Source organism: Megascapheus bottae, chromosome X (assembly GCF_031878675.1).
Source record: "Megascapheus bottae isolate mThoBot1 chromosome X, mThoBot2.hap1, whole genome shotgun sequence".
In the NCBI taxonomy this organism is placed as follows: domain Eukaryota; kingdom Metazoa; phylum Chordata; class Mammalia; order Rodentia; family Geomyidae; genus Megascapheus; species Megascapheus bottae.
In genome coordinates, this window is record NC_143547.1 from 92,525,284 (window position 1) to 92,596,718 (window position 71,435).

At 42.6% G+C, this 71,435-nt stretch overlaps 3 protein-coding genes and 1 long non-coding RNA gene across 5 annotated transcripts in view; 3 read left to right on the top strand and 1 right to left on the bottom strand.

Moving 5' to 3' along the window:
• The window catches only part of LOC150041571 (uncharacterized), a 4,183-nt gene extending 2,393 nt beyond the window's left edge, over positions 1-1,790 (top strand). Inside the window, exon 3 of the long non-coding RNA XR_016533833.1 lies at positions 1,775-1,790. This is a non-coding gene — a long non-coding RNA (uncharacterized LOC150041571). The remainder of the gene's footprint in view (positions 1-1,774) is intronic.
• A 21,072-nt stretch (positions 1,791-22,862) lies between these two features.
• Positions 22,863-34,047, top strand: Znf449 (zinc finger protein 449). Of its 2 annotated transcripts, none has more exons than XM_090326322.1 (5): positions 22,863-22,992; positions 25,036-25,502; positions 27,036-27,240; positions 30,771-30,884; positions 31,033-34,047. In XM_090326322.1, the coding sequence occupies exons 2-5, from the start codon at positions 25,149-25,151 to the stop codon at positions 31,914-31,916; spliced, it is 1,557 nt and encodes a 518-aa protein (XP_090182448.1). In that variant the 5' UTR covers positions 22,863-22,992; positions 25,036-25,148; the 3' UTR covers positions 31,917-34,047. The 2 variants fall into 2 exon arrangements, with proteins under 2 accessions (XP_090182448.1, XP_090182447.1); XM_090326321.1 differs by lacking the exon at positions 22,863-22,992 and adding an exon at positions 23,432-23,461.
• Positions 34,048-40,213: 6,166 nt separating this feature from the next.
• Positions 40,214-40,693, top strand: LOC150041573 (small integral membrane protein 10-like protein 2A). The gene has a single exon (XM_090326350.1). The coding sequence runs from the start codon at positions 40,370-40,372 to the stop codon at positions 40,604-40,606; it is 237 nt and encodes a 78-aa protein (XP_090182476.1). The 5' UTR covers positions 40,214-40,369; the 3' UTR covers positions 40,607-40,693.
• A 9,503-nt stretch (positions 40,694-50,196) lies between these two features.
• Positions 50,197-57,345, bottom strand: LOC150041574 (cancer/testis antigen 55-like). The gene is made up of 5 exons (XM_090326280.1): positions 57,238-57,345; positions 54,027-54,208; positions 52,939-53,083; positions 52,243-52,355; positions 50,197-50,883 (listed from the first exon to the last, which is right to left on the bottom strand). Exons 1-5 carry the CDS (start codon positions 57,317-57,319, stop codon positions 50,689-50,691), a joined length of 717 nt encoding a protein of 238 aa, XP_090182406.1. The 5' UTR covers positions 57,320-57,345; the 3' UTR covers positions 50,197-50,688.
• Positions 57,346-71,435: the final 14,090 nt, after the last annotated feature.

Here is a 71,435-nt window from a genome sequence, read left to right on the forward strand (position 1 = left end):
GATCTCAGCCTCCTGAGTAGCTAGGATTACCAGCGTGAGCCACTGTGCCCGGCTAGAAATACTATATTTTTATTTCCCTTTTGATACTAATCTCCATTGTTTTCTTGGTAGGAAAATATTTAATCAATTCTTTTCCCAAATCAATATACAAATTCAGTCCAATCTCATAGTGGTAGACTGCTTGCCTTGAGAAAGCTCAAGGGCAGTGCTCGGGTTCTAAGTTCAAGTCCCAAGACTGGCAAAAAAATGCATTTAGAGGCCTGGTGCTGCAGTGACTCATGCCTATAATCTTAGCATTTTTGTCAAGATTGAAAAAAATGAAAGAAATTATAATATTAGTAGAGGATACTACTTTTTTTGCCAGTCCTAGGGCTTGAACTCAGGGCCTGGGCACTGTCCTTGAACACTTTTTGCTCAAGGCTGGTGCTCTGCTGCCTGAGCCACAGCGCCACTACCAGCTTTTTCTGTGTATGTGGTACTGAAGAATCGAATCCAGAGCTTCGTGCATACTAGGCGAGCACTCTAACACTAGGCTACACTCCCAGCCCGAGGGTAATATTTTCTTTTAAAAAATTTATTGTAAAGGTGATGTACAGAGGGGTTCAGTTTCAAAAGTCAGGTATTGAGTTCTTTTCTTTTCTTTCCTTTTCTTTTTCTTTTCTTTTTGCTGGTCCTGGGGCGTGAACTCAAGCCTGGGCACTGTTACTGAGCCTCTTTGTGCTCAAGACTAGCACTCTACCACTTGAGACACAGTGCCACGTGTGGCTTTTTCTGAGTTGTTTAATGGATATAAAAGTCTCATGGGGACTTTTCTGGCTTCAAACCACGACCCTAAGATCTCAGCCTCCTGATTGGACAGGATTACAAATGTGAGCCATCAATGCCTGGCTTGAGTGCATTCCTTTTTGAACAGTGTCACCTCTTCCCTTATTTTCTCCCATTTTTTTGCCTCCTGACCTCATTCCTCCACAAGTTATATAGATTGTTTTCAACATAGTGTCTAGTCAGTGTCATTGCTGAATTATTTCACCCTCTGTCCCACGACTTTGGTGCTTCCCCTTATCTTCCCCAAATCAGATAAACTTATATTCAAGACCAAAGGTAGAGAAATAGAAAACAGTGCCACAAGGAGAACAACAGGAAACGAACTCACAAAAAGTAAAATTTAAAAAACCCTCTTGTTTCTATTTCTTGGAGTTCATTTCAATCAGCATCATTTTACATGATGATGTACAGAGATAATGAGTTCTTGTGATCTGATCTAGGGGATATTTTCTAAGGTCTATCTATTTTATGCTTTTTCCAAAATATCATGCAGCATGGCTACCAAATGTCAGCATGAATCTATTTTTTCTGTGTGTTATGCCTTGCCTCTTCCTTTAAGTAAAATCAGGCCTGAACACAAGCTCTCGACTATGAGGCAATTCTTTATGTCCTGTGCATGTGGATATGCTGGACAAATCATTTGTGTTGTTCACAGGCAGGATGAAATGACATGGAGTAAAATTTCAACATGCTACTTCAGAACAGTACACCATTTAAAACTTAGCAACTATTCATTTCTCAAATATTCCTTTAATATTTATTTTTTTCACACCACAGTTGACCTCTGGTAACTGAATCCATGGAAAATGAAACTATGGTTACATATTTGGTGGGGGGGAATACTGTAGTGCTGATAGCAAATGCTGGGTGGGGGGAGGGGCAGGAACATAACTATGGGGCAGAGGTTCCCGGGTCCACTTAGTTCTTCAGATTTCCTCATCTTTTTCAGGCTTGCTCAGTTGTGTCGCTTCTCTGAGTCATGGATAAAGAACAATCTGCAGTCAATCCCAGAAGACCGACGCTGAGTACCAGAAGGAAGGCAGATGAATACTTAAAACCCAGTCTAGGTTCCACAAATGTGCTCGGCTTCCTAGTAGGAAGACAGCTAGGGAGACATAAAGGAGATGTGGATCTGACGAAGTGGCTGTGGATGCTGACGCGAACAGCCCCAGGGTGGAGTTGGCCTTTACCAAAACACCATGTGTCTTACACATTGATGCCAATCCAGAATCATGGAAACTCTCCCAAAAAAGATATGGAATAAAATTTATCCTTTGTGTTAGCCATTGAAATAGAAGCTGTATTTTCATTTTCCTTCAGCTTGCGTCGTGTGTGCGCGCGTGTGTGTGTGTATGTGTGGTTTTGTTTTTTGACATAGACTTTTGCGGTTCCACTGGATGGGGGTTGACTCAGAACTCAACTGAACACTGCCTCTATCCCATCATTAATATGAAAGATAAGTGTACCTGCACAGCTCTGCAGGATTTGGTCACTCAATACCAAAGACCCTTCTCCCTCATCATTCTGGACAAATATCCATAGTTCTTATCCTGAACCTAACTTCCCGCCCAGGTGAAGAGATGGTGTTGAAGTGCCAACCCAAGCTGGGTGTGAGTTCTAGGAGACCTGATAATATTGCACAGAACCTCCCAGAAATATGACCAGAAAGTTTCAGTACTAGCTCCATGTTAAGCAAATGCATTCAGGCCACAGTATATTGAAAAGAATTCCCAGGCTGGGAGTTTGGCCTAGTTGTAGAGTGCTTGGTTCGATTCCTCGGTACCACACACATAGAAAAAAGCCGGAAGTGGTGCTGTGGCTCAAGTGGTAGAGCTCTAGCCTTGTGAAAGTCCAAGGACAGTGCTCAGGCCCTGAGCTCAAACTCCAGGACTGGCAAAAAAAGTTCTATTCCCTAGGCAGATGTCAGTGAGTCATACCTGTAATCCTAGCTACTCAGGAGACTGAGATCTGAGGATTGTGGTTCAAAGCCAGCCCAGGCAGGAAAATCCTTGAGACTCTTATTTCTAATTACAGAAAAAGCCAAAAGTGGTGCTGTGGCTCAAGTGGTGGAGTGCTGGCAAAAGGAGCCCAGGAACAGTGTGCAGGCCCAGACTTTGAGCTACAGGACCAGTAAATAAAATGAACTGAGCAAGTAACACCTTCATGCTCAGGAATGTGAAATATCACCGTGCTCAAAACTGGGCAAGAAGACAAGAGTGGTAATACAAATGAGAGGAAAAAGTGAGCTGCTGGGTACCTGTAATCATAGCTAGTAAAGAAGCTAAGATCTGAGAATGTAGGTTCAAGGCCAGCCCAGGCAGGAAAGCCCATGAGACTTATACCCAATGAACTACCAAAAAGCTGTACGTGGAGCTATAATTCAAGTGGTAGAGCACTATGCTTGAGCACAAATGCTCAGAGACAGCACTTAGGCTCTGAGTTTAAGCCCAGGGACTGGCACACCAAAAAGAGAGCTAAGAGGTGAAACATCAGGGGTTAATGGCAAAAAAGTGATGGGAAAGATGGGAAGTTCATGAAGTCCCACTGTGAAAGCAATCACAAACTCCAAGCATTACACTTGTCCTTCCAAGACACATGCAAAATGAGTCCTGCAGCCTTCTTCTCCTCCCCAGCATTCTGCATCCTTACCATCTCTACAGTTTCTACACCCGCTTCCTGAGCCTTCTTCCATTCCTCCATCTTCAGAGCTGATATGTTCCCCCTGTTAGCCTGAACAATTTGTCCTTTCTCCTCTCTATTCCAACCTCCACTGTCATCCATATTCTAATTTCAGTGTAAGTATAACGCATGCCTCTGTCCTCAGAGGTACAAGTCAGGGTGAGGGGACAGAGGGAACAGGGCCATCTTATACTTCTGGGCCCTTGACCACTGACCAGCCATGTGCCATCAATTCATGTCTCTAAGGAGAAAAGCCAAACGAGTAAGAGCCAAAGCTGAAGAAGTAACAGGAACATCCCTAGAGTATTAGCTTACTTCATGCCATGACATCCTAGTGCAGAGAGGATTGAGCATGGAGAGAACCACAGAGCTACCAGAAGAAATCTTACAACTAAAATTTCACACTGAGAAGGAATAGCAAACCACTCAGAGGTGGGTGCTGAGTGGTTCAGCACCATCGGGTATAGGGATTCACCTAGCACAGCAGGTCGCTTGGGTGGACATACCTAGCCTCAGCTTAGCTAAGCCATCAGAACAGTTGGGAGCAACAATTCTGTACTCCCTTCGTATCCTTCCATGAAGAACACATTAAGAAGGGAATTACAGCTAGGTGCCTGTAACCCTTGCTATTCAGGGGGCTGAGATTGGAGAATCATGGTTCCAAGGCAGCCTAGGCAAGAAAGGCCATGAGACTCATCTCCAATGAACCAACTGACAACTGGAAGTGGAGCTGTGAAAGTGGTAGAGCATTAATTAGCCTTTAACAAATAGAGCTGAGGGACAGTGCTCAGGTTCTGAGCTCAAGCCCCATGACTGATCAAAAAAGCTAAAGGAAAGGTGGAAGGGGGAATCACAGACAAGTGTGGGGCACTCTACTCCCCCACAGGAGATTGTGTACTCACATTGAGTGCTGATGAGTTGGAGGCCAGAGCACTCTTCCTCATAAAGGGTGGATGGATGGTAAACTGGATTGACAGGAGGAAAATCCCACATACTCCTAGTCCCTTGGAGGAAAGGGGCTTCTATGTGTCCATTTAGAAAACTACTGTATTTATTGAAGCCAGAATCACAAGCACCTTAAAAGGGGAGAAAGGAGGGAGAGAGGGGGTGGAATTTTCTCTACAGATGCCTTTAAGGCAATATGAATCTCCACAGAGAAATGCTTGATGCAGGTGACCACTGTAGCTGATTAAACCCGTGCTTTACCTCATGCCACACAAATGTGCTTTCCTTAATTTCCACTGGCAGCCTCTCATTGGCCAAATCCATATTAACAGTCGAAAAGCCAAGAAGGTTGGGGTGTGAAGCCTTTATGTTTCAGTTTCCCAAGTTGCAGAGCAGTGAAGGGACAAGGAGAAGAACACAAACTTTCTGCCATTTCCATTCAAAGCCAGTATCCACTGTTCCTTTGATTAGGTGAAGGAATCCTTGTGGGTGGTTCATTTTCAAAACAAGGCATCTGAGCCTTTGTGGAAAGGCACTAGGCGATTGCTTACAGGATGATTTAACAACTTATTGATAGGACACTCCTAAAGTCCATGCCTCTGAAAAATCCATAGACAAACAGAGTAGGCAAACAAGACATCAGCAAGGGGACAACTAGGAGGGGGAAGGGTGGACCACAGTGAAAGTAAGTAAAAAGTGTGTACTTTCCCAGAAAGCACATATCCAGGCATGCATTCCTGCCATCATAGAACAAGGTGGGGGTGGGGTAGACATAGATAACCAAGGCCTTCTAAAATTCAACCAATGGTAGGAAATGCAAATATAAAAAGTTCCCAGCAGAAAATAATAAGTTTTAGAAGACCTCCAAGAAAATTGTATATCCTATAGCACTGAGTGAATGAGGGAACCAGAGGAGGTATTTGCACATTAGGGAATGCACTGCTTGTTGTAACCATTTTGTATGCCTGCCTAGCAGACATCCAATCTTGCAAGACAGGCATTGAAGTCTTGCTTCTGCTGCACTTCTTGTCTCTGAGTCCATTCTTTCAGCACGGTGAAATGAGTTTCTTTTCCCAATATGGAGTAACATTGAGTTCCAGTTAGCATCTACATCATCAGGAGATGAGGTCACATTTTTGTGTGTGCACTGGTCCTAGGGCTTGAATTCAGGGCCTAGGAGCTGTCCCTTGAATATCTGTTGCTCAAGGCTACTGCTCTACCACTTGAGACATGGTTCCACTTTGGCTTTTGGTGGTTACTTGCACATGAATCTTATGGTCTTTCCTGCCTGGGCTGGCTTCAAACTGCAATCCTCAGAGCTCAGTATCCTGAATAGCTAAGATTACAGATGTGAACCACTGGCACCTGGCAATGAGGTCACTTTTACCATAATTTCACCTGGGGCCTAAATTATAAATTGGAACGTGAAAGCTAAGACATTCTTGTACACATTATTATGGAATGGATGAGGAACAGATCACTCAACCTGCTGGAAAAAAAGAGGGGCCTGGAGTGTGGCTTAGTGGTAGAGTGCGTACCTAGCATGTACAAAGATCCAGGTTTGATTTCTCAATGCCACATACATAGAAAAAAGCCAGAAGTGTTGCGGAGGTTCAAGTGGTAGAGCTCTAACCTTGAGAAAGTCCAAGGACAGTGCTCAGGCCCCAAAGCTTTCATTCTTAAAGAATATCTGGGGGCTGGGAATTTGGCCTAGTGGTAGAGTGCTTGCCTAGCATGCATGAAGACCCAGGTTTGATTCCTCGGTACCACATACATAGAAAAAAGCCGGAAGTGGTGCTGAGGCTCAAGTGGTAGAGCGTTAACCTTGAGAAAGTCCAAGGACAGTGCTCAGGCCCTGAGCTCAAGCCCAGGACTGGCAAAAAAAGAATACCTGAAATACTTAGAGGTAATGTAATTACGGAATTTCCTCAGTTTTCTGTTGAACGTTAGATATGGACCCCAAGAAAATATCCTAGCAAGTCCCATCAGTTCCAGAAAAAAAAATAGTTGTCTTAACAAACTCATGTGGCAACAAAGCAATGTTTGTTGTTGATAGTCCAGGTCATGTAGTCAGCTCCCCTACGCAGCCATGGGCTTAATAATCTAAACAGCTGCCACTGGACAGTGAACAATGGGTCAATATCGGTTTTTAATTTAGTGCAATCATGAATAGATTCCATAGAGAAGGCATCTTGCATTGAGTCCTTTAACTCCCAAATGAACCAATATGAATCAGAGGGAGAATGAAGATAGACTCTATACATTATGGAAGTAATAAGAGTCGAATAGATCACTCTAGCCCAAGCAACTTAAGATGCCATTCCCTCAGGCCAGGTTGGTAGGGCAGTATGGCAATCATTGAAAGGAGGGAGAGGGAAAGAGCCATCTCTTTCCTTATTTTTATTTCCACTGCCTTAGGAGCTCACCTGCCTTAGGATGTTTCCTATCCTTTGGTTTCCTTTGTCTAGAAGCTTCGCACCCTTCTCTGACAAATGCACTTTCCTGTGGGGCTTGACTACCCCCTCTGTCTAATACATGGAGCGAAATCATGCAAAATATCCAAATTATCCCAAAGGCCTCTGAAGAAAGGGGCACAGGGCCAGAAGTTTAGCTTAGTGGTTGAGTGCCAAAAGTGGAACTGTGTGTGGCTAGCTAGTATAGAGCCAAAGAAACTCTGGGACATTGCTAAGGTCATGAGTTCAAGCCTCAGGACTAGCAAAAAAAGGGGGGGGATAATACCCACTCTTCCATGTCCTTCGTGAAGTTGAGAGGACAAAAGGACAAGGAGAAACAAAATAAAATCTCCCTTCTTCTTTTAGTGGCTACCCTACTCCCTCTGCCCTTGGTCCATTTCAAGTGAGCATCAGCTTGGAGGAAAGGGAGATGTTTTCTGACGTGTGCAGATAAGTGTACTCTGGGTATGAGGACCAAAGACCCTGCGCTGGAATAATGGAGCTGTGAATCATATGTACATACACACACACATACACACACACACACACACACCACCTATGCATTATGTGTGCCTACATGGGCGCATGGGTACTGCTTCGCCTCCTTCCATTGTTTGAAATATCCCCTCTGTAATCATACACTTATTCTGAGGAAAAGTTAAGACGTAGAACATGAGCCAGGAAAGAACGAGACCGGAGAACAGAAATATTTTAACTTTTTAACTTTTTAATTTTATTGTCAAGGTGACAGACATAGGGGTCAGCAATCTTTATCATCCCTGAACTCTGCTACTCTTGCTGTCAGATCGTTCCAACTCCTCATCTCGAGTTGGTTTTCCTTTGGATTAGTTTTCTCTCTCCTTTTCTTCACATGCTTTTCTTTAGTTTGTTTTCCCTCCCTTCTGCTTCTATCCTCTCCCCTGACTTCCCCTTCCATTCCTCCCTCATTCCTTTCCACCTTTCCTTCTTACCTACCTACAAACCTACCTAACTACCTACTAAATTCAGGGCTTGCACTGGCTTGGACAAGCATGCATTTTTACCATCTCAGTCATACCCCAGGCCTTTTTGCTTTAGGTATTTTTTTTAAAGATAAGATCTACCCTTTTGCCCAGGGATGGCCTCAAACTGTGATCTTCCTACCTACACCCCCCACATAGCTGGATTAAAGGCCTATGCCAACATGCTCATCTAGCTTCTTTTTGATCTCACAGCAAGTCAACAAACCCTTTCATCCTAATCTCTGTAGATATTCTTGGCTTGGTAAATTTTCCCAGCCTGAGGTAAACTTTCCCATGCCTGTGAAAAAGAGTGTATGGTACTGAAGGAATAAGAATGCAGAATGGCTGTGGCAGTGATGGGCTGAATCTATGAACACAGAGAAGTTACAGGTTGGGAGAAGTAGGCTGGTCTAGGTTTTTCTACAACCTCATTATGCCTGGGAACAGTGACGGAAAGAATTAAATGTCCTCTTCCCTTTGTCCAGTGCAGCACAGGAACAGCTCCTACGTGCATCTTTTCTGGATGGCACTACTTTACTGGTTTGCCTCAGTGAAATAACAACTTACCTGATGACTTTCATGCAAAGCCACCCTCTAAATCAGCTCCTGCCTCTCTAGTGAATGTAGACTCCAGGACCCACTCCCTACTTCAGAGCTAGGATATCATAGGATTGACTCCAAGTGGTTTCAAGGAAATGAAGTGTATACTCCACTTGATAGGATAGTGTTGAGAAGAAAAACATCAAAGAACTTGAACCTTACTTGGGCCAGTCATCTTCATATCTATATATGAAATACAAAGCCCTTGCTCATTCCAATCCTATGTATTGGGGAGCTTAAGTCAAGGTTTTCTCCAAGTGTATCTAGCGAAGTCTGTGTCTGAAGAAGAATTATCTCAAAGGCCTGCCCCTCTCCTTCCTTGTGGGTGCACAAAACTACAGACTTTTTGTTCAAAGCTTCCTTGGCAGTGGGATAATTCCTCAAGCCTTTCCTGATCTATGGAACCTTTAACCCAGTACTATTCCATGCATCCGTCCTCTCTCACTCTTCTCCAATTTCTACTTTACTTGTCCTCTGCCTTCTCACCTCTTCTCCTTGCTTTTTATCCTTTTTCTTTCCTCCTCTTCTTTTCATATGTTTACCTCCTTCTCCTTTGATTCCTCTTCGGACACTCAATTTTTCTCGTCATCTCCCAAGAAATTATCTGACTACAGATACACCAAGTAAGGAAGGTGATCCTGCACCTTTGGTTCACATCTCCCTTCATCCTTGGATGTGTGGTATTTCCCAGTAAATCATTAATGAACCGAATTGATTCTTCCCAACCCTTGACACACATCAATATCTGATGCTGGCATCTGTCATAGTTATGGCTTACAATTTGAACAGTTGTATACCCCACATCTTCCTCATCCATGTTGCAGGCCTTGCCTTGTTGACCAGTACTTTCAGAACCTTGATGGAGTCTTCTGGAGTCTGTAGCTGGAACTCACCAATAATACAAATAAGCAAGAGGAAACAACACCACCATCTGACAAGCTCTTTCCCAAGTATCAGGCTGCCATTTCTCACATCCTATTGGAATGGGGCGATAAGAGCCAGTCACCCCTTCTAGATATCTAAATAGGATATGGGACAGGTATCATTCTGCTTAATAATTATTGCTATGTCAATGTTCCCTTTTTACTTTTCAAGCCTCCACGGGTACTGCACGCACTTAGGTTGTATATAATCACTAACTAAATTGAATCCTTTTTTTTTTGCCAGTCCTGGGGCTTGAACTCAGTGCTTGAGCACTGTCCTTGGTCTTTCTCAAGGCTAGAGCTCTATTACTAGAGCCACAGCACGACTTCCAGCTTTTTTCTGTGTATGTAGTACTGAGGAATCAAACCTGGGTCTCTGTGCATGCTAGGCAAGCACTCTACCTCTAGGCCAAACTCCTGGTCCTAAAGTGAATCTTTTCACGTGATACACATTGGAGTTTTGCAGCACACAGCCTGCCTGACACTACACATGAAACCCTCTTTTAGTCCCTCCATGCATAGCTCACTCCATGATAAGGGAGATAAATCAGTATTTATATCCTATCTTTATCTACGAGGTTTGGGGTTCAGGAGGGAAGAAGACTTTTTTTTTAATCCAAATTCCTATTGATATGATGGTAAAACGAAAAACTATAAAAAGTCTCTACTCCATTTCCAGTAAACAGTTTTAAAAACAAGTCTAGAATCAAGAAATTGTTCTCTTTGCCTGGGAGTTTGTCCTTGTGGTAGAGTGCTTGCCTAGCATGCATGAAGACCTGCGTTCAATTCTTTCATAATACATACATAGAAAAAAGCCAGAAGTAGTGCTGTGGTTCAAGTGGTAGAGCTCTAGCCTTAAGAAAGCCCAAGGACAGTGCTCAGGCCCTGGGTACAAGCCCCAGAACTGGCAAAAAGAAAAGAAATTTTTCTGTGAAGTATTGTCCAAATTCAGCACTTACTTAGAGTGCTGTGATTGAATTTTGGACACCACAGTGACTAAAAAGTAAAATGAAGAATAGGTGGGCATTGGTGGCTCACAATTGTAATCTTAGCTACAGAGGAGACAGATATGACGATCACCTTTCAAAACCAGCCTGGACTAAGACTCTTATCTCTCAAATTACCCATAAAAATGTCAGAAGTAGCACAAACTTTAGAACACTAATCTTGAGCAAAAAATGCTAAGAGAGAGCACGTAGGACCTTCATTCAAGCCCCAGTACTGGCACAGAAGGAAAGAAAAGAAAAGAAGAAAGAGAAAGAAAAGAAGAAAGAGGTGATATAATCTTAAAAGGAAACAAATTCAGAATTAGTGTTAATTTTTATAGTTAATCCTTACATGAATTTAGTACACAAAAACAAATACAAATATTGCTCTTTCTACATGTGCTTCCATATAACACATCTATTGTATCATACATACATGACATGCTGTTTTTCTCTTTTTGTCACGATGGTTTTCTATATACAGAGAAGTTGAAAAGAAAGGACAGTAAACACTTATATACCTTCTACTACATATTTTATGGACATCATTTTTGGGAGGCAATTTCTTTTTTTTTTGCCAGTCCTGGGGCTTGAACTCAGGACCTGGACACTGTCCTTGGACACTTTTTGCTCAAGGCTTACACTCTATCACTCAAGGTACAGCTCCACTTCTGGCTTTTTCTGAGTATGTGGTACCGAGGAATTGAACCCAAGGCTTCGTGCATGCTAGGCAAGCACTCTACCACTAGGCTATGCTCCCAGCCTGGAGACAATTTTTTAATATGTAGCAAAGGTTGACCTTAAAAACACCATTCTTCAGTTTCAGTCTCCCCACCATGCTAGGCCTCACGGACACATTATTTTTAAATTCTGTTATTTCTCCCACTGTGCTACATCTCCTAATTTCCACATCACACTTTATCAAATCAATTTGTCTTTATTAAGATAGCTCTCTGTTTTGAATACATTCCTGGGTTCAAACTTTTCGGAATTGTAAGACTGATGGCAGTCTTTTGAGTACATAGTAGCCTCTTTTTTTTTCTCAAGTCGTAGCCTGTGAGCCCTGGTAAGGTAAAATGTTGGTACTGATGTCCCTGAACTTTTGGTCTATGAGGAAGGGACAAAGGATACCAAGTGAGATTAGAAAGTATGTCAGAATTCAGAACAAGTACCTGGCATGGAATCAAAACCTTAGAGTAGGCACATTCCCTAGAGCTGCGAGTGTGGCTGAGTAGAGCCCTCTAGTTTCAATCTCCCTTAATGTCTAGCAAATGGGGCTAGAAGGTTGAAGCCATTGTGCTTCTTGGCCCTCACTCCACTAATTCTGGTTATAGGTATATATATATCAAGGGATGTCTCCTGTGACGATTTGATAGTATCAAGGCTTATAATTGGGAAGTTAGTAAGGAACAGGATTCTAGCTAGAAATGGTACTTTCTTCATCCTTTGAAAAGAAAGCCTTATCACTGAGTCCATATTTCATTCATCTACCTGTAGTCCTTCTTGGTAGGATCTCATTCCCATTTCTCTTGAATGATGGGAAAGGTCATATCCCCAAACCCAAAGATACCTAAAAGAACACACTTCTCAGTTTGAGAAGTATTGAGGGAAAAAACACAAAGGAGAATTATAAGCTATGACATTGGTTGTATGGTTTAGTTGGTAGAGCACTAGCCAAGGAGCGATAAAAGCTGCACATACCAAGTTTGAGTCCCAGTCTCGGGCATAGGGACAAAAAGAATTATGGGATCAACTGAGAAACTGTGGATGTTGAGAATATGCTGGGTGGGGATGGAGAAAAAGACAGGAATCCACCAAGTGGGTTGTGGAGAAGGCAAACGAAATCAGATATGTCTGCCAGTGGCAGAAAGAGTTCTGTAAGAGAAATGCTCAGGAAGGAGAAAGGCGCCTAAGGTAGGGATGATAATAGGAATTCTCACATCATCCAAAGGTCCTGTCATATCTCCATCTCCCATCATTCCCTCAGGAGGAAAGATAGAAAGGCAGAGAGCAGGTAGTGCTGAAGGCAACAGAGATCTCAATGAGAACAAGTCAGTTCCTGACCTCCTGTGCATTATTTCACCACACTATCCATCCCCATGAACTCTGAAACTAGCTGCATGGATAACAGAAATCTTACCACACCAAAGTGGCTGTTTCAGGGGCTCTCTCCATCACTTTTCAGCCTCAGACAGCTTTCTCAACCAGAGACATCTTGTTACTGTAAAATACAGAGCAATGAGTCAAGTTACAAACAGCAGGCTTGGGAAATGCCCCCACATCTGATAAGGAGACTTCAGCTTCTAGAAGCTCCCAACATTGCAAACATTCTTCTTACAAAAGTCATCAGAATCTTTTCTCCTACCTAAAGCCACAAGGTAGCCAGGGGAAATGTCTTTTGCCTGCTCAACAGCTAAAACGTGATAAACTAAGCATAAGAGTAGAGCACCACATAACATCTGATGGTCATTAGATGGTCATTAAAATCACATGCTACAAAACTAGAGCAGAGCTTACAAGCCAAATCTGAATTGGTTTGCTGCAATAAAAACTAAATAATGTATATCCCAAGTATCTAAGATAGAATAAAAATCCATCTCTTATATTATCAGGAAAGGCCCAACTGTCATGAGAAAAATGATCAATTGACTCAAATCAGAATTATCGAAGAGAGATTTTAAAGCAACCATCATAAAGTAATTCATAAATTGGAAATTCTCTTGAAATGAAAACAAAACAAAAAGATCTCAGAAACTTAACAAAAGTTACAAAGAATCAAATGATGTGGATGTGATGGTGGTAGGGTGTGCACAGGATTGGGAGAAAGTGAGGCAAGAGGTGACATTGCCCATGAAGAAATGTACTCATTACTTGACATAGGTATCTGTAACGACTCTGCACATTACCTTTACAATAACAACAACAAAAAAGAATCAGGTCGGGAGTTTGTCCTACTGATAGAGTGCTTGTCTAGCATGCAGAGACCAAATGAATATTAATGTAAAAAATTAAGGCCAACAAAAATCTTTAAAGTAACTACAATGAGCCAGCTATCGGTGGCTCATGCCTGTAATCTTAGCTTCACTGGAGGCTGAGATCTGAGGATTGCAGTTTGAAGTAGGAAATTCAAAGCCAGCTTGGTCAGGAAAATCTATGAGACTCTTATCTCCAATTAACCAACAAAAAACGCAGAAGTAGAGCTGTGGTTCAAGTGATAGACTGCTACTCTTGAGTAAAAGAAGCTTAAGGACAGGTCCCAGGCCCTGAGTTCAAGTCTTAGGAATGACACAAAAAGTTCTGGGAAAATGGTGGTCGATTTGATGTGGAGTGTGTCTAGTACAAGGGTCTAAAGAAGAATCTTCCCCTATGAATACAATTCCATATGCCATTTTAAAAATTGACTTCATCTTTGAGCCAATATTCTCATTCTTCTTACAGTGGGATGACAGTTTCTCTAAATGCTAACCTTGTGCTTCTTTGCCCTTCTAAATTCCACGCAAAGATAACAACAACAACAAAAGACTACTGTTGTCCTACTGGATTTTCATTTTATGGCCTTCATCAGTTGTGAATAATTTTTCCCGAGTCTGTGTGATCACTGTTCTTTTTCTTTTTTCTTCCTTCTTTTTTTAAAAAAAAAACAACAAATGCTTTATTATAAAAACTCTTTTGCATAATGAACATATTGACAATCTATACAGTCAACTGAGGTAAACTGATAAGTTGTAGTGAAGCTCTGTTTGAAATATTTTTATTGTAATGTATAAGGGGGTTACAGTTATATTCTCCAGGTAGTAGGTACATTACTTCTCTCATATTGATACCCCTTCCCATGTTTTTGGCCCCATTTTCCTCCCCCCATTCTCTCCCCATTCATCCTGTTTTCTTCCTTCTTATTTTTTTTTGTTTTTGCTGTTACTGGAGAGCTTACCACTTTCCAGCCAGGTGTTCAACCACTTCACCCACACCACCAGCCCTTCATTTTCATTTTCTTTTTTTTTTGTGGGTCATGGGGTTTGAACTCAGCCTGAGCGCTGTCCTTGAGCTCTGCAGCTCAAGACTGCCACCCTACCCTTGAGCCAAACCCCATTTCCAGTTTTCTAGAGATTAATTGGAGGTAAGAGTCTCAGGTGCTTTTGTTCCCCGGGCTGGCTTTGAACCTTGATCCTCAGATCTCAGTCTCCTGAGTAGCTAGGATTACAGGCGTCAGCCACCACGTCTGGCTAGCCCTTCATTTTCTTAATGCTGTCATTTAATGAAGAGTCTTTTTTTTGTGTGTGCCATCCTGGGGCTGTCCCTGAGTTTTTCTGATCAAGGGTAGTGTTCTATCACTAGAGCCACAGCTTCGCTTCATTTTAAGGTGGTTAATTAGAGATGAGTCTTACAGACTTTCTTGCCCAAGCTGACTTTGAACCATGATGCTCCAATCCCAGCCTTCTGAGTAGATTACAATGGTGAACCACTGGCTCCTGTTTAGAACGGATTTTGTCTAGAAACTTTTGCTTTTATTTTCAGTATTGAGGGGCCTTGTGCCAAGGCAGTAGATGCTCTGTCACCTGAGTCACACCTCTAGCCCTTTATGGTTTAATTATTTTTGCACAATCCTCAGATATCAGCCTCCTGAGTAGCTAAGATTACAGGCATAAGTCATCACCACCTGGTTCTGTGTATTATAATTTTCAATAATTATTACCGAGAGTAAAAACAAAAGGTCTATATTCCCATAATGTTGGCATCTGACACCGAGAAACATTTGCTTAGTATCTGTCTATTTTCCATTCTTCCTTGTGTGAATGTGCCAGTCCTGGGGCTTGAACTCAGAACCTGAGCACTCGCCCACATACACATACAAGTAAAATATTTATACACGCATGAATGTATGTATATGTATACACAAACATATCCATGTGTGCATATCATATTTACACATATGTACATGTTTATGCATATGTCCTACAGCCTCTCTGGAGAACTCTGATTGGTTTAGGTGTTTGTCATCAAAAGTAGTTCTATGTAGCTTCCTCTTTACTAGTAGATATTAAGAAAATTTTCAGAAAATAATTCTGCAATCATTGACAAGTAATGAGAGATCCATTCTAAAGATAGTACAAACTTTCAGGAACACATTTGTATGACAAAAATTATATGAAAGATAATCCTGAAGTTTTCCCACCTTTCAACAGAACCAAAACGTCAATTGTTGAGATTAATTCCAAAAATGTAATTATGGGAAACAAGAATGTGAGATTTTACCCTAGAAGGTCTTCAAGAAATGTGTGTTTCTAAAGTAGACTCATTAAAATATTTTACAGCTTTCATTGTATGTATTTTCATTGTATGTATTATATGTTATAGGTTAAAATATTTCCTTAAGGCTGAGGAATATAAGTCAATGGTAGAATGTCCTAGATTCTATTCTCAATAACAGAAAATATCAATTAAAATTACCTTGAAACTTTGGGTGCCAGTAGCTCATGCCTGTAATCCTAGCTATTTGGGAGGCTAGGAATAGAAACACTGAACTTTGATACAAGCTCGTGACAGAAAAAAATTTACAAGGTTACTTCGCAGCTTATAGCTGGCATGTCATTATAAGATATATGTGAATTTGAGATTGAGAGAATCAAGGTTCCAGGTCACCTCAGGCAGAAAAGCCTAAAAGACTCCTTTTCAATGGAGGGAAACTGGGCGTTTTAGCCCATGATTGTCATTCCAGCAAGCCTAAAATAGGTGGATCACTGTCTAGGCATTTGTTTGGGCAGGAAGTGAGACTCCATCTTCATAACAACCAACGAAAAACAAGGTTGGAGGCATGTCTCACTGGTATAGCACCTGCCTATCAAGCAAATGACCCTGAGTTCAAACAATCATTGTACTAAAAATTTACCTTGAAATTACATAATTTTTAAAAGTAGTGGTTTTACAGGAACAGAACCTTAAGGATTGGTCTTCTGAATTCTTTCTTTTTAAATCGTTATGCTTGAAGGACCTGCTTATATTTATTTCTTTTTTCTTAGCAGTTCTGATACTGGACTCAAACTTGGTACCTGGCACTTTTACTCATTGGTTAGTGTTCTACCAACTGGTCTATGCCTTTAATCCCTTTGAATATACTTAAATTTGAAGTAAACAGGACATAAATAGTCTATAATATGATTGAAAATCTAGGCAAGCAATAATCAGCATTACATATTTATAATCAAATACCTATAAAAGTTAAGGTTTGAAGTAACCATGTATTGGATGACTTAGCCCATTACAGTAAAACTGACGATTATAAAGAGGTTGACTAATTAATCCCCACTAGGCTAGAAAAAATGGAAGAACAAAATTATGAACTTGGGATTCACGTTGCCCAATCAGGCTCCACAAAAATGAGCAGGAAACCTCCAGACTTGCCCTGAAGGAAATTCTTATCTTCTGTAGCTAAAAGGATAGGGTTGCTGAAAAACAATCCCGGTCATCATACTTATTGGGACATCTTTTTTGAACTAAAAGCCATTGATAGGGAAGAATCAGGATTATGAAACACTGGCATGGGGACATATGGGAAGATTCCAATAAAGATGGGGATAGTAAGCCCTTGTTTTGTGCTGAGATTTCCACATATGTTTGAAGTTAACTCTGAAGAAACTTTAATGATCTTTTGTGGGGATAGCTGTGTTGCAAGATACTTTGTATTTTTCTCTGAACCTAACTCCCAAACACCCGTTTTTGTGTTTGAAGGAAAACTAGTTCGAATTCCCAGCAGGCACCAAAAATTAAAGTGCAATGAAGAGATTTGCATTCTTTTTAGCAATGGGTACTGAGAAAGTTAGAGAGTAAGTGGGGGAATAGGGTTTAAAGGTGTGGAATGCTGGGAAAGAACATGAAGTTCTATCAGATTGGATGTACTGATAGTGGATTCTGTATTTATGTATATCACTCAAGAGGTAGAAAGAGCTCTAACTGTTCGGATGGTTGATTGGAGCACTAAATGGAGATGAGATGCCTAAACTTCCTTGGTATATTGTATACAAGGCTGATGGAGAATAGAATGGAGAGCTTCCAAAGAACACACTGCCAATGACTATGAGATATATTGGGCCCAGGACTGTGGCCTAGTGGTTGTTTGCCTAACATACACAAAGCCCTGAGTTTGATTCCCTAGTACCACATATGCACAAAGCCAGAAGTAGTGCTGTGGTTCAAGCAGTAGACTGTTAGCCTTGAGAAAACTCAAAGACAATGCCCAGGCACTGTGTTCAAGCCCCAGGAGTGGCAAAATTAATAATGAAAAATAAATTTGTTAGAAGAGCCCCTCCCCACTGAGAATCCTGTGGTGGTTGTTCTCTACATATCAGAAATTTCTGTGGAAACTATTAATGTGAACATGTTTACATATATTAATGGGGGTAACTAGATCCCAGATGAACACAGGAAAGAGAAGGCATTTAATAGACACATATAAGGTGAAGCAGCAATAATATCTTTCTTGCAGGGACTTACTGCACTGCTTCAGTTGATTATGATGTCCTTTGAAGAGAAAAACATGGGCAGTCTACTAAATTATTCCTTAATCAGTGTAAATGGACAAGCTCTACATAAGAAAAAACTAATTGGAATCACAAAAATGAAGCACAGCTTCTCAATCACTTCCCCCAGATTTTAGTCCATTTACATGCCTAATGGAATCTTGACAAAGATGGGTTTCTATTTCCATATATTGCTCATTACACAACACAGGACAAACCTCAGCAGAACCACAGTCTATCCCTATGGTCTAAATAACAGAAAGGGATAGTTCAAGCTTCCAGGTTCTTCCATGCCACATTTGCAAATGAAAACGTGCATATGTGATTGTGTGGGAATGGTGTAGTACCATATGCACTTTCCCCCTCCTTCCATCTTCTTCTGATGGACTCACACCCCTTTTCCAATCACTCTTCTGCTCTTTCCAGAGCTCTTTTTCCTCACTCCAAGATAAGGGAATGGGGAGAGGGCAGGAACTTCAAAGTCTCAGTAAAAATTTGTTTTCCTTCGTTCATGATTAACTCAGAGCCAGCTAGGCAGCAGAGTCTAGACTACTGACCCTGACAACAGCGGCTGACAGTTTACCTATGTGCCAGCAAGTGTGATCAGCATACACACAGACACACAATGCTGTCCTTGAGCTCTCAGAACAAACCCAAAACAGCTTTCACCGCTGCCACTCTACTGGGAGAATAGTGACTTGTCTCCCTATATACCAGGCAGCAGGATTGGAAATTTACCATTCCTCTAAGGCGGTAGTGCTGCTATTGCGAAGATACTGCCTCCCTGTGGAAACAAGAAGCAATACATCATTTACTCGGCATCCAGAGTAGGGAGCCATCTGGAAGGTGAATGCCACAAACTTAACTACTAAAAGTCATCATCCAGTGTTAGATGTAAACTTCAATCGAAACAATCAATTTTGCTTCTTTTGAGATAGGTTCTCACTAGGTAGCCCAGGTTGGCTTGAACTCTCTTTTTGCCTCTGCCTTGCAAGTGCTTGGATGACAGTCCTGTGCCACCACACATGAGAAGAAATTATGAATGGGTAATAGATAAAGAAAATGTAGAAGACTAAAACTGGATTCTTAACTCATCGCAAATAAATACCAACTGAAAAATGGATCAGAGGGGGCCAGATGTTTAGCCTAGTGGTAGAGTTCTTGCCTAGCATGGACGAATACCCGGGTTCCAGTCCTCGGTACCACATACATACATAGAAAAAAAAGCTGGAAGTGGTGCTGAGGCTCGTGGCAGTGCTCTGGCCTTGAGAAAGTCCAAGGACAGTGCTCAGGCCCTGAGCTCAAGCCCAGGACTGGAAAAAAAGTGGATCAGAGGAGCTGGAACGGTAGCCTAGCAGCATGCATTGAGCCCTGGGTTCAATTCCTCAGTACCACATACACGGTAAAAGCCAGAAATGGTGCTGTAGCTCAAGTGGCAGGACACTAGCATTAAGCAAAAATATGCTCACAAACAGTGCCTAGGCCCTGAGTTCAACACTCTAGGACTGGCAAAAAAATGAATCAAAGACATTAATCTAAGACCTGAAACTCTGAAATTACAAGAGGAAAACATAGGGAAATATTTCAAGACTGAGGCATAGGAAATGACGTTTTCAACAGAACTCCAATAGCCAAAAAAAAAAAAAGAACTCCAATACCCATACCCATGAAATGAGAACAAGAATTGACAAATGGCTTTCTATCAAATCTGAACAGCTTCTGCCCAGCAGTGGAAAGAACAGATTGAACTTAAGGGAAAATCTTCATATGACTTAAGAAAAAATATTTGCTAGCTATTCATCTAAAATATATGAATTACCAGAGTATATAGAACTCAAAAACTAGTCCCTGAAAGAACAAATAAGCTGGATTCCTGGCTCATGCATGTAATCCTAGTTACTCAGGATGCTGAGATCTGAGGATCACAATTTGAAGCTAGCCTGGGAAGGAAAATCCATGACACTCTTATTTCCAATTAACTGCAAAAAAGCCCCAGGACCAGAACAAAATAAACAAACCACAAATTCTGGTAAAGATTTGGGTGAAAGAAAAAATAACCTTATACAATGTTGGTGAAAATATAAATTAGTGTAACCTCTATGAAAATCAGTAAGAAAGCTCCTTAAAAACAAAATGTAGAGCTATTCAATCATCCAGCTACATCACACTCAGGCCTATATAGTCAAAGGAATGGGCAAGTCAACATACAAGAGTAAAACCTACACACACATTGAAGTAGGTTATGCTCTTAAACCTGAATCCTGACAGAAGTAATGCCATTTTGTCCCCAAAGGAAAAAGGCTCCTAGACCCCAGAGCTCTTGTTTGCTTATAGGTTCTGCCAAATCCATAAGCTGCTTAATCGGTGTTTTCTATGAAAACTCCCCCAGATGTTCCATTTCTGTATTTTGGGGAGTAAGTGTAAATTTACTGATATTGCTTTTTTGCTTCTGCATATGCTTGGCAAAATAAATAACCTATACATTGTTACCAAGAAGGATGTGGTTTTTTTTCCTTTAAAAGACTATCTCTGAGCTCTCTAGGAACTTGATGATTCAGGAAGCTTATACCCTATGCAGTCACCACCAGCCTTTACAATAAAAACTCCTATAATTTGGAGTTTTAATTTTATTGTCAGGGTAATGTACAGGGATTACAGATACATATATAAGGTAGTAAGTGCATTTTTGTCAAACACTGTTACCCCTTCCACGTTTTTCTCCCACTTTCTGTGCCCTCCCCCACATAGTAATGCTCATTTCCAACATATCGTCTTATAAGTATTGCTTTGGCATTGATTCACCTTTTGTCCTTTGTTTCAGCATTTTGTTGTTCCTCTTCTCTTCCTTAATTCAAGTAAACGTATATACAAAATAACAAATACTTAAAGTCAAATACAGTGACAAGAGAGAATAAACCAAAGGGGGGAAAATGAAAGACAAAAAAATAACTTCACATAGTACACTAAAAACAACCACCAAGAAAAACTTTGTTCTCATATCTTGGAGGTCATTTCCATTAGCATCATTTTTATGGTCATATACACATAGGTATTGAGCTATTGGGATCCTTTGCAAGGAAAATACTAGATATATACTATTACAAATGAGGGCAATCATGGTGTCTATGTTTCTTTGATTCTAGCTTACTTTACTTAATATGATGTTTTCCAAGTCTTCCCATTTCCTTACAAATTATAATTTGGCTTATTAATTGTGGCATCATTCATTTTCTCGCTACTGAGGTCACAATTATATTTACTGCTATTTACAATAGCTATGTAAGAGAATCAATCTAGGTGCTCATAAACAGATGAATGGATACAGAATGTCATATACACATGTACATAAGCTATAAAGAAAGAATGAAGTTATGTGTTTTCCAGGAAAATGTAGAGCTGTAGCTCAAATGGTAGAGTGGAAGTTATTAATTTAAACCAAATACACAGACTCTGGAAGGCAATACTATGTCTTCTCTCATTTGTGGAATCAAGATGCAAAAAAGAGAGAGAGGGAAACTATATGAATATAAAAATGAGGCTATGTTTAGGGAGGGGAGCTAGGTGGAAGTAGAATGGGGGAAGAACAGGAGGAATATAATTGAAATACATTGTCTGCACATATGAAAACTATTTTTAACTTTGCAAGAAATTTTAAGGTGATTTGAAGGAGATGGGATAAAAAAAGAGAAATCGAGGGGGAACTATAATTAAAATTATAATAAGTTATATTGTCTATTATAAATAATTTACATGTACAGAAATATAGCAGTGAAAATGCTCACTTTGTACAAAAATGTATGTCATTAATGGTAATGTAATTCTAAAAAGAAAATGTGGTATATATATGTATGCAATGGCGTTTAGTCAACTAGAAGAATGAAGAGATGTGATTTGAAGGAAAGTGAATGAAATAAGCCAGTTTCACAAAGTCAAATATTGCATGTTTTCTTTCACATGTGGTACACAGGGAAGAAAGGTGACAAGGAAGTAAAAGGATGGGGGACTTCAAGTAGAAGATTAAAGGAAGAGGGAGTGGGTAATAAAGGAATACATGTGGTTGAAGTACTTAATGCACAGTATGAAAATATCATAATGCAGCCCTTTACTTTAGGCAATTGATACACTTTACTTTTGCGTGTGTGTCTCAATCGTGAGGATTCAACTCAGGGCCTGGGCATTGCTCCTGAGTATTTTGCTCAAGTCTAGCACTCTACCACTAGAGCCACAGTTTAGGCTTTTCCGGTAGTTTATTGATTAGTTTCATGGACTATCTTGTCCAAACTGGCTTCAAACAGCAATCCTCTCATTTTAGCTCCTGAATAGGTAATATACTCTAATTTCAAAAAAAAGAAAAAGAAAATCTGTAATCCCCCTATATGATAAAATGATAGTAGCATGTATGGAGCTATCAGACCCAATGCAGCGTTTGCCTCCTCTGGCTGAGGGTTAAGGTTCCAGTCCGCATGAGTTCAAACCAGCAATGACTCCTATGACAATTGACCAGGACCAAAATGACGCGGAAGACACTTTGGCCTGGGAGGAGGGGTCAATTCCCAGCACTACCCCACCACCCCATCCAGTCGTGGCACTTCCACAGGAGCTCATGGACGCACAAGGACAGTGCTTTCTTCTCCGTGCTGGGCCCACACAGAACTAAACCCCGACTACCACGCACAAAGGCACAAAGTTAAAGTTTGGCTGCCACAGACCAAAAGTGACAGTATGGGCCCAACCTGAGGACTACGTTTTTCAAAGCACACCATCCTATCTAGCCGCCTTTGAATCACGTACAGCCTCATGTTGCCGTTGGCCAATGAGAAGGCAGTTTTCTTCCAGGGGCGGGAATAGCGGGGGACTTATTGGCAGCGAAGGATTGAGGCAGATCCAGAGGGCGGTCCCGAAGACCCCCAGTGACCTCTGTGGGCAGTAGGCGGTGGACAGGAATGGGCGGGGTCTTTAGACAGGATCCTGGGGGCTTCCAGAGAAGAAACTGGGAAGCAAATTCTACAACACTGTGATCTGCAGACGAGATGAGAGTCAGAACCTTCAGGAAACCTTAAGAAAATGTGAGTCCAAGTGCGCAGGGTGTTGGACAAATTTCTGGGGCCCAGAAGTCTGAATTAGTATAAATAATTCTCTCATAAGAAATTACCTCGCTCCCCCGGAGTCTGTATTCCGGTTTGAGAATCAGTGTATCGTAGCGTATTTTAAGGAGGATCCCTGTTCTCGTTACTTTAAGGCTGTTGGAAGAAGCTCTCACTTGACTCACGATACTGGGCTACTCCCTCCCAACCCCCGGAGACCAAAAAAAAAAAAAAAAAAGCTATTAAACCGGAAATGGGACCACTTCCAAAGCAGCTGAAGCTAGGTGGAGGCTCGGGTGAGTCCTAGCCCCACCCATGTCAGCAGCATTTTGGGCCCAGAGCGCGGCGGGGTGCCGCGAGGCCTGCTGGGAGATGTAGTCCATCGCACAGTTCTGCGCCTGCGCTTTGAGCAGTTGCCGGTGAGCTGGGGAGAGCCGTGGGCGCCGAGGCGGTGAGTCCCGGAGCGGCCAGAGGGCGTGGCTGTCCCTGGGGCGCAGGAGCGGGTAACAGGGCGCCCTTAGCCAGCCTGGGCCTCTAGAGCTGGCAGATTCCAGATGTGCTCTGGGCTGGGGACAGACAGCAATGAAGGGCGGCGGGCCCCTATCTGATCACAGACCCTATCGCCGCTCCCTGCGACCCGGCCAGGCCTTCCTGGGAGTCTTCCCAAGCTAGGAGTACCCCTCAGGGCAGATGGACCTTCTCCCCTAGTTGCTATTGGAGACCGCGCCCATGAAACTGCCATCAGATTTTAAAACTAGCTTTTAGACTTTTCGGGGGCATGTCAAGCTTGCATTTTCCCAAGAGCCCTCTTTTCTCTCATCGTTTTACTAGTAGGCCCTGTAGGGTGGGTTTACTCCAGGGAGGTTTAAGGGAAAACCACTAATCCCACAGTGAAATGAACTTTTAACTGGACAGGGCCCATGGAAGGAAACCTGAAGAGTCATTTCCCTGGTAGACGTGATGGAAGGTTTTGGGTCAGTTATGGGGAGGGCTAGCCAGCTGTGAAGCTGGAGCCGATTAACGGGTGGGTCTGCAGCCAAAAACCGCTGTTCCTGGATTCCCTCCAGCAATGGTTGGATGTCTAGGCTAAGGAAAGTAGAAGCTTCCTAGGAAGGAGTCATTACCACCAATAAACTTTAATTGAGTCCTTTCCTTGTGCCAGTCAAGCTGCTATTCACTTTCTATGTAATTGGCTCTGCACAGGATATTTTATGCACATCTTGTTGACAGGTGGACTGGGCATCAAGATGATACAACAAGTAGTTTATCGTGCCTAGATCCATCTGTCACTAAAGTTCAGTTTACTATCTTGATAAAAGGGTTACAAGGATACAATTTCAATTTTTTTGATGACAGGTATTTTTTTTCTAGTAATCCCCTTAAGAATCTTTCTTGGAGAGGAAAGATACCTCAATGCAGGTGCGGGTCATATGACCTGAGGAGCTATGCATGAGCCACCTCTGTGACCTCGAAATTGTGTAATTCCTTCTTTATTTCTTTGAAGGCCTTCATATATTCAGAAACACAAGACACATGGAGTAGACTGAGAATGTGTTTAAGGCAAGCAAATCTAAAAATATCTGGAGGCTTATTAATCGCAGAGTTATTACACTTGGGACCATGGAAGACGAAAAGAGAGATGCCCAGTAGAACTTTTTGTGGTAGTGTTTACTGAGCAGTTTAAATTTGGGTAGTATGTTTGAGAAACTGAATTTTTTGAGAAATTGAATTTTACATTTAAGTGTCATATGAGACCACTATCATATGGAAAAGCACAGTTTTAGAAGGTATGTTGATGAACTCAGGAATCTTGCAAACATCTGAAACATGTGAGGAATTGGCTGTGTGTGTGTGTATGTGTGTGTGTGTGTATTTTTCTGGAAAGTGAATCTACAGCTTTTATCTGATTCTTAAACCACATTAAGCATTTCAACTGTTCATTTAGGCTTTTGAGGAAAAAATATTTGAATATGCCCTCTTCTGACCACTGCTGTTACTCTTTTTTTCCTGTCTTCTTGTCTTCAGCTATAGGTGGCTCTCCTGGATTATTACAGTAAAAGGAAAAAAAAACTATAAAACAACAAAAAAAAACCAGAGACCTCAGTCCCCCGATCAATTGTAAACTTCCAGAAGGGGCAATGGCTGTGGCCCTGGGTTGTGCCATCCAGGCTTCCTTGAATCAGGGCTCTGTGCTGCAGGAATATGACACAGACTGTGAAGTGTTCCGCCAACGTTTCAGGCAGTTTCAGTACACAGAAGCAGCTGGACCTCATGAAGCTTTCAACAAACTCTGGGAGCTTTGCTGTCAATGGCTGAAGCCGAAGATGCGTTCTAAGGAACAAATCCTGGAGCTTCTAGTGTTGGAGCAATTCTTAACTATACTGCCCACGGAGATAGAGACCTGGGTGAGGGAACACTGCCCAGAAAACAGAGAAAGAGTTGTGTCCCTGATAGAAGATTTACAGAGAGAACTTGAGATACCAGAGCAGCAGGTGAGAAAAGAGTTGGGGGGGGGGGTCTTCATTCTTAGGCTAAAAGAACCACTGAGGTAGCTGGGCTAGCTAGACAAGCCTTTTTATGTCTATGCCATTATCCATCCTCAAGACTTCTCCACAGCCCATTCATTTTTCTCTTTGGCTTGAATCATTATGTGCTTCAATGGCTGCCAAGCATATCTGACTCCATTCATTCTCTATAAAACATATATTGTAATGTCCTCTGTCTTGTAATTAAAGGAAATTCATAGATAGCAAAACTCATTTAAATAGTCCAAGGAAAAAGATCATTTATAAATCTATGGCCTGCAGGCCAGTTCCAGCCACAGCTTGTATGTATGCACTCTGCATGTTTATAATGATTTTACTTTGCTAAATAGTTATTTTAAGAAGTAGATGAGGTGATAAGGTAAATGTGACCCACACATTAGCAAACATTTACTCCTGTGCTTTTCTTTTTTTCAGAGGTAAGTGTTCCTACCCTTAGTTGTGTAGAATCTAGAAAGAAGAAATGAAGTATGTAGTTCTGCATGTACATGCTTTGGCTTCATCCCACCCAATAGTGCTAGGAAATAGTCATAAGCACAGCATTTGTGCTGTGATAGGATTAGTCAGGAATTCTTACCACAGGTCCAGTGCTATGAGAGATGCTGCTTCTTGTCACACCATTTCTCAAAGTGGCAGACAAGTCTTGGCTAAAAGGAACAGTAGGGAATGTAATCCTTCTTTGATTTGTATAGACGTTCACTCCTAGCCAATCCAAGTCATGCTAAAATGTTCAAAAAGATTTGGGTTGTAATTAATCTTGTTTCTTGGTTAGTTTCCTTTTACCTACATGAATGTTTAAAAGGAAATTCTACATTTGGTAGGGAACCACTCTGACTTATACATGATGTTCTGTCTGTGCCTTCTTACAGAGAAGCTTCATAATGTCTCTCTTCACATATGAATAAAAGGCAGTGTCCTCAGAGGAGACAGCAGCTGTTTCAGTGGGTGCTGAGTCCCAGAGGAATACAGCAAAACTGTTGTAGTAATATAAGGTGATAGTCTGGACAGGTGGCTCCATAGGATAGTATGAATAGTCGCCTCCCTTTCTCTGTCCTGTTGATTTTGTTGATGATAGAAGATTTTATCTTTGACTGACAGATACATCCTGTACAGTACAGAAATACTAGCCAGTGCTGGCTTTTGAGCACTTGAAGTATGTCCAGTGTACCTTGAAATCTGTGAGTTTAGCATACATACCCCCCTGTAGAAGACTTTGAAAGGGCAAGCAGGTGGAATGCTTCACTAGTAGGCCTTTATATGGATCACATGTTAAAATTGTTTGTTTGGATATGTGGGAATAAGTATGACATGTTATTTCAATGGACCTTTCCAATTTCTTCTTACATATTGCTTCCTCTGACCTCTGGAAAATTGACATGTGTGGCTCTTCCTGGGTCACCAGCTTATTTAGAGTGAGATAAAATGAGCTTTGCTTCCAGGGAGTCTAGTCTGTGGAATGACGAGTTCTGTCCTTTCCTCCAGGTTAACATGCATGACATGCTCTTGGAAGAACTGGCACCAGTGGGGACAGTCCCCATGCCACCAAATATGCACCTGGAGTCACCTGCACTCCAAGTAATGGGAACTGTCCAGGATCCCCCGGTAGCAGAGGCCTGGATCCCCCAGCCAGGGCCACAGGAGCTGGACTATGGTGCTGCTGGCGAATGCCAGCCCTTTCTGGATTCTGGTAAGATACAGATTTATTTTCTTTTGTGTCTATTGGAGAGTTCAAGAGTTCTAGGGGTTTGTATTGGGAAGAAAAAATATCAATTCTCCAACCAAAATGTACTTCTTAAAGAGTGGATAAGGGGGAAAAGGAAGAGGAAATCTCCCTGGAAACACTAGAAAGGAATGATGTTCTCTGGATATATTGGTACTTGAGGATTTTTGTTTGTTTGCCTGCTTTGGTAAGTGTGGGGCTTGAACTCTGGTTCTGGGCACTGTCCATGAGCTCTTCAGCTCAAGGCTAGTGCTCTACAACTTGAGCCCCAGTGCCACTTGCGGTTTCCTGTTTGTTAACGGAGATAAGAGTCTCATGGACTTTCATGCCTGGGCTGACTCTGAACCACAATCCTCAGATCCCAGCTTCCAGAGTAGCTGAGGTTACAAGCATGAGCTACCAGCACATGATTCAAGGAGCTTTTTTTTAAAATGAGAATACTATTTGAGAAAACCTTTGGTGAGAGATGGGACCCTCTCTCTGGGTCAGGAATAATTTATCCATCTTTTGAACTACAGGATCTGAAATGTAGTTTGCAGAGACCAAACTTACCTTAGGCCTAAGTATCTCATTCAGATTGAATATCTGAGTAATATTTTCTCTTCAGATCCTTGAAGGGGGTTTAGTCATTTATAGAGTATAAAGCAAATAAATGCAGCCTAGAAGAATTCTCTAACTGTGGTAAGCAGGTCCTCATCAATATAACCCAGGGTACAGAAGTAACACGCTTATTAGGTAAGTCCCTCACAAGTACAAGTTTCAGAATTAACCACCTGCTGGTGGCTCATGTCTGTAATTCTAGCTACTCAGGAAGCTGAGGATTGTGATTCAATGCCAGCCTGGGCAGGAAAGTCCATGAGACTCTTATCTCCAATTAATCACCAAAAATGTAGAAGTAGAGCTGTGGCTCAAGTGGGGGAGTGCCAGGCATGATTAACTAAGTGATAGCACCCAGGCTCTAAGTTCAAGATCTAGAACATACACACACCCACCCACCCACACCCCCCCCACACACACTTTGAGGGTTACTGCTTTTGTGATATGACAATGTGAGTTGTAGAAGGTACTAATCCCATGGAGAAAGACAATTAGAATTCATAGCCAATATACTCCTGTATTTCCCTTCTCTTTGGGGTTCACCTTCATTGTTGTCCATGCTCCCTGCACTCTGTCCTTGATCCAAGTTGGCTACAGTCATCTTTCTTATTCCTGCAAGCACAAATTAGATATTGTGGCACACTGACCAACTGTTTAGTACTGACACAGCCAAGGAAACCAAGAAAATGGAAGAAAGCCAAGTATAGCCAAAGTTACAAAGGAGCAATGCTTGACATGTCCATACTACCACAGACTTTAGCAACTATATGCTTTTTCTTATCTCCACAATTATTATGTCTGCTTCATCATGAGCCCCTGGGGAGGAGCAGGCTCTGTGCTACATCTTGGGATTCATTAGGACTCTAGTCAGAAAAGGATCGGAACTGTCGGTCTAGTGGGCGGTTCCGCTATGTGCTGTGTGTGAAGTGGTAGGTGCAGCGGAGGACCTGGCATGCTAGGGGAGTGCATTGCAGGGCCAGCGGAGCAGCTTTAGGTGCAGAGGGATGACCTCTGGAGAAAGGGGGTGTGGATAGCCCCCCACAGGATGGACTGCAGGGGTAACTGTTGGAGGGGTACAAGTGAAGATGGGAGGAGGGGACTCTGGTAGGAGGGCCACCATGTGCAAAATGCAGGGGCCAGAAAGAAGAACTGGTGATGCTCTGGGAGAGGAGCTGGACAGGAACAAGAGGATTGGTGCTGATGAAAATTGAGCTCAAAGGGATGATCCCTAATTTAATTAACAAGTGTGAACTATAGACTTGGTGTCTGACTGAGTGTTAGGTGATGGATAAGAACAGGTGAATGTGACATCTAGCTCTCTGTCCAGTGACCTGGGCATGTGGCAATATTATTCACTGACACAGAGAATATAGAATATTGTTAGAGGGTAAGATCTGATGCCTCTAGTTAACTTTAGATTTCAACATATAGTTTTTGGGTTCTCCTGGATTACCAGCATATTTTAAAGTAATAGTGAGAAAAGGAAAAAGCTCCAAAGTACATATTTAAATTGATTGGGCAAAATAGAACTATATAATATTGTAATGTTCTAACTTTGCATCAATTTCATTTTATAGGCTATTCCATACTGCAAAAATAAATGTGTTTACATGTGAATTCTTGTAACTAATGGTAGAAATTTAATCCTATTTCAGCACACAATCGATTTATTGACTTTCCATTCATTACAGTGGAATAGCCTTGAAGATAGCACAAAAGAATTATCATTCCTTTAAAAAATACTTTTGCTGCTAGTACTGGGGCTTGAACTCAGGGCTGAAGTTTTTTTGTTTGTTTTTTGCTCAAGGCCACCTTTTTACTCTACCACTTGAGCCATAGCTCCATTTCTGATTTTTTTGTAGTTAATTAGATACAAATCACACAGAGTTTCTTGCCTAGACTGGCTTTGAACCATGATCCTCAGATTTCAGCATTCTGAGTAGCTAGGATTACAGGTCTTAGCTACTGGTACCTGGTTTCTTTCCATTTTTTTTCTGTTCCTAATCTGTTGTTGTTGTTGTAGTTGTAAGTGGTGCTTGACCTCTGGGTCTGGCTAGCTCTCTACCACTTGAGCCACAGCACCATTTCCAGCCTTTTCTGTGTATGTAGTATCAAGGAATTGAGCCCAGGGCTTCAAGTATGTTAGGCAAGCACTCTACCACTACGCCAAGCTACCAGCCCCCTTAATATGTTTTTTTTTTTGCCAGTCTTGATGCTTGGACTCAGGGCTGAGCACTGTCCTTGGGCTTTTTCAGGGCTACAGCTCTACCACTTGAGCCACAGCACCACTTCCAGCTTTTTCTATGTATGTGGTACCAAGGAATTGAACCAGGGCTTCCTGCATGCTAAGCAAGCACTCTACCACTAGGCCAAACTCCTTGCTCCCCTTAATCTGTTTTTAAAAAGTCTTTTGTAAATGAAAGGTCATCCAGGATATAGAAATAAAAGCCATATAATGAGTGATTGTTGTCCTTAATGTACTATGTTATCTCTCATCTCTTTTGCTGTCCCTTGGTTAACTCATATTGTTACCATATTTCACCTTGTTATCTGATATATTGTATATATGCTTATTTGGTTATTTGAAATCGGACAGTGAAGGGGGGAGAAGAAGAAGAGGGGCGAGGGTGGGTGGCAGGAAATGGGGACCAAGACATGAGAAAGGGTATCGATGTTTGTGAAGTAATGCACCTTCTACCTGGTGAATGTAATGTAACCCTTCTATTAATTACAATAAAAATATATGAAAAAAAGTCTTTGGTAAATGACAGCAAGATGAAGTAACAGTAACTGAGGAGGAAGTAGATATTAAGAGGCCATATATCCTGGAAATCAGCCTAAACGCTGGAAATATCTCTGATGAACCAAATTCTCATGCTTGCCTTTTTTTCTATGACCAGGATATCCATTACCAAAGCTTGATGTGAACTTCCCATTAGATCATAGAGAAGAGCCATGGGTGAAGGAATTACAGGATCCCAAAGAAATGAAACAATTACTTGACTCCAAAATAGGTAAGAAATTGTATTAAAAGCTTAGAATACTGTTGAGAAAAGTCTATATTCCTGTTAATCATTTAATATGCCTCTTAATTTTCTTTTCCCACCCTGTTTTTTTCCCCCTCAGCATGTAATGCCATCTATGTTTTCTATTTATTCTTAGGTTTTGAGCTCGGCATCGAAAATGAAGAAGATGCTTCAAAACAGAAAAAACTGGAAAATATGTATCCATTTATTGTAACTCTAGAGGGGAATGCTGTTCAGGGCCCCATTTTGCAAAAAGACTATGTCCAGTTAGAAAACCAGTGGGAACCACCTCCAGAGGATCTACAGACAGATTTAGAGAAACTTGTAGATCCCCCAAACCCTACTGTAGGAGAGACACCCGAGACCTCTAATGTTGAAGAACCTATCAACCCTAAGCCTCAAAAGAAAAAGAATCCAGGAGAGAAACCCCATCGATGTCCTCAATGTGGAAAATGTTTTGCTCGGAAATCACAACTGACTGGGCACCAGAGAATTCATTCTGGAGAGGAACCTCACAAATGCCCTGAATGTGGCAAACGGTTCCTTCGTAGCTCAGATCTTTATAGACACCAACGACTTCATACAGGAGAGAGACCCTATGAATGTACTGTATGTAAAAAGCGATTCACTCGGCGGTCACACCTCATTGGGCACCAGAGAACCCATTCTGAAGAAGAAACCTATAAATGCCTGGAATGTGGGAAAAGTTTTTGTCATGGATCAAGTCTTAAAAGACATCTGAAAACTCATACAGGTGAAAAACCTCATAGATGTCATAATTGTGGGAAAAGTTTTAGCCGGCTGACAGCCCTTACTTTGCACCAGAGAACACATACTGAAGAGAGACCATTTAAATGTAATTATTGTGGGAAAAGCTTTAGACAGAGACCAAGCCTTGTTATTCATTTAAGAATCCACACAGGGGAAAAGCCATATAAATGTAGTCATTGTTCTAAAAGCTTCAGACAGAGAGCAGGCCTAATTATGCACCAAGTTACTCACTTTAGAGGACTTCTTTAAGAATTGCTAAGGGAAGAAGTAGGTCCTATAAAAAAATGACCACCAACCCCCCAAATTGTAGCCTATAGTAGCTTGTCTTGGAAGAACCTTATAAGAACCCTTTCTTAGGGGGTATTTTTTAAAACTTGCTTCTAAGACACACGACTTCTAGACTATTCACCAATTCTTGCAACATTCCAACAATTGATTTATCCTGTGTATGCAACTCTTTTATTGCGATGGCAAGTTTTTTGTTCCAAAGCAACCATATGATACATATAAACACAAAGCATGTAAATGATGACAGGTTTTGTAGGACTAGGGTCAATATAGTCGATAATTATGTTTATCTAATGTATCTGTTATAGCAGTACCATACACATTCTGCTATAATATTTTAAAGGTGATTATGTGACTGCAAAGCTTTTGATGTGTTCCTAGTTGGCAAGACAGGAGCCAATGAATTTTGTCAAATAATAAAAATGTATCAGGAATATGAAGATGAGTTTTTCTGGTAAGATAAGAACTGGGTCATTGCCATTAGAATTTTTATGTTTAAAGAAGTTCAGATTTTTTAACTTTGACTTTTGATTTTTGCAAAATTTGGTCACCTTAATTTGGCAGTCTGGTATGGTGCTTAGAGCAGATGAGTGATTTTGTAATGAAGCTCTAGGCTTAGCAGAAATCACAAGAGTTGAAATTGTACAGGTAGGATTGAATTTAATTTAGATTGATGCAATGACTTTATACTCTCCTTTGGTAACTCAGTCATGTGACTTTCAGTGCTTTTGAAATTGTACCCATTCTTTAATTCAGTGCCACGCAAGGTTAATGGCATAGACAATTTAGTTCTGCAACATATTCTGCAGTTAAGTTTGGGAATTGCTATCTAGCTATTTCTCCTACCTAGATTCATAATGCTTGTCAGTTTGTGAGACTGTTGGAGAGATACTAGTCTAGTAAAGGAAGATAAAGCACCTTCTTTGGCTCAGTGTTTTCAAACTTATTTGATCCTAGATCTTTGATGTATACTAAGTATTAACTTACAGAACTAGTGTTCTTCAAACACCTTCTGAAACACACGGCCTTATATAAATATCTTTATAGATATCAGTGTAGTGTTTTTTTGATACCAAGCTAGCTAGTTATCTTCAACTATTTCAAGTGTTTTCTAGAAAACTCTTTAAAGATATACATGTCTTGTGTCATACAAACATATTGTCTCAAGGAGATGAGGATCACTAATTCAGATAACTGATACATTTCCCAGTGATTCTCAAGGTCTTTGGCTTACTTTGACTTACAAGGTTTTTACTTACTATTACATACATACACACACATTCATACATATCATTTTAAAGAGGTAAAGGTCACTAATCCAGATGGTTTATAGCTTATCTAGTGATTCTCAACCTTTCTCAGTTTTAGTTATAATTACACACTTACACACTTACACACATACACACATATTGTTACTTATATAAACATTCTCATATAATCATGATAACAACTCAAATTCCCATGATAAGGGAAGAAGTATCTGAATCTTTTAAACTGTTGATATGTGAAAATATCCATTGAGCCTAATTCCTTGTTATAAGATATACAAAATGGAACATTCAAGCATTTTCCCTTTATGAAGATTTCCAGCCATCCTTTCCTTAAACTAAGAGTAGGGAAAATACATCTCTTCTCTGGCATTGAAGTTCTTGGAAGCGATGTCTAAGTATTTTGGGGTTATGTACTATGTGCCTAACTAATCCCAGGCTTAATGGAAACCAGTAATGAAGTATAATTCATTAAGGGTATAATATCTGTAGTTAAACAAGAGTTGGGAAACAAATGGAAACATAATGCAAGAGAGTTCATAATTAAGTGCCAAATCATATCAAGTGCCAGAGCCAGGATGTGTCTTTAATTTGTGGCATCCAGGTCCCTGTATTATGCTGCTATAAGCCTGAGGTTTAAATTGAGACCCCGGTAGCAATAAAACTAACATAGGAGGAGTCTGAATGTAGAGATGAAAAATACCGAATGTAATGGCTTTTCTTTCTCTCTTGTGGAATAGCATTCAAACCAGAACAGTGCCTTAGAATGGATGTACTCAACTGCTCTGTATTTATACAATATTTTAATAAAGTGGTAATGTACATATGCTCTTCCTGCTTCTCTCACATTAAGTAGTTGAACAAGCTAGAACTGCTTCTCTGAAGAATGGCAACAAGCATCACGATTGGTTTCTATTCCCATTCCAAGTTGTATTCAACTTTTCTGTCTACAATCCTGGTGCTGCATCTTAGGCATCATTATATTTTTTAGCATTTAATAGAATAAAGTTTAGCTAACAGGGTTAAATGTAATCATAATATTGAGCTATACCCACCCTTTCATCTACATTATAAACACATGACTAAATTGTTACAGGCTAGAAGACATTAATAAATGATTGTGGCATTCAATCAAGATATATATGAAATCTTTCTTGGCATTATATTACATAGAACATTTCATACTATGTGCCTAATGAGTGTACATAAGACCCACCTCATAAATACAGTGAAGATTGAAGAAAATATATTTTAAGCCCTACCTACAGAATAGAAGCATTTAATAAATTGCTAGCAATTGTTTTCTCATTCATTTTTCTGTAATAAAAGCATTTAAGGCTCTAGATTTTCTTCTAAGTAGAGCTTCGATTACATTCTATAATTTTACATATAATGTTCTTGATTTCAAAATATTGCCTCTGTACTTTTCATTATATTTCTCCTTTGATCCAAGATCTGTACAGTGTTGCCATTTTCTTTTTAATTTTTGGCTTTCTGTGTTGCAATTAGGAAATAGGTTTCATGTTATTTCTGCTTTTAACCTCATTTTTTATTCCCAAATATTAACTATACAAAGGGATTTTATGGTGGTATTTCATTCATGCATATTTTATGCTTCAGTCAGATTAATTCCCTCTTTTGCCTCCCTCTTCTATTTTTCGATGGCCTTTAGTGGATTTCTTTATAACATCTTCATATGTACACAATGTATTTAATCAATTTTATTTCTTAAAAGATTTATATTTGAGGGTCCAGGAGTTTGGCCTAGTGGTAGAATGCTTGCCTTGCATGCACGAAGACCGGGGTTCGATTCCTCAGTACCGCAATCATAGAAAAAGCCAGAAGTGGTGCTGTGGTTCAAGTGGTAGAGCTCTAGCCTTGAGAAAGCCCAAGAACAGTGCTCAAAGCTCTGAGTTCAAGCTCCAGGACTGGCAAAAAGATTTATATTTGATAAAAATTGATCACTATCTTAAATATTTTAGAAAACAGGTGTTTTGTTGTGAGTTCAAATGTAAAATGCAGTCTTTTTCCTGTCAGTTGCATTAATATTTTTAGGATTATTCCTGTGACAGAGATTGGATTGCTCCCCATTCTGCTTTCCTCCACTTTGGTACTCCCCCTTCCGTTGGCAAGGGTCTTTGTTTTTCTTTATCCTTTTCTTTTCATGTGTTCTATGAATGATGTATAACAATTGTTAACAGCTGTTAACAATTGTTAAGGCTACCAGTAAACACAGGAGGCTAGAGGGCCCAGAAGGGGCCTCATCCTCACTAATAAGCCTGGCTGAGAACACTCACCCTCAAGACATTATCCTTTTTTGCCTCCTAAAATGGGTGGGATCCCCCAGTAGTCCAATTAAGTTTTTGGCAACCTGATCCAGATTATTAATGTCAAAGTATGGGAAATGGTAGGGGAATCAGGCCTTATATGCCTTACCACTAGGTGGCAGAAGAGGGTCTTAGAACTTTTCCTCTGCTGCCTGCTGGGCATCTTGGAGGGAAACAGCCTAGAGCACCTGCGGGAAACTGAGCTTTCTTCCTCAACTTTCTCAGTCCCAGCTTCCTGGTGTTAGGTGAAAATAACCATACTTTGTGCTTAACACCCTAGCCACCCTCCTCATTCTTTACTAGTCCTTTGTAACACATGTTTAAAGAGAATCTATTGCTTAATCTCATTTTTGCAGTAAAAATTACCTTACCTACTCCATAGTTTTGGTATTTACCTATGAGATTTGGGTGTGGACTATATTCCTTTCTTTCCTGAGTAATAATAGGTAGAATTCTAAGAACTCTTTTCCAGATTACATTGTTAGGAAGTTTTCAGAAATCTAGAAAAATTAAAAAAAAACTTTTTGCAAGGATAAGATACTAGAACATGAAATTTCTCATGCATTTAAAATAGTCTCCTTTACTGAACATCTGTCCCCTAATACAAAAGTATTAATGTATGCATTTAAATGACTTTAAAAAAGCTTTAAAAATTATTTTTTGATGGCCTAGGATTGCCCTTTTAACCTAACTTTAAGGTCTATTCTATGGTAATTCTTTAGCCATATTTATCAGTTAGGTTCCTTTCCCATGAAGGTAGGAAAGTGGAGCACAAGCAGTGAAGAAATAGAGGCTACTGTCCTTGGTAGGTAATGAAAGTAAACACTTAAGCTGCCTTAACTCCAGAGACTATCCTGAGAAAGGCTAAGTCAATCCCTCTTCCTTAAAATAGAACTTCCTTGGTGCCCCTTGGTGCCACATATACCTGTACACTAAAGGAAAAGAGGAGATCTGTAATTCTCATCCCAATTCCTTCACTGTCAAAGAAATAGCATATTAAGCCCTGACAAGTTTCATGCTTATCAAGCAAATGACCTTGACTAAGTCACCAAGCCTTTGTTGTTGTTGCTGTTTGTAGGGCTTGATCTCAGGGCTTGGGTACTGACCTTTAGCTTTTTCACCCAAGGCTGTCAGTCTACCACTTGAGCCACAGTTCCTTTTCTGGCTTTTTGCTGGCTAATTGGAGATGAGTGTTATGGACTTTTATTCCCGGGCTGATTCTCAGATCTCATGCTCCTGTGTAGCTAGGACCATTGGCATGAGCCACTCACTCCTGGTTTCTTCATGATGTTTTCTTTTGTTTCTTTTGCCAGTCCTGGGGCTTGCACTCAGGTCCTGGGCACTTTCCTTGAGTTTTCTCAAGGTTAGCACTCTATCCTTCAGCCACAGCACTACTTCTGGCTTTTTCTGTGCATGTGGTACCAAGGATTCAAACCCAGGGCTTCATGCATGCTAGGCAAGCACACAACCACTAGGCCACACTCCAGGCCCTTCTTCATGAATTTTTAAATTGAGTTTGATGATCAGTGATTAAAGCAAAAAATTTAACATTGACTGATATGGGTACATTCAAATATGCACAAAACAGTTAAGCTCTTTATATTTAAAATGGAGAAGGATAAAGGAAATAAAATGGAAGTAGTATCTCTATTTCACTTGAATTTTTTTAAATAGTGATGCCAATTGGGTCTAACCAATATGCCTTGTTCTTACAGCCATCTTTGAGCCTTGCTAGGTGAAGGGGGCTTTTATAGAGCTCTGGAATAACTCTAGAGGTAATACAGGGCATTCTTTGGATGTACCCTGAGTTAAGCTCCAAGAAATTCTTACTTCCCTTAAATAATTAGCTCTTGATTTCTTCTGATCCTTTCCTTAGATGGTTTGCTTTGCCTATATTTAACACTTTTATCGGGTTTAAGTATCTTCAACTAATTTACTTTGCTTATATTTAACACCTTTATTAGGTTTAAGTATCCTTATTTGGATTTCTTTGCTTATGTGTAACCTTATGTGGTTTTGGCCTATATAAGTTTTATGCTAGCTTCATTCTTGGCTGCTGGTCTTTGAGACAAGAATCCACCAGTTGGCCAATAAAAATTACCAATTCAGCCCTTCAGTGGTGGCTTCTCTGTTTCTCAGGACTGAGTTCCCTTACAACAGTAGATACTATGAGCATGAGCCACCAGCACTTAGCTTGTGGTGAATATTTTAATTCCTGGAGGAACTAGCAAATGGCTATACAACTATATGTTCAAAAACACTGTAGATAACATAATAGAAAATATGTACAGTACAAAAATGACAAAAAAGGGAAATAGAAAAATAAAAGGTATGATGCACACCTGTAATCTAGCTATTAGACAGGTGAATACAGGAAATTCATGAATTATGGTCTAATGCTAGCCTTAGCAGTGTTAGCAAGATCCAATCTCAAAAGCAATATAGTGACCAAAAGTGTTTTGGCCAAGACTGTTATGGTAGAGCATTTGTTTCTAGATTCACTCCCCAGTACAGAAAAAAAGACAATAAAATAACAGGTTTAAACTCTAACATTGATAATGACTTCAAAAGTAAAGGCTGAAGAGTAACAATTAAGGCTAGGTGCTAGACACCAATGGCTCACACCTATAATCCAGCTATTGAGGAGGCTGATATTTGAGGATTGCAGTTTTAAGCAAGTCTAGGCTGAAGTGTTTTAGAGACTCTGTTTCCAGTTACCCAGCCAAAACAAAAACCAAAAAATTCCAGAATTGGGTTGGAGGTTTGACTTAAGTTGTAGAGTGCCAAGTGGGAGCAGAACATTCTGAGCAAAAGCTTGAACTTAAGTCCTTTTGCCAACAAATACAAACAAAAAACCCCGTAAAGCTGGGTAAGAGAACACACATGTATAATCCCAACTTCTTGGGAGGTCGAGAGGATCTCATTTTTGAGATCAGTCCAGACAAAAAGATACCAATGAAGTGAGAGAGGTGAGTCTACGTAACTTCTTACCACCATCTTGGTGCCTCCTGCTGGGTGGAAGGAGTTCCACACCCAGTGATAAAAAACTTAAAGGTGAGAGAGACCATTCACTGAATGCAGATGCCTAGCTCAAGGTGAACAAGCAAAGCTCTGCTTCAGAGAAATGCAGACATCATAGCTTTAGGAAAGGTTTGTAGAGAATGCTCTGATTCTTCCTTGATAACCTTCCTGAGCAGTTTTTGCTTAGATGGAAAATTTTTGCAGGTACCTGAGCCTGTACCTGATTATATCCATATAAGGTCTGCTTCTGTCCGGGGACTGCCTCCATCCCAAACTGATGGGTTTTTAATCTTTAAAAGCTTTGTGTAAGCTATGCTTGGGGCTGCTGGTCGTTAAGATTTGAGTCCACTATGCCACCATATGCCACCGTGCAGTGTCTGGCCTTTTAATAAAGACTACAATTGGATCTTTCAAAATGTGGCTTCTGTTTTCTCATGAGTGGATTTGTATCTGAGATATCTTAAAACATCAAGAACCAATCACTGCCAATAAGGCAAGCATGGTGGTGCACATGTATCATTGTCCATGCAGACATAATAAACAAAAATCATTTTTCAAAAAAAAGCTAAAAAAGGAGCTGGAGGCATGGTTGACCAACTGCTTTGCAAGTGTGAAGGAAATATAAAGGCAATTATACACCCAGGAAGATCTTATTAACTAACCAGAGAACATAGTGCTTAGAGGAATGTATGTACAATGGTTAGAAATAAAATAGTAATAAGGAACTTCACCATCCATTGATTATATGCAACAAATACAGCAGAAAAGAAACAAATGCACCCCCAACACACCAGAATAAGAACAATGGCATGTGGATTTGCTATCACTGTAACAACTTTTACTGTACTATGACAATTAAAGAAAAGTACAAAATTAGGCTAGTTGTTTTTCCTAGGGAGAACACAGGAAAAGTGTGCAGATGTGCCTGGGAAAAGCTTTCTGGATGTGATTTCTGCCTGAATCAGCATTGCAGTCCAGCCAGCAATTCCTGCTTCAGAAGAAAGGATTCCCCAAGAGTGATCCACGGCAGCAACTCCTTCCAAACTTCTCAGCCTGAGGCTGCGCACAAACCCTTGAGGAGGTGGGGTAGAACAAGTGGACTGCTTGAGGGAGAGGTGGAGCATCCACAAGGGGTGCGACCTATAGCTGGGAATATGTATATAGATGTGCCTCACCGGCGAGTGGGGGAAGCAGGGAGGTGGGGAAAGAAAGGGAGGAGGGAAATGATTCCAGCCATCAGAAAAGGGGCCACTCTGTAGCTACAGTCTAAACCGAAAAGTATGATTGGCGGGGGTCTAAAACGATAGACTGAGGAAGGGGGTAGTAGAGGGGATGAGGGGGTATAGAGGGGATGGGCATAGTCTCTGCCAGGAGGAGGGGTAAAGGCAGTTCTAGGGCCCCAGAGAGAATGTGGGCGGGGCTCCTGAGGACGGGTCACAAGGCGGGGTCTATGCAAATAAGTGTGGGTTGTGGGCGAGGCGAGCTACTAAGCAGAGCATGCGCAATGCTGCTCTCCACAGCAGCAATGGCCTAGGGACAGGGCTCCGATGGGGGCGGGAACTTGCTGCGGGAGCCTGGGGGAGGAGCTGCGAGGGGGGCTGTGCTGTCCTGTAGGAAGAGGAGGGGCAGAGTGAGGGCGGGGAGAGCCAGAGGGGCGGGGAGAGCCGGAGGACCAGGAGAGCCAGGGGGCGGGGCTCCAAAAGGCCAGGATCGCAGCGGAGCTTCGAGTCGGCTCGCTCGCTAGGCTCCTGCGCTCTTGTAGGTCCTGGGTCGGCGGGGTCTGTGGCGGCCCGGGCCCATGGCGGCATCGGCGGCTCTGTCGATGGCGGCGGCGGCTGCGGCCCTGTCCGGCCTGGCCTTGCGGCTGTCTCGCTCCGCCGCGTTCCGAGGCTCCTACAGCGCCTTCTGCAAGGGACTCACGCGCACGCTGCTCACCTTCTTCGACCTGGCCTGGCGGCTGCGCATGAACTTCCCTTACTTCTACATGGTGGCCTCGGTGATGTTCAATGTTCGCCTGCAGGTGCGCATCGAATGAGCGCCCGCGGCGGGGGCGAGCGGCCGGCAGCCAGCGGCCCGCGCCCCGGCTCCGGGCCAGGACGCCGGGACCTGAAGGTCGGCGGCGAGGCCCAGGGTCGCCGGGATTCGACTGGGGCCAGAGGCCGGGTGACCGAGGCCATCCGCTGCTCGCGACGAATCCCGACGCGGCCTGGGGACTGTCACCCGGCCCGGACCCCATCCCCAAACGCCGAGCCACAAGCGCAACCGGTCCTCTCCAACGGGACCTGGAGAATCGGAGTCCGTCCGACCTGTTGCCTCACGGTGGCCAAAGAGGACAACAGGGAGGACGGAATCCGACTGCGGCCACTTGATTTGCCAGGCCGTGAGCTGCAAGGTAGGGGCGACAGGTTGGAATGGGGGTGGCGGATGGGTTGCTTTGACATCTCGATGTGGAGGAGCCGTGCAGGCTTGGAGGAAATTGGGAAGACGCCGGGGCAAACCAGCTGCGCAGCCAAGCTCAGGACCAGAAAGGCGGGCAGGGCCTGGGGCTCCCGGCCCAGGGTGAGGGGCGGCAGCGGCGCCGTCGGCATCGCATCTCCCAGGGTCAGCCCAACACCAGACAGGAAGCCCCTCCCGCCCACCGCCCAGTGCCCGCCCCCTTCATGGGGAGGCCCGGATGGTGTCACCTGTGGGGAATTGGGGGGTGGGGAGGGTCGAGGACTCCCTGGGAAGGTTCTGGAGGGAAACAGATGCACCCACTCTTCTTCTTTGTCGGTAGGCAGACAGGAAGGATGGTTCTCTTCTGAGGCAAACCTAAGTCCGTCCCTACTTCAGCCCACAGGCCTCTGGGCTTCTCAGGAGATCCTCCCAGCTCTTCGCCAAACTGCCTCCTGCTCTGTCTTTGGGCCCAGGGGATTGGTGACTGCCTGCTGCTGCTGTCCCTCTGCTCCTCAGCACCATCTGCGGTCATGTTGAAGACACCTAGTTTGCTGGTAGGAAAGACTGGGGAAGTGGCTTCCCTACCCATTCCCTTCTCCCAGTCTGGCTCTTCCATTCTGCCAGACCCTGCTTCCAGCAGTGGTAGCTCATGAGACTTCACAGAAACTCATACATGTTCAGACCCAGGACCCCAAGGGATCTGGGAAAATAGGAGTTCTCCCTGCGTGGGCAGCACACTGGTTGTAGCTGTGCTGGGGAGGGCAAGTGAGAAAGGACACCTGAGAGGAGAATGCAGGGAAACAGGCCCTCTCTGAGTGGCCAGGCAACTAACTGTGAGGTCTCTATCTCTTGCTTTTTCAGGCATTGGCTTTGGTAGCTGCTGGCCTGCCCATTCCTTGGCCTTGTCAAGATTCGCTTCCCTACCTGAAGTACCCTGGTTCCAGTAGCTGCTTTCTGGTAGAGGCCCAGAGGATAGAGTGTCCCAGGGAATGATGCCCTGTTTCCAGGGCACTGAGATCTCCTAGCAGCACTGAGGGAGATATATTCTCTTGCATAAAGAGTCCAATGGGGATCTGTGCAGGGGCTGGGGCTTGTCCTTGTCATACAGATGAAAGGGATGGAAACCTGTCTGTCCTTCAGTCTTCATTTTGCCTCCACTCCCCAGGCTTCTCCAAGACTTGGGAAGGGGTGAGGTGGAGAGGGATCACAGAGTTCTCAGGGATCCTTTGGAGACAAGAGCCAGGGGTAGGGAATTTGGAGATGTAGCCTTTCTTAAGGATATATAGAAAGTCGGGAAACATGGAGCAATGAGAGAGATGGGTCCATAAAGTCTTTACTACAAAACCTCCTGACCCCACTGAAGCTCTAGGACAGGGACTCTTTAACAGTTGTTTTGCCAGAGCCTCTCAGTGTGGTGGTGTCGTAGGGCTGATAGAGGTGGCATGGCTCCTGACAACAGAGTGTAGCTGATAGGATGAGGGGATAAACCTGGGGTGGAATGGACTAGAATCCATGACATGACTATCTCTCTCTGTCTCCAAGTCTGTCCTCATCCCCAGGATCATATAGGAGAAGCTCGTCCAGATGGGCAGACAGTGGTTCAGACTTCCCTGGGTGTGCTAATTGCAGTCACAAACCGGCCAAGAAAAGCCCACCCGCCCATTCTTCAGCTTCCCTGGCAGTGATGACTAGAGGCCCATCCATGTTCTCAGTGCCTTGGATGGAAACCTGCTGCAGTGTCACCAGCCCAGGGGCAGAGAAGTGCAGCCCTTTACCATGTGCCCTTCTCAGCTGCCCACTGCAGCCAAGGACCTCAACACTATCTCTAACTCCATAGACACAGGCTGGAAAGGGGCTGCTGTTGCCGCCTGTGGGAACCCATAGCCCAAGACTGCTGGCTTGCTTCCTTGTGTCAAGTCTCCAAGAGCCTCCAATCCTGCCGGTGCCTCTTGTGCACCCCAGCCACCCACCCAGGAACACCTCTGGGCAGCTGCCAGCCTCTGCCCTCACCCATCCTCAGCGGGCCCCGTGTGAGGGACAAGAAAGCCAAAGTTTGGAGCCTCCAAAAGTGTCAGTGCCCTTCCAAAGCCTGCTTTTACCCTCTAGGCAGCTGCCTCCCTAGCTTCAGCCTTTTTCTACAGCAGCCAGGAAAGAAGGCTCATCATCTAATATCCCTGCATGTTTGAGCCAGTGGGAATGTTCATGTGTGTGCTTGTATGTGTAGTTTGTGTGACCATGCCTGTGGTGGGGTGGATCTGGGGGACTTGCTGGGGTGTCTGGTCTTCCCCGTGTCTAATGGGCTTGGACTACAGGAAGAATTGTGTGTGCTGTCTTGTGTCTCCAATGTCCTATCCTCCCTCTGTTCTTGGAGGCATTATCCAGGAGAGAGGGAGAACCAGGCCTCCTTGTGTCCCTGACTAACTTTGGCCTTGAGTTGTTAGAGTTTTTGTTTTCTTTCCTCCCTCAGGGCTGCTCCCTGCCCTGTGGGGCCTATATGATAGGATCTCCATGCACTTTAGTTATTGGCAGTCTGTGTTCCTGGAAGCAGAGGCTGAACCAATGTGGAGACACTGCATGGATGACTCTGGTTTTCTGTGTGATGAACAGCACTGCCCGCTCTGTCTTGTCAGGAATGTGGTCTTGTTTCTGCTGTTGCATTATCTTGTTGGTTCTCCAAATGTAAAGAAAATCCTTGTGTTCTGCATACTAAATGCTGACTGGAGGCCTATTTCTGTTTGTGACTCAGTAGCCTAGAGTATGGTGGGGAGTGTGGGGACTGCACTCTGCAGGTCAAGGGTTGGGGCACCTCAGAAGGTTGAGAGGGGTGCCAAGAACCTGCTGCTCCCTCAGGAGCCACTCCAACATCAGACTCAGATCCTTACTTGTGGAAAAGGGCAGTATCAGAGCCTGGTCCTGGGATGGGGAGAGCAGTGGGCCATGCCTACCCCTTGGATGAGAAGACATGAAGCACAAGTCTTTCTTCCATTTTATCGCCTGGTGTGAACATGCTCAGTTTAGTTGGCTCTGGGGTGAGGGGAATTGAAACCAACTGTGGGTCACCCAGAGGCCCCTGTGCAGCAGCAGGTGGGGAGTCCCTACTGCCTTCCTGCAGACAGGTGGCTGAGGACCCTTGTGGAAAAACCACCCACCAGGTCCTAGACCTCCCCTGACTGACCACGGCCCTAAGCTATTCCTAGCATCGCCCTACCCCCAGTACATCCCCAGAGGAGCCAGGCAACCTAAGGGGAAATGAAATGGGGGTGGCACAGTAGAACAAAATTCTGGGGGGAAGGAATGCACCAGGGATGTGGGGACACAGGAGGCTGGGTAAAGGGCAGAGGTCTCCAGTCAAGGCAGTAGGAAATCAGGAATCCCACATTGGAGCTGTTCAAAATCACTGCCCTGAACCTAGGATATGCAGTGACCACAGCCACCTTCTGATTCCCAGGAGGACGCCATCACACAAGCACACATGCTGCACATGTGCTCTTAACAGCAAAGAGCCACAGAAGGTGAAGGTGACCACTGCTCATGCAGCATGAGCCACCCAGGCCCCTAACAGGTGGGCTGTAATTCATACTCAGAAATCTTGATAGATGCAGAGCAGTCAGATATACACTTTTCTGAGAGTGCATGCAGGGAAAGAAGACACATTAGGGGCTTGAGCAAGTACTGAGTCCCAGTTCAGCCCATCTAACACAATCACTGTTATCAACATGTGAAGAGAAATTTCTGCACTTACTAATTACTAATGGGTGCGTGTTAGCAGGAAGATCAAGCCCCAAAGAAAGCTAGACATGGTGGCTCATGCCTGTAATCTCAGCTACTCAGGAAGTGGAAGCAGGATGACCATTACACTGAATGTAGGCTCTGCAAAAATACTGAGATCCTGTATCAAAAACTCAGTGGGGACAGGAACCTTGAGATGAGGCTCAAGTGGTAAGGCATGTGCCTAGAGGGTAAAAGTAGGCTTTGGAAGGGCACTGCCACTTTTGAAGGCGCCTAACTTTGGCTTTCTTGTCCCTCACATGGGGCCTGCTGAGGATGGCTCAGTGTAAAAACTGACAGCTGCCCAGAGGTGTTCCTGGGTGAGTGGCTGGGGTGCATGAGAGGCATGTGCTTACCATGTATGGAGCTGTGAGTTCACACTCCATTATAGCACACATACAAAAATACAAGTCTGGAAGAATGCTTCAAGTAGTGCAGATTAGTAATAGGTCCTGGCTTCAATCTCCCAAAATGAAAGGACAAAGAAATAATAGCAAATAAATGCTCATTAAACCTGGATAAGATAGAGTTGATCACCAGTGGATTATGGCTGCAATCCTAGCTACTTAGGAGGCTGAGATCTGAGGATTGCAGCTTGCAGTCAATCAGAGCAGGAAAGTCAGTGAGGTTCTTAAGTGAGGTTCTTTTGTTTTTCCAACAAAGCTGGAACTGGAGCTGTGGCTCAAGTAGTAAAACAGTAGACTTGAGCACAAAATCTCAGAGACAGTGCCCTGGCCCTGAGTTCAAGCCCCAGGGCTGGCAAAAAATAAGACTTGTTCAGGAGGATCCAAGATGTCAAATTAGTAGCAGATCAGGTTCTAGCTTCTTCCCAGTTTGAGATTGAAAGGGCCAGAGAATACTTAGTGAGGTGCACGACTGAGGGAATCCACTGAAAATCAATACTGAACATATTATAGGATCAGAGGGGAAGAAATATTTCATGGTTACTGGGATCTTGGAGGCTTGGCAGCTTGGCAGAAGAGTAGGCTAACAGAAAGGAAAAGAGGAAGAAACCAAGTGGGTAAATTGGCAGAGAGTCAGATGCAGAAAGAAAGACAGTATGACCTCAGCGGATCTGGGTACTTGAGAACTCTTTACAAGTATTCTGCATCCCTCAATGTAAAAGCATGGGTGCTGTAACAGGAAGGAAACCTGCGAAATTCGAGACCAAGCTTGTTGCTTCAGGAAACATAAACCCCACACTTTTCTTTTCCTTGGAACTCCAAGTTATTATCACCATGGTTGGCCACGCTAGAGTCTACCTTGTACTGGTGTGTAACTGGGTGACTACCACTTGAAGCAAGGCTGAAGAGTGTTGGGAGATTCACCAGGCAGGCGTAATTGCATGCAGGAAGTGGGCCTGGGAAAATCATGTCACAGGCAGTGGAAAGCACGGGACCTGCTGTGCTCCTCCACACAGTATGGTTTGGGATTCTACTCCCTACAGGCTTTTCATAAGGACAAGTGGGACCCTGACCAACATTCTGGTGTTCGCCCTGCCCTGGAAGCACATCAAGCTAATCTATCTGGAAGAAAGTGAAGCTGAGGGAATGTTGGTTTCATTCCACCTTGTATTAGTGTTCCCACCATCTCTGAGCCTAAAGACTTTTCAGTCACTCTCTGGGAAACAGCGCACAAAGGAGAGCTGGCTAGGCGGGAGTCATAGATCAAGGATATACAGAAACAAAGTTGTGAAGGTAGTGAATATATCTACTCGCCTTCATGATTACCTAGTGAAACTGTGTTGTTTTGTTTTGGTGCTAGTCCTAAGGCTTGAACTCAGTAAATTCATTTAGCTGCAAAGTAAAACAAAAACATGGCATTTTCAGGAAAGTAGATGGAACATAACCAGGTTAAGTGAAATATGCCAGATACAAAAAGGCATGTTTGTATGATTATTATTTTTCTTGTGGGCCGTGGGGCTTGAACTTGGCCTGGGCCCTGTCCCTGAGCTCTTCAGCTCAAGGCTACCACCCTACCCCAGTACCTGGGTGCTATCCCTGAGCTCCTCAGCTCAAGGCTACCGCTCTATCCCTGGGCCTGGACACTGTCCCAGAACTCTACAGCTCAAGGCTGCTGCCCTACCCTTGAGCCACAGTCCCACTTCCCATTTTCAAGAGGTTAATTGGAGATAAGAGTCTCAGGTCTTTAGTGCCAGGGCTGGCTTTGAACCTTGATCCTCAGATCTCAGCCTCCTGGTAGTATATGAGTATTTTTTTGTGCTGGTCTTTGGGCTTGAACTTAGGGCCTGAGCACTGTCCTTTAGGTTTTTCTAGAACTACCAGCACATGGTTCTGCATGATTATTTTCACATGTGGAGTTTAGAAAATAAAAATACATGAAAGAGGAGGGTGACTATGAAGGAAGAAGAAGGAGATCAGAAGGATGGTAGAGGTGGAATAAGACAGGGTATGCATAGGTAAATATGATCAAAATATGTCATATGCATGCATAAAAATGTGCCAATACATCCCACTATTTTGGACAATTTATATGTGCTAATGGAAATCTATCTATTGATTTTTTAATTTTGAAAATTATTTTAAGCGATTAAAAATCTCAACACATGATGGGCACTGGTGGATCATGCCTATAATCCTAACTACTCAGGAGGCTGAGACCTGAGGACTACGATTCAAAGCCAGCCTGGGCAAGAAAGTCTGGGAGACTTGTTTCTAATTAACCACGAGAAAAATAGAAGTAGAGCTGTAGCTCAAAATGATGAAGAACTAGAAGCAGAAGAGCTTAGGGACAGTGCCCAGGCTCTGAGTTCAAGCGCCATAACTGACAAAATAAAATCTCCACACCTGTCCTGGAGATGTGGCTCATATGGTAGAGGGCCAGCAGAGCAAATGAGAGACTCCAGTTCAAGTCCCCAGTATTAGTAAAAAAAAAAAATCAAACAAAAGTTTCAACCCTGATAGTGAAGGAAAAGAAGAGAAAGTCAGAGAAAAGCATTAATCTCTATCTAGAATTTACCAAATTAAGTCAGGAACTGCTTAAACTACATTGTACAAACTAAATAATTTAATAGTTACCAGGTCCCTAAAACAGAAATTTAGAGTCTCTCTTTGTAAAGATGAGGTAACTGGAGCTCAGAGAGGTAAACTAACTTGTTCAGGGGGTGAATGGAGTGTGTAGATGAGACCAGGTACTTTTATTCAGAGTTCTGGAGTTGTGAAAGCTTCTGCTGAGGATTCATGGTGTAGTGTCACAGGCTGGACCATGTGTGAGACAGAGAAAGCATGCAAGAGACTAGGCAAGGGCCAAGTTCAACTTCTAGAAACTCATTCTTGTGGGAATTTTTGCAAAACCTAGGAGACATCTTGGGAAACAGAATTCATTTCTCCATGAACCAAACCCGCAACTAGGCCACACCTCGCATATATTATATTTAATATATTATACATTAATATATGAACTTTGGAAGAACAAATAATACATAAACCATGGGAAAATGCTACTTAAACATTAGAGGCCCAGAATTATGGAGGAACAAATTCTTGAATTATCATGCCAATTCTTTCACATTTATCAAACCATGTAGCAAGTCATAGGTTACTACTTTCTGCTCCTTTCATAATACCATAAAGACATCATTTTGGAAGGCTAGTGTGATGTACTGATGAAGATGACTTAATCAAGGACTTTGCCTTCTAAATTAGGGCAAAGAGCATTGGAACTAACTTATCATGGGAGCAAAATTTTCAGTCTAGTTCTGCTGAATCTGCCCTCAAAGAAAGCATGTGGATGCTGCTATATTATTCATTTTGGGTTGTTTTTTTTTTTGCCAGTCCTGGGGCTTGAACCCAGGGCCTGAGCGCTGTCTTTGGACTTTCTCAAGGCTAGAGCTCTACCACTTGAGCCACATCACCACTTCTGACTTTTTCTTTGTATGTGGTACTGAGGAATCAAGCCCAGGGCTTCATGCATGCTAAGCAAGCACTCTACCACTAAGCCACATTCCCGGCCGTGACTCATTTTCAATGTACAGTGGTGGTCTTCTCTGTGATATTGTTTAGGAGGGGTGACTTTAACTGGAACCTGGAGCTGTCTCAGCTCCCACTAGCCTTCCTCTCAGGAGCCACTCTTTATAGGCTCAGGAGGCCCAAGGGGTTTAAGAGAAGCCAAGTTCAATTCTCTATGGGCCCTTAATGCTCTTCTTCTGGCTTAATTCTAGTGTCAATAATAGTAATTGCAAGAAATTCACTCCTACAAGCTTCATTTATTTAAAAGTGGGGCACAAACCACTGGATAGGTGGAAGGTTCCCCTAGACACATAAAGCAAATTCAGAGCCAAAGTCTCTTCGGTAGAGACTAAGGGCTTGTGGTGGCATTAGGAAGCCCAGGATTGGGGCTGAGCCACAAGCCACATTCCAGTGATGCCCAAAGTTCTGAAACAGCCCCTCCCCTAGGCCATGATCATGGCTTGAATGCTCTCTCAAGGGAAATCCTGGAGATTCATGGCCTCCTCTTGTGGAAGGTTGTTCAGATCCTTCCCTATGCTCAAGCAACTTCCCCCACCTCTGAAGTAGCCCTGGGTTTGCGCCTGATAAAAGTCTGTGGATGGACTGGCACCTCCTCCATAAAGTGTCCAAGGAGGCTTTTGAACATCATGGATGGCTATGTTTATGTTTGAAAAATCAACTGAGGTCTTCATGGAATACTCAGCAAATTGATTCCTAGAATTGGATGATGAATTAACCACACAGAAGCTCTACTGCTGCTCAAACCATTCATTTATTAAAGCTAATAACAGGTACTCTACCCTAAAATAAACAACCAGGCCCTGTACTAAGTGCTTGCCACTGGGTTAATGAAGAGACGATATATACAGCCATGCAAACACACCCTCATCTTGAAAGTACTTACATTCTGAATAGCATGTGAAGAAGGGCCACAGAGAGACAATACACTTTAAAAAACTGAGTAGGTGTTAGGAGATGGAAAATGTTGTGGATAAGCAAATGCTGAACACATAGCACAAGAGGGACTGCAGACTGAAGACAGACTGTCAAGTTAAATCATGCCCAGTAACCTTCTGGCCCTCATGCCTCTTGAGTTAGATGCTTTGCCACTGCAGGTGTATGACCAAAGGGCAAAGCTGGCATTGCCAGCCCAGAACTCACTGTGACCATGGAAGCCAGGTGGTTTAATTCATGTCAAGGTTGTTTTTATCTACAACCAATATTTAGCATTAGAATGTTTTTCATTGCTAATGTACTTCCATAAAGCGAATTCACACTATCTAGAGAACTTGCCAATACCTTTTTGTTTCTTTGGGTTTTTTCTTTTTTAGATAAATTCTTGGTATATATACCACAGCTGGGGACTTGTGCCAATATACAGTATGTGTTCATTAGTTGACTGTAGTCAATGATGCTTGAAAGATCTTTTACACTCATGTAGTGTTTAATTTCTTTTTTTGCCAGTCCTGGGCTTGAGCTCAGGGCCTGAGCACTGTCCTTGGACTTTCTCAAGGCTAGAGCTCTACCACTTGAGCCTCAGCACCACTTCTGGCTTTTTTCTATGTATGTAGTACCGAGGAATCAAACCCGGGTCTTCATGCATGCTAGGCAAGCACTTTAACCACTAGGCCAACCTCCCGGCTCCATGGTGTTTCATTTCTAATACATAAAATATCAACTGTTTAGACATGCTATTTTTCCAATATACATTTTTGTTTTTACATAGGGCCTTTATCTGTAGCCCTGGCTGGCTTTGAACTCCAGATCCTTTAGCCTCTATCTCCTAGATGTAGAGATTAAAGATATGCTGATCCACCACACTCATGAAATACATGAACCTAAGAGTGCTATTTAAAAGATTTAGACTTCCTAAGCAAACATTTTTCCCTATGAAAACTGTTTTTAATCCCACAGAAGAAAAGAAATGGGGAATACAAATAGTTTGTTAGAAGGAACTTTGCACTGGGGTGATGGAAACCGCTCTCCAAGTGCAGCCCACCTGGGTACTCTCCACGATCACTGCATTGACCAGGTCATACTGCTGAGGTTCGTATCCAGCCGGATACTTCAGAGAATCCAAGGTGAAAAAGATGCTGTAGTCTATCACCCCACTTCTTTCCTCTAGTGAAGTAATGTAGATCTATAGTAAGAAATGGTGATGTATTTGTTTATTTGTTGTTTAATGATTGCCAGTCCTACAGCTTGAACTCTGGGTCTAGGCACTGTCCCTGTACTTTTGTGCTGAAAGCTAGTACTCTACCAGTTGATCCACAGCTCCATTTTAGGCTTTTGTATGTGTGTGTGGTTAACTGGAAATGAGTCTTATGCTTGCTTTGAACCAAGGTCCTCCGATCTCAGCCTCCTGAGTAGCTAGTATTACAGACGTTAGCCACCAGTTTCCAGCTTGATGAAAACATTTGAGGCAAAGCACAATCTGTCATAAGGGATCTGCTCATCCTCACTCCAGCTCTAACTTGCAGCTTGTTCCCCCCACCATGGGTTTCCAAACTGCTTGGTACACTGGCAACATGAGAGTCACTTTGTCAAAACGCCTGTGCCCAGATCCCACATTACACCAATTCCGGCAGATTCTCTGTTTGGCCATGAGCCCAGTATCTACGCTGAGAAACCTAGCTCTGAACATTACCCATAATTGCCATAGTTAAGGCTGAGAGATTGAAGGAGACAACTTGGAGAGAATGTGGTGATACGAAGCTAATATTTTTCCTTATAACTTAGAACTAAATGCTTTCTTATATGCTTTCTATATTTTCTCCTTCTGGAATTCTTGTTATTCTGATTTGTTAAAAATGCAGTAGGCACAGAGCCGGGAGTTTGGCCTAGTGGTTAAAGTGCTTGCCTAGCATGCACGAAGACCCGGGTTTGATTCCTTGGTACCACATACATAGAAAAAAGCCGGAAGTGGTGCTGAGGCTCAAGTGGTAGAGCTCTAGCCTTGAGAAAGTCCAAGGACAGTGCTCAGGCCCTGACCTCAAGCCCAGGACTGGCAAAAAATAATGCAGTAGGCACCAGTGGGTCACACATGTAATCCTAGCTACTTAGGAGGCTGAGATTTGAGGATTGTGGTTTGAAGTCAGTCAGGGCAGAAAAGTCAGGGACAGTTCTCAGGCCCTCAGTTCAAGCCCAAGTCCCTCCCACTCATACACACAGAAAAGAAAAAAAAAGAAAAAGAAAATATTCTCTCTCTCCCTGTGTTTCCCTCCCTCCCTCCCTGTCTCCCGCCTTGTCTCCCTCGCTCCCTCTTTCAGCTGGCACTCTACCACTTTGAGCCACAGCACCACTTCCAGGTTTTTGCTAGCTAATTGGAGAAAAGAGTCTTAGAGATTTTCATCCCCCAGCGGGCTTTGATCTACAGATCTCTACATCCTCAGTACATTTCCCATATTTTCAGATGTTCCAGAACATCTAGTAGATTTCTGATATCATCACTAGGAAGGTATGAAAAGATTTAATTATGTTTGACCTGGAAACAACTTACATTTTCCACATGCTTACAGTTCATAGGCTTCACTGAGTGTGCCTTGATTTTTGAGGTCCTTGACTTCTTAGAATACTCTATTTCTACCCAGTCACCCTTGTAGGGCACAAAACCTGAAAAAGCCATGGAAAAAAATGAGTGACTATTTAGGACACTACAATTAGTTCTTCCTCACACTTTTCTCTTTTTTTCTTTTTCTCTGCCTCTGCCTGTTTTACTATGTATTGAGTCAATGAGTTTGTTATGCTAATTTTCACAACCTACTTTGATTTATTACATACTAAAATAACTTGTATTGAATTTAAAGAGCATTTTTCATGCTGAAACATATACCTCTTTTCTTCTGTCAGCACTATGATTTAAACTCAGGGCATCATACTTGCTAGGAAGGTGGTCTACCTCTCAAGTGATAACACGTATTTCCAGATGAAACAAACCTCACAGTCAATTGTTCACTTGTCTATAATAATTTAACATTACATTTTCTTTTTTTTTGCCAGTCCCGGGGCCTGAGCACTGTCCTTGGGCTTTCTCAAGGCTAGCACTCTACCACTTGAGCCACTGCACTACTTCCAGCCTTTTCTGTGTATGTGGTACCGAGGGAATCTGTCCTGGGTCTTCGTGCATGCTAAGCAAGGACTCTACCCCTAGGCCAAACTCCTGGCCTAACGTAACATTTGAAAACACAAGGCATACCTGTAGAAAAGATGTCTAGAGAGAAGTAAAGTTTCTTATCAATGTATACAATATCTTTCTTTACACGAGTAACACAGCCAGCTAAAACTCTCATTTTGGGGTCTGGTTGCATAATGACGTCAAAATTCTCAGAGACAGCATCCACCTGTAAGATATGGAAACTGTTACTGAAAATATGATACAAAACACGACAAAACTAATTTGCATGCTTATGCTTATGGCATAAGGTAAAGAGAGGAGGCTAGGTTGAACTGGTCTAAAAAGACCAGCCTGTGCAATGTAATGTGACCCTGTCTCTCCTCAATACTAGTGAACGTATTTCACATTATATTAGAAAAATATCAGAGAAAATAGATGAGAAAAGTAATGCCCATGCTTCATGCATTGATAAAAGGCATCCAGAAATTTGAATTGCACATATAGCTTCAGAGTCAGAGAAAAAATAAAGTTATTACCTCTAGGAATGTCCAGTTTATTTGGAAGAAAGGTGTAAGCAAATAGAGTCACAGAATATAAAGAAAGTTAAAAAATTAGAGGAGGAAGAAAATTTCAGATTATAAGTAGACATGGGAGAATATTATTTGGAGCAAGTCACGTTTGAGCTGGGTTGTGAATGGATACAAATTATTTGCCTGGCAAATGTCAAGCGGAACACGGGCAGAGAAATGGAAAAACAAACTTTATGAGAATTGAGGGGAATTCATAAAATTTAAGATCCAGAGTCTACAGAAAGTAGCATGCAATAAGGTTATGAAAATAATCTCAAATAAGGGACAGTTCTGAAAGAACAAATCAAAATAAAGGCTAGATTGCTTATGACAGAGATGCATACAAATAATTTTGTTCAGTGAAATATTTTGCTTCAGCTCTGGAGTTGGACATCTAAAGCAAGATATTGAGCCTCCTATTTCAAACAAAAACCAGAAATCACAACAAATAATAGAAAACATCTACAACTTCAAGGGAATGGGAGTTCAAATTTCGCTACATTCATTGTACAGGTCACACAGAGACACTGAATTTGAAATAAAAAGCAAGATTGAAAGCCAGTAAGAAAAGTACTACCCTCAAATTCATCATAATCTTACTTTGATTGCCTTCAGTCTTGAAGCTATTTCATCTTCTTCCACAATTGCAGTAACTTTTTGTCCAACTTTCAGAGCCACATTGCCAGCCACATTAGCACTGAAGTAAATGGACTCATCAATCCAGCCATGATCACTACTGAAGCTTGTCACAAATCCTTGCACCGTTTTCAATTTACTGTCACCTATAGGATGAGTAAACAACAGGATCTCAAAAGCAAACACTTGCTACAAAGAAATTTTATCAGAGGAAAATAATGGTAAATGTTATCTATTTCTAGAAATGTAGTGCTTCCAATTTGAGATACAGATGATACAGACAACACACATATGCAGGGTGCTAGAGTCAGAATGCCCAAGGTGAAATCTCTTATCATTTCTTGGTACACCTCTGTGTCCTCACAACACAAGCAAGGTGGATTGTGGTTAACAGCACAGTGTTGGGAGCAAGATTTCCTGGGTTAGAGTTACATCTCTTAAAATAACCCATCTCTTGAATGGATACATAAAATGTGGTACATATGTATATATATATATATATATATATATACACAATGGAATTCTACATAGCCAACTGAGAAGATAAAATAATGGCATTTGCAGGGAAGTTGATGAATCTAGAGCAAATCATGTTGAGTGAAACAAGTCAAGACCTAAGGAACAAAAGGCGCATGGTATCATTAATATGTGGCTATTAGATCCAAAGAGTACAAGAGCGAGGACTCAATATTTGCATACCCAATTCTCCATGGTAATGGAAATATAAATATAAATATATAGACATAAAAACCTATAACTATAGACATAACGTTTTATTTCATAAACTAATATGTATCTATGATATACAAGCCCTTAGCCTAATTTTGATTAAGTTCTAAAAACTAAGTGCCAGAGATTGTAAATAGAGATTCCCTTCTTGAACACTTGTTTGTTAAACTTGTCATTTGAAATATGATGTAAAAATCATGTTAATAAATTCTTTAATAAAAAAACTTAAAAAATTACTAAAAAACCCCATCTCTACAACCCCACACGAATTTCTTTTTTTCTTTTATTTATTTATTTTTATAGTGATGTATAGAGGGGTTACAGTTATATTCGCCAGCTAGAAGGTGTATTACTTCTCAAACATTGATACCACTTCTCATGTTTATGTCCCCATTTCCTCCTCCCACCCCTCCCAATCATCTTGTTTTTCCCTTCCTTTCCTATTTCAAATAAACAAATAAATGTATATACAATATGCCAGGCAACAAAATCAGATACTACAACAATATGAGATGAACCAAAGGGCACAAAAGAGAAGAGAAATAACATAGTACATTAAGATCAACAATCACACACATTTCTTAACTATTCTAAATCGATTTTTTAAATTTTTTTGCCAGTCCTGGGACTTGAACCCTAGATGTGAGCACTATCCCTGAGCTTTTATGATCAAGGGTAACTCTATTATTTGAGGCACAGCTCCACTTCCAGTTTTTTGTGGTTAGCTGGAAAAAAGAGTCTTAAGGATTTTCCTGCCCAGATTGGCTTTGAACTACAATCCTCAGATCTCAGCCTCCTGAGTAGCTAGAATTATACGTGCAATCCACTGGATCCTGGCTGAACCATTTTTCCCCGCTGTCAATCAAGGAAAATACCAATGTTTGCCTAATTTAAGATGTAAACACTAAGTGATATAAAAGTCAATTGCTTTGAACTGTGAGTACTTTGCACAATGTAGAGTATAAGTTGTTTTGTTGTCATATCTGTGTATATATCTAAGTCTTTAAACAACCTGTATTTGTACTGCACATACACACCCTGCCTTTATAGGCCAATTATTACATGGCTATTACATTTATACAAACAGAATGAGAAGCAACATATGATATGCTGCAACAGACACAGCACTAGCAGATAGCACGGTTTTAAATCTAATCACAAAGGACTTTAATTTTTTGAACAAGAATAGGTGGTAAGTAGCATTCTGCGATCCTACCCCATACAGTAGGACTGCAGAACTAATGTTCTGGACCACAGTACCACAAGTGGGTACTCAACAACTAGGTGGATTGGAAGAATGGCTAAGAAGTCATTTGTTACTCATTATATTATGAAAATAAAATGCAAGATATCCTGAGAAAGCAGTAAGTTAAATGTATTAATCACATATCTTAAGAGAAAGAGGAAGAACAGAGGAGACAACGGCCACTCAGCACATGAAAATTTGTCACTCTATTCCCAGTGGACAAAGGAGCAGGCAGTGTAGGACATGAGAACGTTCAGCTAAACAGAAAGAATGGCATCCCAGATGAGCTCTATGAAGATCCAGCCACCTCCCCTGGGGGTCCTAGGTCCTCTTCCTCCTAGGCAGAGGGCAGATCCCTGTCCCTGCTGAGCTCAGGGCTGTGCACAGGGCGACAATCTCTTCCCCCCATTCTCTTGAGGACACTGAATCTGCTGTAATGGGGTAACTGAGGCAAGTGTGTTGGATGGGAGTGCGGGGCATAAATTCTGCTAGGTCACAGACTAGCTGTGTGTCCCTCACCCCTATTGTCCTGACACAACAATGCTAGGACTGCTGCTTTTAGACTGAATTAATGATGCACATGCCTTAGAGTCCTTAGTCCCATCCCTGGTATATAGAAGTACTTGACACAAATTAGAACTACTATAATTCACATCAGAGACACAAGTCACCTAGCGAATGTTCTTATAGTGAATCTGATGCCACTCTTTTCCCATGACGCACTGTATAGAGCTCTAACTCCATCTGTCCCTTGAGGGTCTACGGTGAGCTAGACCTGGGGCAGGGCTCCCGGAAACACAGAGAACCTGTAATAGCCTAGCTCATGTTCTCCTCTGCATCGCAGATGTGTGATTTGCCCACGGGGCTTCGAGCACACGCAAAACCAAATTCATCTCCAAGTTTAGAGCGTTTGGATTCTCCCAGAAACCGAAAAGGTTGGAGCCCACCAAGCATTTTATGACACAACTTCTGTCTATGGGTCCAGAAACTTCCTACTTGGGTCTGACAAAGGGGGTTCGGGCGTGAATATTTGGTGGTCTAACACTGGAAGACACAAGGACCCACCCGGACATTGTACATGGTCTAATTTCCCCCCGCACTTCGTCCCTCCTGTGGCCCACAGGCCGAGATGCGAGTCGTTAGGAGCGTTAGGAGCGCCTTTAGGATGCGTGTGGGCCAGGGGTATTTGCGGAGGGATACCTTGAAGCGGCTCCTGTGGCTCTTCATTATTGTCCGCCCGTCTTCGGAAGAATGTGAAAATTTGGCTCAGAACCCTGAGCATGGTTCTAGCACCACTGGCAGTCCTGAGCCTCAGAGACAACCCGAGTATGCTGCCTCCTCTGTCTGAAGGTCCTGAGGTCACAGCCTTCAGTTAGGATCTGGCCCCCAACCCTCTTGTCACCCCTTGTGACGGACAGGGACATTGTACCACCCAGGAGCTGCCACCTGCCTTTTAAACTCCACCTCCTAAGAGACCCGCCTTTGTTTCCAGCTGGCCAACGAAGATGCTAGGACTGGTCATGTGGTCTCCTGTGGCCAATGAGGGGTGGCAGGAAAGTAAGGATGCCGCCTATTTATTGACAGGGCTCCAGGAATCGGCTCAAAAAAAATAGCTTGCGGGCTGGACCACACTTTCCCCATATATGGGGCGTTATCTTGTGGGGTCAAAAACTTTAAAAGATACCTGGGCACTGGTGGACTCATGCCTGTCACCCCAGCTACTTACGACGCTACGATCTGAAGATCGTGCTTGAAGCCATGCCAAGCAGAAAAGCCCTGGAGACTCTTACCTCCAATTAACTACTAAAAAGCCACAAGTGAAACTGTGCCTCAAGTGGTACAGCACAAAACGTCAGAAACAGCACACAGGCCCTGAGTCCAAGCCCCAACATAATACACACACAAAAAACATAGGACAGAAACCTGGCCCGATGCTATACAAACAACCTAAAATCCACCATGAGGCTTAGCATAAAGATGGCCACACAGTGGCTATTCAGCAGGGATGTCACGTCAGGTCACACTGTATACATGCCCACTACCAGCCTTCTACTAGGATTCCTTTATGGAGACCAGTACTAGCGAATTATCTCACAATTATTTAATGACCAATGATAACAATTTATCTATTGCTTACTAATTATACTGATGGCTGCCCAGATTACATTTAGTCATTCACTTACTAAACATGTGTTGCATCTTGACTATAAACTAGAGAAATAGCTCTGGAATCAGTGAACAAAATAGGCAGTTAGGTTGGCCCCATAAATGTAATTTTCTCGCACCAGGGAGAAAAATATTATTAATAAATAATATATTGAAAAGTAGTGAACATATTGAAAAATATAACAGAATAAACAGATGCCTAGCAGTTGACTGCAATTTTAAATAGGATGGACAGGATAGACATGTTTGGGAAGCAATACATGAGAAAAATCTTGAAGGTGATTCCACTTAGAATATCTTCAGGAAGACAACCTGTGAAGAAATTCTAGGCAAAAGTTGCTTGATATGGCCAAAAGCTAGTGTCTACCTACTCATATGACTGCAATCTGAAGATAGTCATTCATAACTAACCTGGCCAGTAAAGTCTCCAATGAATCACTAAAAACTTGGAAGTGGAACTGTGTGCTACCTTTGAGCAAGAATTGCTCAGGGACAGCACCCAAGCCCTGAGTTCGAGCCCCAGAATTGACACAAAAAAGAAAATAGACTTGTCACATGTGTTTAAAGGGAACCTAAGAAGATGTGGCAGAGGTAGTGAAAGATTAAAGAGTACAAAATACGAAGAAAGCGATCTATAGTATGCAATATGGGACACTACTACAATATTGGCTTTTACTATATATAATGTTTGATATATCTGAAACATTTGTAGCTTTAGAGGAATCCTTCTGGGTAATTTGGTTGTAAATAGGCTCTAGAGAGCAGAGAAAACTACCAGGAAGGAACGGCTGTAATCCATGTCCACAGTAGGTCAATCCTGTTGGTCTTTCTCTCCTCTTGCACATTATTTGGACAGTTGCAAATAATGGCAGAGATGGAATAGGAGGAGCCCAAGAGCCAGAGGAAACTACAAGGGGGGGTGTGGCAGGCTGCCCTTGGCAATGGGCTGGAAATGTTCACTGGATTCATGGGCTCACTCACATTTGAGGAAGTAGATTTGAGAGCAATGGCTCACACAGTGACCCGAGCTTTCAACATATGTAGCATGAGAATCATGAGGAGAATAAGAATTTTCCTTGTGGTATTCATAGTATCTATGGTTTCAGAATGTTTCAATGATGGGCACTGGTTTGAGTCTATAACTGTCTTGAGTGTTTATTATTATTCCTTCTTTGTTAGATGAGGACCCTGAGACAAGAAGAAGCTGGATAATTTAACTAAAGTAGAGATGGGTCTCTGGCCCAAGTAACATGTCTCTATCATTAATGCCCATAAACTCACGGTTATACTCAATCCCCAGCATGGTTACCTCCTCTCATTCAAGAAGTCCTCTTTTGGGAGAGGTAAAATGCACACTGAGAATAGTGTTTGATAGATCAGCATGTCAGATATATGTTTATGGCTTTTTAGAGACCTGATGGACAATGGGCAAGTGAGCTCTGTACCAACAGAGGTGACAGAAATCCTTCACTTGGGCCCCCGACACTTCCGTTGTGGGTGTTTATGTGATGCAAGTCAGTCTTTTCTATCTAACCAACGTGTCCCCATCAAGTGCTAAGTCATTTTTTTGGCCAGTCCTATGCTTGAACTCAGGACCTGAGCACTGTCCTTGAACTATCTCAAGGCTAGGGCTTTACCACTTGAGCCTCAGCACCACTTCCAGCTTTTTCTATGTATGTGGTACTGAGGGATCGAACCCTGGTCTTGGTGCATGCAAGGAAAGCACTCTACCACTAGGCCAAACTCCTGGCCCAGCTAAGTCGTTTTTTAAATCAAGTGTCCTGAAATTGCTCTGTCAACCTGAAATTTTCTCGTCTTGTGATAAGTTATCTTGAAACCAGGTTTCCTACTGACATGGACCTTACCAACTTCCTCAAAAACTGCAACTTTACCAAGACAAGAATATGAGCCTTTAATTCCACCAATTAAAGACACCAATTAAAGGAAGAATACTGCTCCTGGAAAAGAAATGTGAACAGCCTACTCTATGCACTTGCAAGACTCTACTTTTTTCCATATATATTTATTGTAATTAATAGAAGGGTTACATTATATTCACCAGATAGAAGGTACATTACTTCACAGACATTAATACCCTTTCTCATGTCTTCATCCCCATTTCCCTCCCACCACCCCCGTCCCTCATCTTGTTCTCCCCCTTCCCTATCTGATTTCAAATAACCAAATAAGCATATATACAATATATCAGATAACAAGGTGAAATAACCAAGGGAGAGCAAAAGAGATGAGAGATAACATAGTATATTAAGGACAATAATCACTCATTATATAGCTTTTGTTTCTATATCCTGGTGGTCCTTTCATTTAGCATCATACTATATGGCCTTATGTATCTAGGTTGTGTTCTATTGTATATCTCTGCTAGGAGAGCCCAAGGTTTCTACTAATTATGACAAATGAGGGAAACCATTGAGCCTATGTTCCTTTGAGTTTGGCTTACTTCACTTAATATTATTTTTTCTAAGTATTTCCATTTCCTTATCATTCTTTCTGACAGCAGCATAGAATTCCATTGTGTACAAATACCATATCTTGTTGATCCACTCATCATCAACTGAGGGGCATCTGGGTTGGTTCCATATTTTTGCTATGGTAAATAGTACTGCAATGAACATCGTTGTGCTAGTGGATTTAGTATGTCCTTGTTTCTGGACGGTTGGGTAAATGCCAAGTAGTGGAATTGCTGGGTCATAGGGGAGCTCTATGTTTAGTCTTTTGAGGAACTGCCATACTGCTTTCCACAGTGGCTGAATGAGTTTGCACTCCCACCATCAGTGTAGTAGTGATCCCTCCTGGCCACATCCCCTCCAGCATCTGTTGTTATTAGATTTCTTTATCATGGCCATTCTAACTGGGGTGAGGTAGAATCTAAGAGTTGTTTTTATGTGCACTTCTTTTATGGCCAGAGATGTCGACCATTTCTTCATGTATCTATAGGCCATTCTTATTTCTTCTTCAGAGAAGACTCTAAGTCTTTGGCCCATCTTTTAATGGTTGTTTCTTTGGAGATTGGTTTTGGAGTGATTCAATTTTTTGAACTGTTGATACATTTTAGATATGAGAATTTTGTCCATTGTTGGATTAGTGAAGATCATCTCCCACTCTGTAGGCTTTCTAGTTAATTTGCTAGCTATGTCCTTTGCTGCAAGACTCTAATTTGAGTTGCTGCAGCACTCTTCTGCACAGAGTAAATTTACCTTGCCGGTATCGCCTTTGTCCCTTGCATGTCTGCTTTTCTGACACCGGAGGTTGCAATATCCAATAAATATGGGGGGATCATCCAGGATCCTTATTCCGTTCATGGAGAAGGACTCAGACTCCCTCCATGGGGAGATGTGTCCTGCTGCCTGGTTGCTGCATCCCTGAGGTCCAATCAGCTTTTGGCGTCTTTCCAGACTTGTGAATGAACCTGGACTCTTGAAGATTTCAGCAATGCAGGTGAACGTCCTAGGTATCAGAAGCAACCTAGTAACTGCATAGACCATTTAAGAAACATCAGGAAAGCGACCTGGTAGTTGGGATTCTGGAGGTTGAATGTTATATGAATGAGACATATATAAAGACATGAAGCAAGAGTTGAGTCCCTGTGGTGACCTCATATGAGTAAGGGCAGCATTAGATCCAAATTGAACCCAATCCATGTCAGGGATATATACTGACCTGCCAGTTGCTAAGAGGTACAGAGAGGGGCATGGTTGGAGGTGGACCAAGTGAAAAACAAATTCAGAGAGATACCTCCAGCAGAAGGGGAGTTCTGCTAAATTGTCCCCCTCTAATCTAGGCCGAAAAAATACCATGGGACGTAGCTACTCAGAAAGTTGAAATCTGAAGACCATGGTTCAAAGCCAGCCCAGAAGGAAAATCTGAGTCTCTTTTCTACAATTAACCAGTAAAAAAGCTGGAAATTGAGCTGTAGCTCAAAGCAGTAGAGCACTAGCCTTGAACACAAAAGCTCAGGGATAGCACCTAGGCTGAGTTCAAGCCCTAGGACTGCACACACACACACACACAAATGTACCCACAGAAATAAAGGGAGTAAAAGAAAGACCAACAGACAAAGGGCAAAGACAAGATACTTCTTTTTGCCAGCCTTGGGGCTGGAATTCAGGATCTGGGCATAGTCCTTGGACACATTTTTGCTCAAGGCTAGTGCTCCGCCACTTGAGCCACAGTACCACTTCTGGCCTTTTCTGAGTATGTGGTACTGAGGAATTGAACCCAGGTCTTCATGCATGCTAGGCAAGCATTCTACCACTAGGCTATGTTCCTGGCCCAAGACACTTCATAATAGTCCTTTAGGATGAAGGAAAAAGGAACAAGATTATTAGTACTACTTGATCTGGACATGGGCCAGTTCTGAAACCAACTGTATTTTGCCTAAAATTTGGCTCAGCTGAAAATTGGGTTTGTCAATCATTATTAGAGTATGTGAATGTTATGAGTCCAATCACTTAAAAAGAGATAGATACTGCCTCTGTTGTAGACAGGTTCCCATAGGTCCTGTGTCCACTTAAGAGCAAAACAGACACAAAAGAAAAAGACGAAATCCCCAGAGATCCATTGTCTTCTCTTCTTTCCCCTTATAATCCTGCTGTTTCCTCAGCTCAGGCACCAGAGCAAACTTTCCCACTCCCATTCTTCCCTCACCCCAACCCCCTCAGATCTCCCTGTTCCTCTTGCCTGTTCCCCTATCTGTTCCCCTTCACTGTCTAGACAGAACGAAGTAGAGCAATACCACCAAGATCTGGAATATCTCCCCTTTGAAACTGGGGAAACTGAGCAGAGGGTGAGAGTTTGCTTTGTCAGGGATGAAAAGGGAAGCAGTCTGCATGCTCCTTGTGCGCGCTGGATTTCTGGCTGATGGCCCAAATCAACTTTATTTCTACACAAGTAAATTGTGCCTGGCTGAGACCAAGAATAAAAGCAAAAACACACTGAGGAAAAATCTTATTCTTTCCTTCCTCTGAGTGAGATTCCACTAGTTGGAATTGTGTTGGGAGCCAGAGTGGAATCAAACTGTCCTTTGATTTGCATCAGATAATTGCTTTATTGCTTTATTGTTTTTTGGCCTTGTTCTGTTTAACTGATCTGAGATTTACCATATGAATGTAACCCCCAACAGTTCCCTGATTTACCATCTGGATGTAACCCCTGGCAGTTGCCTGGTTTCAAGAAAGTATACAAGCCTTGATTTGGAAATAAACTGGGCTGCAGTCTTAAGCTCACAGCCTTCCTGGGCTGCTGACTTGGGCTGTAGACCTCCCGAACCCCATCTGTTTGTCTCTCTTCTAATTTTTCCTAGTTCCTGCCCCCTATTTCAGGAATCCTGGTTCGCTGCCAGCTGGCCCTGGCAGAATTGGACTTAACACTACTATCAGAGGTCTGCGATTTGAACCTTTTTTTTGTAAGTCGTTCACCTTGAACTCTGGGCCTAGAACTCTGGGACGAGGCGCTGTCCCTGAGCACTTCAGCTCAAGGCTACCGCCACACTGCCACTTTTTGGACTAAGCTGATATCCATTTTTAGGAATCTTCTTCTCTGGTAAGCAAAAGGCGGTGATCTATTTTGCAGCAATGGCCACTGGAAATGAGACCATCTTGCCTGGACAAAATGTCCCTGCAGCTGATTTCAAAGTTCCCCAACCAGGACCACCAGTGGAATAATAATAATCCAGGTCATTGGAACATATGAGGAACTTGAAAAATCTTATTATCAAAGGAATCAGAAGAATCAATTCCTAGGTCATAAAATATGGTCAAAGCTTCTGATGTCTAACAGGGAAAAGACGAGAACCAGCTGAAGTTTTCAGATCGCTAAAGGATCAGGTGAGGAAATTTGTGGTTTTAGAAGATGCCCCAGGACAAGGAATGCCAAAACTCCATTTTGGTTAGGCACTGGCAGTGCATACCTGTACTCCTAGCTTCTTTGTAGGTGGAGATTTGAGAATCACAATTTAAAGCCAGCTTGGGCAGGAAAGTCCCCGAAACTCTTATTTCCAATTAATCACATACACAAAAACACCTGGAAGCATCTCTGTGGCTCAAAATGATAGAGCACTAGCCTTGAGTTAAAGCACTCAGGGACAGCACCTAAGCCCTGAGTTTAACCCCCACAACATGCCAAAACTTAAAAAAAAATCCTCCATTTTGTTACAGTTATTCAGATATAGTCAAGAAGTTACCGAAATTAGAAAATCAAAAGTCTAGATTGGTGGAGCTATTGATCCAGACACAAAAAGTATATGTATGGAGGGATGAATAAAGTTACAGAAAGCAAAAACTGTGCTCTCTAACATGGAGCAAGCCAACCAAAGGAGACCCAATTAATGACCATTGGTCCTTGTGCCACATGACCTCTGCCTCAAGAGCTAGGAAACTGGAGAATCAGAAAATGGGGACAAAAATGGGAAAAAGAAATATAATAAATGTGGCAAGACTGGGCATCTTTAAGAGAGAGAGAGAGAAAGTACCTAGGATGGGAGAAAGAACACACAGAAGCCATCCCTCTCCTTGTCTTTGGTGAGGATAAGGAGGTTAAGAGCTCTTTTACTGGGGGGGTGGTCCCTACCAGAGCCCTTGATAAATTTAGAGATAGACCACAATGGGAAACTGTTCCTTCTTGATTGACCCAGGGGCCTTTAGATTCTCCCTTTGCTTTCTGCCTAAGGGTCTAGTTTGTCCCCCTGAGTCTTTCCTTTTTTTGCCAGTATTGGGGCTTGAATTCAGGACCTTGGCATCGTCCTTGGGCTTTCTTAATACTGCTCTACCACTTGAGCACCACTTCTGACTTTTTCTGAGGAATGGAACCCAGGGCTTCGTGAAAGCTAGGCAAGCTCCCTGAGTAAGTCTTGTACTTCAGAGTGAAGGGAGAAAGTTTCTCTTTCCAGGTATTACAGGAAACAAATGTTTCCAAATCCCAAATATCAAATTACAGTTCCTTTTGGTAGAGGCAGGCTCTAATTTATTCCATTGAACCTTAATGACAATACTGGGAATTTGTCTACATATGAATAGGGACAAAATATATGCATCCCTAAATTCATTCATTTCCTGTGCAAAAACCTATTAAGTCTCTGGTATAAGCTAAAGACTGAGACAGGCATGGCTTTCACTTTTTGCCTATTCAAATTCAGCTAAAGCACTTGAGAGGCTGTAAGAAGAGAACAATACCCCATTCCCTTAGAGGGAAGGATAGGATAAAACCAGGGATAGAATGATTGACTTGGGATAGGCCCCTTGAGCCATGCATGTCCCAAATTCCCAGTTAAAATGGCCTAGGGCTCCTCTCAACAAGTCCAGGACCTCAGGCCCATTTAACAGATTGTTGCCGGGCCTAGTGGTAGAGTGTTTGCCTAGCATGTATGAAGACCTGGGTTCAGTTCCTCGGTACTACATACATAGAAAAGGCTGGAAGTGGTGCTGTGGCTCTAGCCTTGAGAAAGTCCAAGGACAGTGCTCAGGCCCTGAGCTCAAGCCCCAGGACTGGCAAAAAAGCACCTTAAAATGTACCTTATCAATTCACCTTTGGGCCGGGAGTTTGGCCTAGTGCTTGCCTGCCATGCACAAAGACTCAGGTTCGATTACTCAGTACCACATACATAGAAAAAAAAGCCAGAAATGGTACTGAGGCTCAAGTGGTAGAGCTCCAGACTTGAGAAAAAGAACTGAAGGACAGTGCTCAGTCCCTGAGTCCAAGCCCAGGACTGGCAATAAAATAAAATAAAATAAAATAAAGCAGATTGTCCAAGAGGGAAATGGGAGCCAAAACATGAGAAGGGGTATCAATGTGTGAGAAGTAATGCACCTACTACCTGATGAATATAACTGTAACCCCTCTATACATTATCCCTACAATTAAAAAAAAAACAAATTGTCCAGATCAGATGTCCAATAGTTCCCTATCCTTATATAACTGCGCAGAGAGATCTTCTACAATCATCACCGAGGTAGACAAATTGAACAGACACTTCAGTGTAGAAAATATACATGTGGCAAATGAGTTAAACCATATGCAACCATCATCAGTAATTAGAGGACTGAAACTACACGTTGCAAGGAGATATCACTTATATAGGAAGACAAAGTCCACAATGGAACAAGGGAAAGTCATGCCCTGTTGTTTGTGGCACAAGAAACTACAACCAATATGGAGACCTGTGTGCTTGGTTCTTGAAAAGCTAAACCTATCCTCACATTATTGGGTTGTTCCACTCAAATTTCCATCCTCAGCATTACAAACATTTAAAACCAATTTCCTTGTCGTTGATACAAGTTGGAAGCTATATATCTATGATGATGGAAAGGCGAATGTATGAACAAGCCATTTGATATCCATACCACAATACATATAAGAAAGAAGCATTCACAAATATAACCAGGTATATTAAGTTTAAAGAGACAAGAGACTGGTCCCATGTTTGGAAAAGGAAGACAGATAGGCATAGAAACATTCAAGGAGTTAGCAAGTTCAGGGAGAGCAGGAAGGAGTATATAGAACCATTGGATTTTAGGGGAAGAAATGGCAATGTTTTGCTGTTGCAGTGAGGGAGGTAGAAGGAAGGAAAGTCTCAGAAGCCCCATCCGAGTACAGCACTTATATAAAACGCTGTGATACAGTGAAGAGACTGTTTCCTCTACCATTGTACCTCCTTGTCACTTGTTATGACAGTGCCATACTGTACTGATCATTGTGGCTTTGTGTTTTTTTTTTTCAAGTAAGGATATGGGATGCCTCACATAACAGTTCTTTAGTAAGAAACCACAGGCAAATCATTAGTAACTATATTCAAACGAATGAAGTTTAAAAAATTCATGAGATAAAGGGCAAAGAATGAACTACTACAACAGTGATACCCATAAGATACTATGTTGTAAATGAACCTTACCTGTGGGGGAGGGGAGGGGAGGGGAGGGGAGGGGGATAGTAGGAGAAAATGAGGGATCTGTAACAATGTTCAACAAGACCTGTACTCATTTTCTTACATGTAACTGTAACCTCTCTGTACAACACCTTTGCCCCCAAACCAAAACAAAACAACAACCTGTAGAAGAAAGCTAAGGCCCTGGGGACAATGAGTTCGGAAGGGGAAATGTCTCACAATGAGACTGCCATGAAGGAGTGAATGGATTCTTTAGCACAGGGAATATATGAACGGGAAAGTGATGGCATGACACTAACATAATCCCAGCACCTCCAGAATGTAGCACACCCATCCCTCCTCCCACCAGAGGGATTACCATGGGACATGGGAGGAGGGGAGAGTAAGCACTCTAGCAGCTCTGTGTTCACAGAAAAGCAAAATCTCTCCCCTGTGACACACACACAATGTTTGGTGAGAAACCACTTTAACGATAGGTCACCCTGCACCCCTTAGAGTGGCCTTTGAAGCCACAGGCTTGTGAGGAGGGTTCACCCATAGTCACATGAGTGAATGGGCACAGGAGCCCAGCTTTATTCCCAACCAAATGTTGGACAAGTGCTGCATGGTCAGGAGACAGGGGACTGTAGACTGCAGGGGACTGCATTACCACAGCAGCCTCCAGGAACACATTCAGATAGAAATGTATAGTCATGCACTCAGTATCACCAATGATGTCACAGCAAAACCACATCTGTCAGGGCTGGGAGTTTGGCCTAGTGGGTAGAGTGTTTGCCTAGCATGCATGAAGACCCGGGTTCGATTCTTCAGTACCACATACATAGAAAAAAGCCGGAAGTGGGGCTGAGGCCCAAGTGGTAGAACTCTGACCTTGAGAAAGTCCAAGAACAGTGCTCAGGCCCAGGACTGGCAAAAGAAGAAAAAGAAAAAAACCCACATCTGTCCTCTTATTCTTCTGGGTGGCTAGACCCTCATTTACATTTTCCTCAACTTTTAGATTGGAGAACACACAGTGTTCAAGCCCCACCGTACCCCCGCAAACCCATAATGCCAGCAGGACATCCAGGTGGATATCCATGAGGAAGATAGAGGACAGTGTCTAGCATGGCTTCCAGGAAAGAATAGAAGATAAGCACTTTTCCTGTTAATCAAAACTAAGTGGACATGGGGCCGGGAGTTTGGCCTAGTGGTTAAAGTGCTTGCCTAGCATGCATGAAGACCCGGGTTCGATTCCTCGGTACCACATACATAGAAAAAAAGCCGGAAGTGGTGCTGAGACTCAAGTGGTAGAACTCTAGCCTTGAGAAAATCCAAGGACAGTGCTCAGGCCCTGAGCTCAAGCCCAGGACCGGCAAAAAAAAAAACTAAGTGGACAGAAATTCTTGTCAGCTCTCAGCTGAAAGCACTCAGCACTACCATAAGAAATTAAGAATTATAGAAAGCACAAATTTCATGCTTGTCATGTAGCAGGTACATTTGTCTCAATACCTCTCCCTGATCCAGCCTCCCTCCCTCCCCTTTGAAATGTTGCTTGTTAGAGCACAAACAAAACACTCCTGAATCTATCCTGATGATGCCTTTGGGATTTGGTTCTTAAGTAACATCAGAATCTGCGAAAATGGAACTTAGGCATTGCTAGTGTTTTTTTTTTCTGCAATAGGTTTGAACTCAGGGCTTCAAATGTGATAGAAAGGTACTCTATTCCTTGAGTCACACCCTCAGCGTCTTGAGTTTTGGATTTGAGCCAGGTTGTCTTATTCTTTAATATTTGCTGATTGCTTCATTATTTGGTCTCTTTCACTCTAGAAAAACTTTCTTCCTGGTCTTTCATTGGATTGTAAAGGCCCTTACCACTTCTGTGGGATTGATTGACAGCTCACAGCAGTAGCACCATGGCAGCCATTCTCAAGTACTCCTAATCTTTCAGTCTTTCTTCTCTGAGAGGCTCAGACAGACAACAGAGTTGGTGGTAAATGACTGTCATCTGGGACAGATTTGGTCACTTCCCCACATGCCTGTCTAGGGAAGAACAGCATGGAATTTCTCATTTTTTCCCTGCACTTGTCCTGTAGAAAAGTGCTCCTTGTGCTGCCAAAGAAGGAAGACCTGGTCTTGTGAGAACACTGGCCACCACTCACATATAAATGCTTGCTTTGCTTGGATCCAACCTTACAGCATGTCATTTGCCCAACCCTCTGGGCAGCCTGGTCCTGTAATTCCCAGGATAGGATCTCAGGGGTCACTCACCACAATGATGTTCCACATGTCACCATGTTGAAGAGAAAGCATTAAGTCCCCAGTGCAGGTTACCTCATCCTCAGAGATTCAGGAAGAACAAAGGCTAAAGCTTGGTACTAGAGCTTAAGACTAGGGGATAGTTGGATAGTTTCATTGCAGTCTACACCAGACTGGTCTCCCTCCTTCTAGGACATTGACAGCAGCAGACACAGCAGTTATACATCTGCCCACATGTCAGTCATGGCTGTCATCCACTCTCATTCAGTTATTGAATAAGGCTGGACCTCAAGTCTGCTCCTAGGTCTGCAGGGAAGTTCGTGAGGCTATGAGACTGGGATGACACAGGTCCTGCCTCCAAGCTTTCTCAAAAGGCTTCTAATAGGGCTACCATGCATTCCTTCTCCCTTCCTACCAGAGTCCACATTTAGCAACCAAAATGGCTCTTCCACTCACAGCACCGTCCTCCACAGCAAACAAAGTTTGCACCCCTCTCATCATCAGGACCTTTCCATTCATTTCCCACAGCATACCACCTCATGCCCAGAGTCTTCCGTGCTTGTCAAAGTCTGCAGTGCCCCTTTCTCTATGATGGGCCATAGGATGCCCTAAAAGTGGGCTCAGGACCTATTTCTTGGGTTCCATCCATATGCAACCCTGACGAAGGTCCTGGACATTCATTTCCAGTGGTCCTCTTGAAGAGAGACTTGCAAGGTACACATAGGTGCAGAGAAGGTGCCTGGAGTGGTGAGAAGGCTCAGCCAGTAAGCATGTGACACCTCTTACCATCAAGGAGGTGGCAAGGATGGGTAGAATGGGTGCCTTCAGGGTGAAGTTACATTAGAAAGAACCATGCAGGCCAGCAGAGCTTCAAGATGGCCTGCCTAGTTCTCAGAGATGTCCACCCAAATCTTCTGTGCTCAAATCCCACATATACGAAAGATGTGATGGAGCTACAGTGCTGAGGCCATGGAGGATGTGCCCACAGAGCTGGAGGGGAACTGAACTCAAGTTCCAGGGTCTTCACAGGTGAGGATCTTGGTCATGTGGCAGCATCCTCTCTTTAGACAGACGTGATAAGCCTCGCCCCAGTCTCCCCCTTTCCTCTGCTCCAGGCTTTTGCCTCTGGGAGCACTCAGGCTGTCCGTGCCCTGGAGCTCAGGGGCTGGCCAGGGTTCTGCGGCACTGCTGGGTTCCCTATTGTTCGCATGTCCAATTGAATACAGTGTCATCCACCTTGGGAATTGCAGCAGAAGGATTAGACGGAACGCTCTGAAGTTTCACACTCGTTCCTCCTGTCCTCCCTCCCCAGACCCCATACCTCCTGGCTGTTCCTCTCATCCTTCCATCAAAACTGTGTCCCAGAGGTCACTGCCTCTGGCTGAAGGTCCTGGCAGCATCCTTTGGCAGCTTCCAGTGTAGTTCAAGGGATTCACCAGCAGATGTCAGGAGTCTCATTAGCACAGGATGCAGGCAGGGTGGGGAGATGCATGGAACTGTTCAACAGCTCTGGGAGAAGTACCTTTCTGTAAACAAATCAACCATCAACATGATGTTAAGTAGGTTTTCAAAATTAATGCAAAGCATAAGACCGTAATCAACTAAAAACTCCAGATGTAGCTGGGTGCTCTTAATTCCTATACTCATTTCAACAGTGATTTGAAAATACTGAACTTCCCAGGAAGCCTCAAAGGACTTTCAGAACCCCAGTAAGTGCTGGGAGATGCTCAGCCAATGCAATCAGAGAAGGAGTTGGAAGAAGGGATCAAATGGATCAAATCCTGGCTTTTCTGGTTCTGAGCTGGGCGAGGTTGGTCAGATCCCTCAGTCTCTGCGCTCAACTTCATCATCTGAAAAATGATTAATAATCACAGGGTCTCATGAGGAGATAATGAAAAAAGGCACAGAAATAAATATACGTTCTACAAAGTAGTGTGTGTACTGGTTTCCTAAGGACTGAGGTAAGAAATGATTACAAACCCACCTGTGAAGCAAAATAATGGCAATGCATTCTCTGAGTTCTGGAAAACAGAGGGCTGAAATCAGTGTGCCTGTAAGGTCACCAACCACTAAGGCTCTAGGAAGGGTCCTTCCTTTC

Bases quoted from the DNA above. Each gene is read 5' to 3' on its own strand.
- Znf449 (XM_090326322.1), top strand. From the start codon at position 25,149: ATGGCTGTGGCCCTGGGTTGTGCCATCCAGGCTTCCTTGAATCAGGGC. The intron at 27,241-30,770 runs GTAAGATACAGA...TTCTATGACCAG, and splicing joins CCAGCCCTTTCTGGATTCTG to GATATCCATTACCAAAGCTT. The intron at 30,885-31,032 runs GTAAGAAATTGT...ATTTATTCTTAG, and splicing joins ATTACTTGACTCCAAAATAG to GTTTTGAGCTCGGCATCGAA.
- LOC150041573 (XM_090326350.1), top strand. From the start codon at position 40,370: ATGGCGGCATCGGCGGCTCTGTCGATGGCGGCGGCGGCTGCGGCCCTG.
- LOC150041574 (XM_090326280.1), bottom strand. From the start codon at position 57,319: ATGCTCAGGGTTCTGAGCCAAATTTTCACATTCTTCCGAAGACGGGCG. The intron at 53,084-54,026 runs GTAAGATTATGA...CATATCTTACAG, and splicing joins CAAGACTGAAGGCAATCAAA to GTGGATGCTGTCTCTGAGAA. The intron at 52,356-52,938 runs GTATGCCTTGTG...TGGCTTTTTCAG, and splicing joins TCTAGACATCTTTTCTACAG to GTTTTGTGCCCTACAAGGGT.